Here is a 71,364-nt window from a genome sequence, read left to right as displayed (position 1 = left end):
GCAGACAGCTCCCAATGGGATCTAAACCCCAAATAAATCCATTTTACTCTGTATGACTCTTATACAGGCTAAATTGATAAATGTTCACCCTCTATATCACTGCAAGGGAGATATGCACCGCTGTTTGCCCCCCAAGTAACAATTACTCACACTGAGTTTATAATTAAACTAACGTGATTTTATTAAGTATCAAAAGAAGCATTTAAGTGGTTTTAAGTATTAATGATAGAACAGAGTATGTTACAAAGCAAAACACGCAAGGCTAAGCTTAATACACTCAGAAATCAGTTACAGATGTTAACTTCTCACCCCAGTTGTTACTTCAGGTAAAATCCTTCTCAGGTCAGATAGAAAAGGCTGGACCCAGGTCAGAATATGTCCCTCACCTCTGTGGTTAGAGTCTTTGTTTCCAGGTGCTTGCAGGTATCAATGCAGAGTGGGGAGGCCGTCTCAGCTGAAGACACTCATTGTTTGCTTCTCACATTTTATATAGAACTTTATATAGAACTTCTCCCTTTTTATATAGAAAACCCTTCTTTGGAATTCCACCCCCATCTGGAAAAGTAACAGCTTCAAAATGGATTCCAGTATCTGGTGATATGGTCACATGTCACTGTAAGACTCCGGTCTCCATTCTTCCTGAGTTGGCTCACAGGAACACAGGAAGGCTTGCAGGTAAACAAAGCCATTCACAGTTCATTGATTCTGAAGCACCCTTAATGGCCTCCACGTAATATGTCTACATCAATAATACAAATTTATATATCAGAGGGGTAGCCGTGTTAGTCTGGATCTGTAAAAGCAGCAAAGAGTCCTGTGGCACCTTATAGACTAACAGACGTATCATGAGTATGAGCTTTCGTGGGTGAATATCCACTTCGTCGGATGCATCCAACAAAGTGGGTATTCACAAACGAAAGCTTATGCTCGTGATACGTCTGTTAGTCTATAAGGTGCCACAGGACTCTTTACAAATGTATATCCTATTCTCCTAACTTCAGACATACAGTTACCTCATTTTATATCATATTAAAAAGACCTCACAGGAGAGACAGTGATACAGAGCAGATGATGCTCTGGCCCTCTGTGTTCCATTTCCACAAGGAAAGTCACGGCAACAACATTAATTGCATGTGTTCTGTACACCTGTTATCCCAGGAGCAAAGATGCTCCAGGGAGCAAATCTCAAAGTCATCAAAGCCAAATTTAACCTCTGCTCCCCAAGGAAGTGGCTACAGAAGTATTAAGGGTAACGTTGGTGTGGTTAACAAACAGGGAAAGACTCATCTTCAAGTCTCATTTTAGGGTTCTGACCTGGTACTGCTTCTGTCCTCAACTCATTGTAAGTGAAGGGAGGAAAAACAAAGAGGTACCACCAACTCATTGTCATACAAATCAGTTTCAGAGCATTTTGGCCTTTAATTGAAATGACAGAGAGTCATTCATGGGAGGGGAAGGAAGGAATTATCCTGAGAGGAGAAATGTTAACACCTCTGAACATTTTTATCTATCAAAAGAAGGAAAGAGCTTTATCAAGGGAGGGAGAAGAGTGACTGGAAAAAGAGAGGAAAAAAAGCTTTAATAGGAAGGGGGAAAACTTCCCCATCGATTCAGGGAATGTCTATACTAAGGCCATTATATTGACTCAGCTCTGGTGTGCAGCAGCCCCATAGTGTAGATGTTTTCCACATTGATGAATGGGTTTTTCTTTCAATGTAGTTAATCCACGTCTCCAAGAGGCATTAGCTAGGTCAATGGAAGAATTACACTGAGGGTCAGTACAAGCTAACTGCCTCGCACATGGTATGAAAAGTTTCCCTGCCCTGTGTGACAGAGCTCTGTTGATCTAATTTTTAAGCATAAAGTAGGCCTCAGAGAAGCTGCCGATGGAAAAGACCAGTTGGGCAGTGGGCACTATGTGTGTGTTTGGTGTGTAGTGGGCACTGTATGTGTGTATGTGGTGCGGGGTACAGTGAAGCTGAATGTCAAATGTAGGCAGGTGCATGTCCCTTGCCCTGCCCAGTACTCAGGCTGGCATCCCCCCTCCTCCCAGTGCAGGGCTCCTTGTCAGATCTTAGAATCATAGGACTGGACGGGACCTCAAGAGGTCATCTTTTCCACTCCCCTGCACTCATGGCAGTTCGAAGTATTATCTAGACCATCCCCGACAGGAGTTTGTCTAACTTGCTCTTAAAAATCTCCAACAATGGAGATTCCACAACCTTCCTGGGCAAGTTATTTGAGTACTTAGCCACCATCACTGTTGGGATGTTTTTTCCTAATGTCCAACCTAACCCCCCTTGCTGCAATTGAAGACCATTGATTCTTGTCCTATCCCTCCTCCCCCCACCACACGCACATTGTTTTGCAATTTTATTCCTAAACTCTGTGTGATGGGTTGGGTTACAGAAACTCCTTTGGGACTGCCACTGGATGTGCCTAGACTACCTCTGTTGGAAAATCATAGTGCTAATGAAGCCTTTTTGTATTAGGCCTGAGTGAACCAAAGTTATGCTATGCTTGCCCAAACCGTGTTGGAAAGCTTACAGAACTCATTAGACTGAAGGCCGTGTATCTACCTAAGTCAGCTATTTTGCTTATCAGTTTTATTTGGCTCCCCAGTAAATGCAGCTGTGTTCCCATGAATGTTTCCAAAGTATATAGCACAAAGGGTCGACGGGTGTATCTTGTTTCCCCTTCAGAATGACAAATGTATCCTCAACAGCTGTATGTATCTTGTAGCCCCCACAAAATGATATATGTATCCTGCATATCCAATTATTCCCTAACAGATGCATGTACAGGTTCTACAGGTCAACCAAATGACGTAAACAAACGTAGGCTAAGTTGTTTGTTTCGGGGTATAAAGGTAGGCCCATCTGGCCATGTAAGGTGTGTCTCTTTCTCTGGCACTAGCCGAGAGGAGCACCCGCTCAGCTGACCGATCAATAAAGGGTGTGGTACTCGTCTTCCTGTCTCCGTGCCTCCTTGGTGTAATTAGGTAAGCTCCAGGGGGAAACGGGCCCTTTTGGCTAACAAATGGCGACTCCGCCGGGACTTCTCTCCCTGTTGGGGGCGCTGACCGGCGGCCGAGGACGGCTCAGGAGAGTGGCCACCTTGAGCTATTGGTTTGCTCAAGCTCCGGGTCGCCGCAATCGGCCGGGACGGCTACGCCCCCTCCATAGAGAACTCCAAACGACACGGAGGCAAGACAGTACCAGAAGAGGGGAGTCCACCTGCCAGACGTGGCCACTCCGGGCGTGGTAAGTGCGTTTACCTCTTGGGTTTGAGGATTAACGCCCCCGAAGAGTGAGGGTTGGGACATTGGGCCCCTAATGGTGAAGGAACCCACAGATAGGAAGGTGTGTGTGGGTAAAAGCTTTCTGGTTAAGGTACCTAGGTTCAGACACGGCTAATGAATAATTCCATTAACTCCACGAGTCCGTGGGCCGTGCTGAACAATTACTGGGACTTAGAGCAGCCCCAGGGCTGGCTTTTCTTTTTGGTAGGGGTACTTTTGTTTCTTGTTCTATTGGTATGCTGGAAGCCAAAACTGTAACCGGGTCTAGGAGCGTGTGAACCCATCTTCTCTCCCCCCCCCTTCTTTTCCGTGTGGGTAAGGGACAGTCTAAACATTCCACCTCACCCCCTAAGGGTACCCCAGCATATTATATGTACGTACATTATGGTTCTAAAACCTGCAGGTATTTAGAGAATTGGAATCTTTATACGCGTGAAGATCCATCTAAACAATGCCCATTAAAAGGTACCTTTAATCTAGATAGGATCATATATCTCAGAGGAGCTTTTAATCACCAAAGAAAAGCCTCTGACACAGTGTGAGCAATTTGTCTAGAAACGGGTTAATTTAAAACTCAGCTTCGCCCAGAGATAAAAAGAGAAAGTTGTTTTATGCTCAAGGTCAAGCAAACCAAAGGCAGTACAAGTTACAGAACTGAGATTACATTTGCAAAGCTTAACTGTTTGGTGAGATCCAACAGTCTGACTTTGTAACGGATGCCGGTGTTGGTGTGGCTTGGTGACACTGGAGAAGCCACAGGTAGCTGACCTGGACTAGAATCTCTGAAAGAGACACCGCAGGAGATTCCAGGGTGTAAAAGAACAGCCTTCCCAAGAGCGGAAGCATGTTGGAAATTCTGAACAAGCTGTATACAGGATAATCTCCCGTCCACCTATTCCCCTTTTCTGAATGTTATATACAGACGTGGCCAGTCTGGATATGTGTAAGTATGGGGCATTTATATCTTTCTTGAGTGATGTGGGAGCATTCCCAACACTCTCCATTGTTGTTTTATCATTTTAATGAAGCTTTAAAATTTGGTTATATGGTGTATTTTCTCTATCCTCCTGCAACGTCCTGCAGTGTCAGTTTGATCACCTGACATGAGGCATAAATTGGTAACAGAAATTTGTCACAGTTTGGTGAGCAATAGAGAATGGGGGAACCCTGTAGAATTTACACCATCTATTTGTTTTACCCTTGTTGTTTTATGTTTGTTTTATTTGGTTCTGTTGGTGTTATATGTTGAGGATTGCATAATTAAAGGTGTGCCCATTCTCAGCTGCAGTAAGTCTGAGAACTGGAGAAGGGTTTAGCATTCCTCTCTCCACCCTGGTTGACCAGGAAGGGTGGCAGGTGAAAGGATCTACCCCCAGTCGTAGCAGGACTGGGCAATAGAGTAGTTGGAGAAAAGGAAGCCCTGGCTAAGCAAGTACCAGTCCTTCAGGGACTTGTTAAAATGTAACCATTCGTGCTCAGCATATGCCGTAACAGCAGTGTGTTTGCTACAAGAGGCAATTAAATAGTTAACGCCAGTGGGCCATGCGTTTTGCCCAGGTGGCAAGCCTCACGAGGGAGGACTCGGGTCGTCTTGTGAATAAAATGTTTTGGGAAAAGACCAGAAGGGTGGGGGCAGAAGCCCATGAAAGAAACGGTTCAGCGCAAAAAAAAAAAAAAAAAAAAAAAAAGGATCGGGCCCAGGCGGGCGGGCAACAGACAGAGAGCTTGGAGAACAGGTTGGAAACTTTTGAGGGTCTCGTGGAAGGAAGAAGTAAGTGAGTATAAGCATGGGGATTTCAAATACTCAGGAGGATATTTGGAATGGCGATTTGAATTGGTAAGTGGCTGTTGAAAGACAAAGCAAGTGATATAAGGAAAGAGCAAGTGATTTGAAGGAGAGTGAAGAGTTAACTCTGTAGTTGCTGGAGGGAATAGTAGTTGAACTTTGTAAAAATGCTAAAGAGAAAAGTTCTTGGTGTTTTTTTTAAATGTTTGTAAATAAATTCAGGCAAAGAAATTATTAGATGGCAATCATTTGGCTATGAACAATTTTGTTGAATTAGCTAAAGAATGTATACAGTGCTGTGTAAATGAAAATTTATTAGGCTCTAAGGCACTATCAGTGGTGATGTTTTCTTTCAGTGTTTAAAAGCAGGAGTTAAAAGTAAAAAGCAAGCCAGAAAGCATCTGTATTAATGCAAATTATCTAACTGATAAGGTAAAAGCCACTGAAACCTGGGCTGCCTATAAAACATATACAAGAAAATATGGGGTAATTCCCCTGTTTTGCCTAAAATCAACAAGGGTATTTGTATATTTTAAGCAATAATTGACCGCCCAGAAGGGGTAGACCTTTGTTTTTGTCTTTCAGATAATCAAAGAAAACTAATGCCAGCTAAACAGCATACAACATACCATGATTTACTGGCAGAGTAAAAATTATGTTTTGTGTTCTATGTTCTGTCTTGTGGTGTGTCTCAAGTGGCCAGAATTATTGTGTTTAATATTTTTATGGGATGGTCTGGTTTGAAATAAAGCAGAAGGCTTGAATTGAAATGCAGATATTTGTTTTGTTCAACTTAAAATACAAAGTGTTTGGATACATCAGAAAAATGTGATATACTAAAGTCTTATGTATTTTCTTAAGTAAAAGAAAAAAACTGCATTGGCCAAATTGCATACTAACAGTCTTTGGAAGCAAGGACATAAAAAGTTAACCCACTCCCCATATTGTACATGGGATCCTTCTGGCTACCTCAGATTTCTAGCCAGAGGGCTGGGGATGGTGGGAAGCTATTGAACTAGAGCTTGTATTAAATGAACTCATCAAAGTGGGTGTGCTTGTCCTGGCTTGTTGTTCCAAAGCTCTGTAATAAGGTTATTTTAGTACAAGGGTACATGTGGCATACATTAAATAATAAGACTAATGTACTGTATAACAGCAATGTGTATGTGTTCATTGTTAACAAAAGGTGTATAAGTAAAAAGTAAAAGTTTCCTTTGTAGGTTAAAAAAGGAAGCCAAAAAGGGTAAAAGGAAAAAGAACGAGTTAAATGAGAAAAACTTTAACTAGCAAGCTCAGTCCAAAAAAAAAAAAAAAAAAAAAAAAAAAAAAAAAAATAAAATGACTTCGTTCAAGGACACTTGGCTAACAACCAGAAAAGGGGGGCTGTACAATCTGCAAAGACACTAATGCAATGTGTTAGGTTTCCTTTTTACACAGGTAAAGACGCACTACCCGAAGACCCTAGCAGCCCTGCCACTCCATGGAACCTGGAGACCGGATCAATGTACAGGTCCACCAACAAAAGACTGCTTTGGCTCCACACTGGAAAGGCCCTTATTGAGTCCTGCTGATTACCAACACCGCTGTGAAGTGCCAAAGACTGACTGCTTGGACCCATGATTCTCACTGCAAAAAGACCCGTCCACATAAGGAGAACTCTCCTATATGATTAGCCTATTCCTTCTTCTAGCTCCACTGTGCCTTCTGGACAGCGGGGAAAAAGGACAAGGTGACGTGCTAGCTAACCTCTCCCTTGTCCGCTGACAGACCTACTGTGCCTTTGAACTTTTCTAGAAGAATCAAAAACCATTACAGGGTGATGTGCTGATAATCTCTCCCCTGTAGAATGCTAAACTACAATTGTTTTGGGAAAGGAGAAGGAACGCTCACTCCACTGACATTGCCAAAGTCCAGGAATTCCTGACTAAAAAGGACATTGAGAACTGACCCTGGTAAAGAAACAAAAATTCTACACTGGCAGGAAGAAACTTGTGGGATCCTGTTTGGAAATGTGGTATTAATTGAATTTTGGGGTTTATTCTACAGGCTGCGCTCTGTGTTTTGGATAAATCCTTTAGTATGTATTGCCCTCCCTAATTGGATTTTAAATGACATTGCCTTTATCCAGTTTTCAGATCACTTTTACATACCCAGATTGCTCACAAGGGGCTGCCATTAGATTAGCACAACAAAGAGCCTGGGTTATTTCCTCTGGAAAAAGAATAAATTGGGCAGATCCCTGTGGGCTGGGGCTAACACTGTAACAGCCATTTGGAATATTCTTAAAGGCCAAGAACATAATAAGAAATTGGGCCAACTAGAAAAGGCCACTAGCCTTATTTTTGAAGCTCAGCTATCTTAAGTATAGGCTGGAGTTGGTAGGTTACATGTCATTTCCACCCTTAGTTCTATGACCCAGAAGTTACTGACAGAAATGGTGTTAAATATCACTAAGACTGGGAAGGCATTGCAGTGGGATCTAGTATGTTTAGAAATCCAGGATTTCCTGAATGACCAGCTGATGGCCATTTGGAGTAATCTTGAGCACCAGACTTGGCCCACTGCCCTTACAGCCACATCTGAAGTACCATCTGATCTGTGGTCATGGAAACATATTTGGACACTTTCTGGATGAAAGTGTGTACATTTACAGTGCTCCTTCCAAGCATATGGACCGGTTAGGGTGGATGTGGGCTCCCACATACCGAATCCTGCCGGGTTCATGGGGAGGATGCATATGGGACTAAATTATTCACCAAGACATCTGGGAAATTAAACCATTAGGTATACCTACCTGAGTTATAGTCAGTGCCCCAATCCCTTAGTTGTTCAATGAACAAGGTTCCACTCTTTTGTCCATGCATTCATTCCTGGGTTGGGGGTGACTAAGCTTAACAGAGCAGTTGTAAATATTTCTGCAGAGCTTCATTGCTTTTTGGCCTCAAAGTGTGAGAAAACTCAGCCAAAAGGTTTGGTGAGTATTCTCAAAGGGGGGAGTTGTTGGAAAATCATAGTGCTAATGAAGCCTTTTTGTATTAGGCCTGAGTGAACCAAAGTTATGCTATGCTTGCCCAAACCGTGTTGGAAAGCTTACAGAACTCATTAGACTGAAGGCCGTGTATCTACCTAAGTCAGCTATTTTGCTTATCAGTTTTATTTGGCTCCCCAGTAAATGCAGCTGTGTTCCCATGAATGTTTCCAAAGTATATAGCACAAAGGGTCGACGGGTGTATCTTGTTTCCCCTTCAGAATGACAAATGTATCCTCAACAGCTGTATGTATCTTGTAGCCCCCACAAAATGATATATGTATCCTGCATATCCAATTATTCCCTAACAGATGCATGTACAGGTTCTACAGGTCAACCAAATGACGTAAACAAACGTAGGCTAAGTTGTTTGTTTCGGGGTATAAAGGTAGGCCCATCTGGCCATGTAAGGTGTGTCTCTTTCTCTGGCACTAGCCGAGAGGAGCACCCGCTCAGCTGACCGATCAATAAAGGGTGTGGTACTCGTCTTCCTGTCTCCGTGCCTCCTTGGTGTAATTAGGTAAGCTCCAGGGGGAAACGGGCCCTTTTGGCTAACACCTCTGAGCCTGTTTTCTCTGCCAGCTTGGGACTTCAGTTCCTTAGCTCGTTTGAGGCAGATATGCTGGCCTGCTGCAAACACAGAGCCAATTCTGAACCACGTCCTCCACAAGCTGGAGGCTTAACTGCAAACAGCTTAAGAAGGGCTCCTTTCTCCAGCACTCAGATACCCAGCTCCCAATGGGGTACAAACCCCAAATAAATACATTTTACCCTATATAAAGCTTATACAAGGTAAATCATAAATTGTTCGCCTTCTATAACACTGATAGAGAGATATGTGCAGCTGTTTGCTCCTCACTCCCCGAGGTATTAAAACATACTCTGGGTTAATTAATAAGTAAAAAGTAATTTTATTAAATACAAAAAGTAGGATTTAAGCGGTTCCAAGTAATAACAGACAGAACAAAGTAAATTACCAAACATAATAAAATAAAACACACAAGTCTAAGCCTCATACGGTAAAAACTAAATGCAAGTAAATCTCACCCTCAGAGATGTTCCAATAAGTTTCTTTTACAGACTAGATTTTCTCCTAATCTGGGTTCATCAATCACTCACACCCCTGTAGTTACTGTCCTTTGTTCCAGTTTCTTTCAGGCATCTCCTTGGGGTGCAGAGGCTATCTTTTGTGCCAGCTGAAGACAAAATGGAGGAGTTTCCCCACAGGCTTGTATAGTCTCTCTGTTGTGAATGGAAACCCCTTCCCCACTCCTATGCAGAATCCAGCTTCAAGTAGGAGTTTTGGAGTCACATGGGCAAGTCACATGTCCATGCATCATTCAGCTCCTTACAGGCTGATGCCACATTCCCAGAAAGCTTAGATGTGGACTGGCGCCTTTCAAACTTCATTGTTAGCTTAAACGTTGCTTGACTGGGCACTTACTGAGAATAGTCTTTTCTCTGGAAGCTGACCAACTGCTTCATTGAGGCTACTTAAAGTCAAACAAGTACATAGCCAATATTCATAACTTTGAATACAAAAATGATATATGCATGCAAATAGGATGAATATATACAGTAGATCATAACCTTTGCAGAGATATGTAACATGGCCTATCTAGCATAAAACATATTCCAGTTATATCATATTTACACTCATAAGCCAATTTCAATGAAACATTATGGGGTGCAATGTCTCACTCTGTTTCATGGACTATAAATTATAGGAAATAAATAAAATTAACAAAAGAATTGGGAGGGAGCTGGCATGCTCGGAGATATTTTGTTGTAGCAGCTGCAGAGATGCTGCAAAGATCATCTGTGTTAACCACCGGTTTAGGGAATATCCTACTTTTTGGAGTCTGCCCTGGCCTTGGCATTCGCAGGGAGGACTGCCCCAGGCTCCTCCGGGTCACAGGAGGCAGAGAAGCCAGGAGGAGTTATGAGTGTGACATTGTAGTCTATATGATTTTATAAAAATATGCTAAGGAGTGAATATAGTGTAACTGGAATATTCTTCATGCAAAAGGTCTCTTGCAAGGTATCATTACAAAGCTTAGAATCTACTGAGTTGATCATCCCATTCGTATAAATGTACCACTCTTGTATCTGAAACTAGAAATATGAAATCTAACTCTGAGGGCCTATTGCAGGGGTCGGCAACCTTTCAGAAGTGTTGTGCCGAGTCTTCATTTATTCACTCTAATTTAAGGTTCCGCGTCAGTCATACATTTTAATGTTTTAGAAGGTCTCTTTCTATAAGTCTATAATATATAACTAAACTATTGTATGTAAAGTAAATAAGGTTTTAAAAATGTTTAAGAAGCTTCATTTAAAATTAAATTAAAATGCAGAGCCCCCCGGACTGGAAGCCAGGATGCGGGCAGTGTGAGTGATGCTGAAAATCAGCTTGCGTGCCGCCTTTGGCACTTGTGCCATAGGTTGCCTACCCCTGGCCTATTGTAATTGTGCAAAGTGGGGGCCATTAATGGTGGTTTGGAATCTTGACGACTCCCATTAAGCAGGACAATTGTCTGCAGATGTCTCTGTTTTACTTGTAAGTCTCCCTGTATAAGTGTGTGCTGGCAAGTGGGTAATAAAGTCTTGCAGTGACATGTGATCATGTCACCTGAACTGGAATCCATCTTTAACCTGGTGGTTTTCCATTGAGAAGGAGGGGGTGGTAACCCAGAGAGACAAAGGATTCCCACCTTGTGCAAGAGACATATAAGGGGTTGGGACAGGGAAAGAGGAGAGGAGCCATCATGAGGACTCCCCTAGCTACCACCTGAGCTGGAACAAGAGCTGTACCAGGGGAAAGAATTGTGCCCAGGCCTGGAAGGTGTCCAGTCTGAGGAAAAAACTTACTGAAGCATCCCTGAGGGTGAGATTATCTGTATTCAGTTTGATTAGACACAGATTTACGTGGTGACTTGGTGACTTACTTTGTTCTGTCTGTTACTACTTGGAACCACTTAAATCCTACTTTCTGTATTTAATAAAATCACTTTTTACTTATTAAGTAACTCAGAGTATGTGTTAATACCTGGGGGAAGCAAACAACTGATCATACCTCTCTATCAGTGTTATAGAGGATGAACAATTGATGGGTTTACCCTGTATAAGCTTTATACAGGGTAAAACGGATTTATATGGGTTTAGACCTCACTGCGAGTTGGGTATCTGAATGTTAAAGACAAGAACACTTCTGTTAGCTGCTTTCAGGTAAACCTGCAGCTTTGGGGCAAATAAATCAGACTCCAGTTCTTTGTTGGAGCAGACGGGCGTGTCTGGCTCAGCAGGACAGGGTGCTGGAGCCCCGAGCTGGCAGGGAAAGCAGGAGCAGAGATACTCTTGGCATAATAGGTGGCAGATCCCAAGGGGGGACCTGTGATCTAACCCATCACAATGAGCATGACTCCAAGAGGAAGTAGGGGCATGATGTTTCCTGGGCACAGACCTGGAGTGACAGACTTGGGAGTTTCTTAAAAAGGAAATTGCTGGCTGTTGGTTGTTTCTACTGGTGTTCAGAGAAGCAGGACTTTATGTACATTCTTTGTAATCCCTCCTCCACAGAATATACCAAAGAATATAGCTGATTTGTATCATCAATTTTTCCTCCTAATACAATCAACCCTGCAATGCCTCACACGTTGGCACCACTTAGGAGAAGGGAGTACCAACATGCCCTGGAGCATTGATAATACCAGCCAAGCCTGCAGTCCCATGCGGGTTAATTTCTGCTGTCATAGTGAGAAAGAGAAGAGCCATCACTGGGCCTGCCATGGATCTCCTTGGCAGTAGGTGATGACCACAATGTCTTTGTGCATCTGCAGACATGGATCAGTGCATGGGCCCATCCCTGTGGTGAACTCACCCTTTCATGTCAATCGAACACTACTGTCAGTCAGCACCACACCTTTGGTGTTACTGGGATAGTTTCTAGGTTGGTGGCTGTGTAACACCTGCCTGCAACCTTGCAATGCCTTGCTGAAATGGCTTCCACCTGGGCCATCACAAACAATCATCTAGCAGGCAAATCATACCCTGAGCATGTGTGTGTAACTGCAGCCTGGCCAGGAATAGTTGGGTTACACTCAGGCTCTCACCACCCTTGGTTATACTGCAGGGTGACCCTAACACGCTCCACAGTCTTCGATTTCCCTCCCGAAATGTACGTCCTGTGCTGCCCAGTCTTCTCCTGGACAATACAAGTCACATTGTCCATTATTTATTTAATAGCACTAACATGCATGCAACTTAGCTTCTCAGACACTTCTATTTAAACACACTGGATTAGATAAAACAATAAAACAAAGTTTATTGACTACAAAGATAGATTTTAAGTGTGTGCAAAGAAGGAGGCATAGAAGTCAAACGTGGTTACAAGAAAAATAAAGCTAGAATGCAACTTTTGCCTAAGTTAACAAAAGTTTCCTCACCACATGCTTTCAGGAGTCTTATTTAGCAAATTTCTTAGGTCAGCACAACTCCTCTAGTCCAATGGCTGCTTCCTTTATCCCTTCAGATGCAGTGAATCAATGGGCAGAGAGAGAGGGAGGGATAGAGAGAGGTGCCTTGGGATGTCTGCCCCTTCTTTTTATAGTCCTATCTCCTCTTCAAGAAATATTTTCCCCCGCTTACCAGAAGACAAAATGTCTGTGTAGAAGGATAGTCTATAGCATACTGTGGTCTCCTTCTGAGCTCCTCTGGTCATCATGTGGTCTCTATCAAGCACAATGAGTGAACCTATCTTTCCTACTTTGGAGAGTAACCTAGCAAGGGAAGGACATAGGATACCATGGTGATTGGCATGCTATAAATAGCTAGATAATCTGGAGCACTCTTACATGTCTTACATTCCACCTAATGGGGCCAGAACGATGAGGTGATTCTGAAACCAGGAAAGGCTGAGACGATATCAGGTACAGGTACAAACAATTAGTGCATTTCACCTGCATCTAACTTTCTGTTCCTTTGATTCCAAATATGTTGCTAAGGCTGGTTGAAAATTTTTCTTGTTAAGTTTTTTTGATGGGAAATGGGATTTTCAATTCAACACTTTTTTCCCCTGAAATTATCTTTTCCCTGGAATTTATAAAATTTCCATCAATATACCAAACTCCCCTCCTCCCTAAACCGTGGCTTTGGGACTCTGGTGATGTACCAGGGAAGTTCAGCAAGAGGAGAGACCATCATGGATCATGGGGGATGTAGTCCAGCCTTGGAACCTGGACTGTGGAAGATATTGGTGGTGTGTGGTATCTGAGGCAGCCCTGTGGTATTTCCGATCTGAAATATTAAGTTTTTAGCAAAAAGCTCTCAGTCTCCACCAACAAATCCCTTTTGTGGATCAGCTCTACACAGTACATGGCTTGCACTGAAAGCAGCAGGATGAAATATACTCCTAACCTCATACTCTGTAACACTGGTAAAAATTGCATCATTTAATAACACCGTAGGAGAGACTGGGACTAATTAATCCCCAGGGCATGAATTACATCAAGGGTGGCTTTGGTTCACTGAATGTATTAATTGGGCTCTCTGAGCTCAGGTATTCCCAGTTGCTTCTGGAATCATGTCCCCCAGATCACAAATCTCACTATAAAATGTCCCGAATGCTCCAAACTGGCAGTTTCTGACGATGGGGAAAAGTCAACACATTTCTCTCTCTCTTCTCAGGAGGTACGTGCTATTGTTCTGAATTACAGTGACACACACACAGACACCATGTTGAACAGCAGGTATTGAATTCAAGACCTCCAGCACTTAAAGCCTGAGTCCCAACTTCTACCCTTCAGCTAAAGGAGCGACCTCCTTGGTTGGAAAAATTAGGCAATTACATAGTCACTGAAGCCAGTGCTTTCCATTGTATCTCTGGGTTTTTATACAGGCTAAAGTAAATACCAAAAAGCTTAATTAGCACAGTAAGCAACTTTACCCCAAACCGACATGCCAAGCCACAGAGCTCACCTTGCTCAAAAAGGGTAGAAAGTTTGACATTCCTTTACTCTAACCCCTTCTTTAGCTAAGGAATAATGTCTTCAGACTGATTCTCTCAGAGCAGAGTCACAAGTCGCTGTTTTCTTTTCGGGTTAGTGATCAGGACCGGTGATCAAACACCAGTAATGACCAGCTTTGAACATCTGGCTCTGTGGACTAAGTCCATCCCTGAGCAGGTACATTAAGAAACTGATCTCCATTTATATTTACTTACCCTTTTACAGGAAAGGGACATGTTTTCCGCACCATCCACCTGCCCACATCTCTGTAGCTGCCTGATCTCTGTTCAGAGGATATGGAAAAGGGAAATCACTCGGAGGCGACTGAGTTCATTCTCTCAGGACTGACAGATAGTCCAGAGCTGCAGGTCTCCCTCTTTGGGGTGTTCCTACTGATTTATGGTATCACCCTGGTGGGGAATGGGGGGATGATCTTGTTAATCACGATTGACCCCCGACTCCACACCCCTATGTACTTTTTCCTCCGTAATTTGTCTTTCTGTGACCTCTGCTTATCCTCAATAATTTCCCCTAAGATGCTGCTGAATTTCTTAGCGCAGAGGAAAAGCATTTCTTACACTACCTGTGTTGTGCAAATGTCTCTATCTATTGCTTTTGCAGATGTTGAGTGCCTTTTGCTGGCTGTGATGGCATATGACCGTTATGTGGCCATCTGTAACCCACTGCTCTATACGGTCACCATGTCCAGGAAGCTTTGTAAACAGCTGGTGGCTGGGGCGTACGCTGTGGGGGTGGTGGATTCATTGATAAACACGTGTTTTATATTACGGGTGTCATTCTGCAGCTCCAACATCATCAATCATTTCTTCTGTGACATCCCCCCGCTGCTGGCGCTCTCCTGTTCTGACACCCGCATCAATGAGATTGTGATGTTTTCTTTTGCGTGCTGCGTTATACTGAGCAGCTTTGTCACTGTCCTCCTCTCCTATGTCTATATCACCTCCACCATCCCGAAGATCCGCTCTGCCGAGAGCCGGCGCAAAGCCTTCTCCACGTGCACTTTCCACTTGACTGCTGTGGTCCTGCTTTTTGGCACCCTCCTCTTCATGTATTTACGTCCCACCTCCAGCTATTCCATGGACACAGACAAAGTGGCCTCAGTGTTTTACACACTGGTGATCCCCATGTTGAACCCCCTCATCTACAGCCTGAGGAACACGGAGGTGAAGGACGCCCTGAGGAGAGCAATGAATAAACTCCTAGCCAATTCCTGAATCTGTTTAACTTAGTATTGGTTTTGTGGTGGTGAGTGGAAATAGGTGAATTCAATTTCCAAACCCATTAATTTCTCTGAGCCCATGGGAGTATTGTTCATTATTATATTGTTATTATTAATTTGTTTGTATTTGAACAAGGTCTGCAGGCCCCAACTGAGATCAGTGGACAAAACACGGGAAGCATCACAGGGCCAGAAAGAGAGAATGATTTTATAGACTGGTGGCTAGGGGCACCCACCTAGAGGGTGAGATGCTCAACTTCACGTCTCTGTTCCATGGGTTATTTAATTAGTTATCCACAGCAGAACAACTTTGAAAGGAGAGACTGAGAGCAACGCAGACTGGAATAGCACATCCCTCAGGGGCTGAGATGCTTTCTGGGAATGCAGAAAGCCCAAGTGCATAGTGTGATGGGTTCAGTCACAGAGATCCCAACTGGGACTGTCACTTGATGTGCTGAAATATCTTCTGATCCTGTTTTCCCTGCTAGCCTGGGCCCCCAGAACCCTGTCTTGCTGAGCCAGAAAAACTAGTCTGCTGCAACACAGACCCAGGGTCTGGCCCACTCCCCCAAAACTGCCGATCTAGAATGAAACCAGCTCAGCAGGATACATGTCCCCATCACACAGACACCCAGCTCCCAATGGGATGTAAACCCCAAATAAATCAGTTTTACATTGTATAAAGCTAATACAGGTAAAATAATAAATGTTTGCCCTCTATATCACTGCAAGTGAGATATCAACAACTCTTCTCTCCCTCCCCCACCCCGTAACAATTACGTACACTGAGTTTATAAATAAAGAAAAGTGATTTTATTAAGAATAAAAAGTAGGATTTAAGTGGTTTTAAGTAGTAACAGACAGAATAAAGTAAGTCACAAAATAAAATAAAGCAAAACACGGAAGGCTAAGTTTTATACACTCAGAAATCAGTTACAGATGTTAACTTCTCACCCCAGTTGTTACTTAAGGTAAAATCTTTCTCAGGTCAGATGCCTGTTCTGACCTGGGTCCAGCCTGTTCTCATCCACCCCTGTGGTTACAGTCCTTTTGTTTCCAGGAGCTTGCAGGTATCTCCGTGGGGTGGGGAGGCCGTCTCTCAAGCCAGCTGAAGACACTCAATGTTTGCCTTCTCCACTTTATACAGAACATCCCGAAGGCGGAAAACCTTTGTTTGGAATTCCACCCCCCTCTGGAAAAGTACCAGCTTCAAGATGGATTTCAGTATCAGGTGACGTGGTCACATGTCACTGTAAGACCCCAGTCTCCATTCTTCTTGTTTTTTTCCCACACATACACAGGAAGGCTTGCAGGTAAAAAGAGTCTTTAACAGTTCATTGATTTTGATTTAATAGCCTCCACTTAATCAGTAATACAAGTTTATATTGTATTCTCGTAACTCCAGACATAGAAATAATCCATGCAAACAAATAGGATGAACACACTTAGTAGATTACAACCTTTCTAATGATATGTTACATGGGGCACTTAGCATAAAGTATATTCCAGTTAAGTCATATTCATAAGCATATTTTCATAAAGCATATGGAGTGCAATGTACACATTGCCCAGCACTGGAGAGAAAGGGTATTGAACCTGGATCTCCCACCTGAAGGTGAATACCCCAGCTATTGGACTAAAAATTACAAAGGGAAGGACCACCACCACCTCGAGTGACCGTGTTTTGACTGGCCCCCAAATCCACCCTCTCCCCCGCACACACATACATTGTTTTGGGACAAACCTATTAGAAGTATTTATAATGCATTTGTGAATAGTTTCAGGTCAATCCAAACGGTATTGTTTTTTAAAAATAAATTATTAGTCCAGAAGAAATTCATCCATTTCTAGACACCTTTGTGTCCCAACACTGGAAAATATTTAAGGAGGCATTTGGACAGATGACCAACAAATAAAGTGGAATAGATTCACCTCTGTTTTGTATCATATTAAAAAGACCTCACGGGAGAGCCAGCGATCCAGACTAGATGATGCTCTGGCCCTCTGTGTTCCATTTCCGCAAGGAAAGACACAGCAACAGCATTAATTGCATGTGCTGTGCACACCTGTTGTCCTGGGAGCAAAGATGCTCCACGGAGTAAATCTCAAACTCATCAAAGCTAAATGTAACCTCTGCCACCCAAGGAAGCAGCTCCAGAGGTATTAAGGGTAACGTTGGTGTGGTTAGCAAACAGGGAATGATTCGACTCTACGTCTGAGTGTTGGGTTCTGAGCAGGTACTGCTTCCCTCCTTCTCAACTCATTGTAAGTGAAGGGAGGAAAAACAAAGAGGTACCACCAAGTCATGGGCAAACAAGTCAGTTTCAGAGCACTTCAGCCTTTAATTGAAATGACAATGAGCTGTTCATGGGAGGGGAAGGAAAGAATTATCCTGAGAGGAGAAATTTCAATTTTTCTGAACCTATTTACCTTTCAAAAGAAGGAAAGAGCTTTACCAAGGGAGGGAGAAGAGTGACTGGAAAAAGAGAAAAATAGCTTTAATAGGAAGGGGGAAAACTCCCCCATTGATTCAGGGAATGTCTAAGCTGAAGCCATTACATTGTCTCAGCTATGGCATGCAGCAGTGCCATAGTGTAGATGCTTTTCACATTGCCGTAATGGGTTTTTCCATCGATATAGTTAATCCACATCTCCGAGAGGCAGTAGCTAGGTCAATGGAAGAATTACACTGAGGATCAGTACAAGCTAACTGCCTCGAACATCATGGTATGAAAAGTTTCTCAGTCCTGTGCGACAGAGCTCGGTTGATGTAATTTTTAAGCATAAATCAGACGTCAGAGAAGCTACCGATAGAAAAGCCCAGTTGGGAAATCTAGTCCTATCTGCCTGCCAGGGCAGCAGAATCCCCTTCAGTTCTTTTTGTTCAGGCTAGTTGGAAATATTCCAGCTGTCCCAGCTTCCCAGGAGAGATGATTCTGCATTCTGACCAAGCTCAGTGTCCAGCTGTGTGTGTGTAGTGGGGACTCTGTGTGTGTGTGTTTGGTGTGCAGTGGGCACTATGTGTGTGAACGGGGGGATACAGTGGAGCTGAATGTCAAGTGTAGGGAGGTGTGTGTCCCTTGCCCTGTCCAGTGCTCAGGCTGGTGTTCCCCCAGTGCAAGGCTCTTTGTGAGATCATAGGACTAGGAGGGACCTTGAGAGGTCGTCTATTCCAGTCCCCTGCACTCATTGCAGGACCAAATATTATCTAGACCATCCCCGACAGGTGTTTGTCTAACCTGCTCTTAAAAATCTCCAGTGGTGGTGATTCCACAACCTTCCTGGGCAAGTTATTCCAGTGCTTAGCCACTCTCACTGTTGGGATGTTTTTTCCTAATGTCCAGCCTAAACCGCCCTTGCTGAAATTGAAGTCCATCGGTTCTTGTCTTAACCTTCCCCCTCTCACCGATTGCTTTGCAATTTTATTCCTAAACTCTATTTCACGGACTATAAATTACGGGAAATAAATAAAATTAACAAAAGAATCAGGAGAAAGCTGGCATGCTTGGAGATATTTTGTAACAGCATCTGCAGAGATGCTGCAGAGATCTTCAGTGTTAACCACCAGTTTGAGGAATATCTTCCTTTTTGCAGCCTGCCCTTGTTGCACTCCAAGGCCACCTTCCTTAGGGAGTCAGTTGGGACGGCAGATTAGCATTGTGTACTGCTAATGCTGTTGCTAGCATTGCAAACCTGTTTGGGGAGTGTTAAAGGTGTGTGAGTGGGGAGTGAAAGTTTTTTTGCAGGTACAAAAGTCCAAGTGTGGGGAGGAGAGGGCGGGAGAGAGGTGATGACCACAATGTCCTTGTTCATCTGCAGCCATGGATCAGTGCATGAGCCCACCCCTGTGGTGACCTCACCCTTTCATGTCAATCGAACACAACTGTCAGTCAGCACCTCACCTTTGGTGTTACTGGGATAGTTTCTAGGCTGATGGCTGTGACATACCAGGGTCCAATCCAGACTAATCAGCAGCTGTGTCACCTGTTTGCAACCTTGCAAAGCCGTGCTGAAGTGGCTTCCACCTGGGCCACTCCCAAATAGCCATCTAGCAGGCAAATCACACCCTGAGCATGTGTGTGTAACTGCAGCCTGGCCAGGAATAGTTGGGTTACACTCAGGTTCTCGCCATCCTTGGTTATACTGCAGGGTGGCCCAGCCACTACTCCAGGTCCCAGCCCAGAGACCCTAAAAACAGCAGCCACACATTACTGTGTCCCCTTAACTAAACTGCTTTCAGCTCCCTTGGGCTACTGCCACATAGCCCCAGCCCTGACTCATGCTTCACCTTTACCTCAGGGCAAATATACGTTCAGGCCTATCAGCCAGCCAGGAGCCCTGTCTCACTCCCCCAGTCCTTGCCAGTTCTGAGCTGTCCATGGTGCAGTTTCCTTTAGCCAGCCAGGAGTTCAATGGAGCTACAGTGATTGACACCAGTGAGAGATCTGGGCCATTGACTTCTATGAAGCTTTGTCAATTCACAACTCCTGACAAGTGATTTCCATTAAGTTTTAGCATTTGTTTGGGGAGAGGTATTGGAAAGCATTCAGGCCAGATCTTTGCTCTCTGGTATAGTTTTGACTTTTCAGAGTACTCCCATTGACTCATAAGTATCAAGCAGCACTAGGTTTGGTGGAGGTGCTAAGTGTTTTGTAGGATAAAGACCTTATTTGCAAGCTCTATGAAGTAGGGATCTCTCTGCAAACTCCAAAGTCATGTGTTAATGTCCTCCAGGGAGTGTAAAAACGTAATGAGTCAGTCTACTCTGAGTTTTTGATTTGGCGACACACACAATGTGAAACCAGGAGAACTTTTCCTGTTTCTTCAGGGCTCTGTTGCACTTGCACTGCCTGGGCCCTAAACACTCATTTAAAATACCCACCACCAACCACTTGATGTTTTACTTCCCTTCGTATTTTCAGTGTTGTCACTTGTTTGTGTGTGGCTTTGTTTTGCTGTCTGTATCACTTTGTTACTTATTTTTACTGTTCTCTGTGTGTGAAGCATTAATCAAATTAAGTGTTAACATTCCAGAGAAATCATATAATGCCGAGTGAATGCCTTTTACTCTCCTTTCCAGTATCAGAAAATATTAATATTTGCAGTGAAAGAATTTCTTTTTGACTCATAAATTTATTTAGCATCTTAAAGCTGAGCTGTGTGTGCAGATAATATGCATGCACAGGGGATAGTTTTGTGAACTGCAGAAGTTCGCACCATGCAAGCCTTTTGGCAGATGCTTCATTTTTTGAGAGCAGCTTTCCCTGAAGATTTAAGTGGTCTGCGGTAAGAGTAAGTTAGTTAGTTAGGCCTCTGATGCATATTTTTATGCTTACTCTTAATGACCACGATGACTTTGTTTTATTTATATAGCTGTTTTCAGTACGCCACATTTTGCTGTGTTTACTAGCTTGAGTAGTTAGAAATGATGGTAAAATACATGTACTCCAAGGCAGTGCTATTTTTTCATTATTGGATTTCATATGAAATAAGCATTTTAAGCAGTGCACCTTGTAAATTATCCCTTGTTTTAATATTCATTCTTCTTCTTCCTCCATACCTAAGAACTTTTAAAAATGTATATTATATCTAGATTTAATATGAACATTAAATGGCCTTAATATTGTTGCTGAACATAACATTCAATCTGAACGTGGATGAAAAAAATTAGAGGGAACATTGGTCATTTCCAGCTTTACAGAGAAGCACCAAATTAACAATGTAGGGTAGATGGCTGTGGTCTCCTCCTGAGCTCCTCTGGTCATCATGTGGTCTCCATCAAGCACAACGCATGAACCTATCCTTCCTACTTTGGGGAGTAACCAAGCAAGGGAAGGGCATAGAATACCATGGTGATTGGTGTGTGATAATCTGGAGAACTCTTACATGTCTTACAGGTTTTACATATTACCTATTGGGGTTGGGACAATGAGTTGATTCTGAAACAATTAGTATGTTTCAGGTGTATCTAACTTTCTGTTCCTTTGATTCCAGAGTTGTTGCTAAGGCTGGTTAAAAAATTTTCTTAAAGTTTTTTAATTGGAAATTGGATTTTCAATTGAACTATTTTTTTCCATGAAATTATTTTTTTTCTGGAAAATATAAGATTTCCATCAAAAAGACCAAACTCCCCTCCTCCCCAGACCATGGCTGCAGGGCTCTGGTGATTTCCAGAGCAGTTCAGCAAGAGGAGAGACCATCATGCATCATGGGGGATGTAGTCCAGCCTGGGAGCCTGGCCCATGAAAGAGATTGGTGGTGTGTGGTACCTTATGCACCCTCATGGTATTTCCAAGCCGAAATGCTTTCAGTCTCCACAAACAAATCACCTTTGTGGATCATCTCTATGCAGTACCCGGCTTGCACTGAAAAGAGCAGGATGAAATCTACCCCTAACCTCATACTCTTTAACTCTGGTAGAAGTTGCATCATTTAATAACACAGTAGAAAAGAGTGGGACTAATTAATCCCAAGGGCACCAATTACACCAAGGTGGCTTTGGTTCACTGAACCCATTAATTAGGTGTTGTGTCTCTCTGAGCTCAGGTATTCCCAGTTGCTTCTGGAATCATGTCCCATAGATCACAAATCTCAACTATAAAACTTCCCGAATGCTCCAAACTAGCAGACTCTGACCATGGGGATTTGCCAACGCATCTGTCTCTCTTTTCTCAGCAGGTACATACGATTCTCCAGTATCAGAGTCACACACACACATACAGACACCATGGGGATCAGCAGGTATTGAATTCACGACCTCCAGCAGTGAAAGCCTCATTCCCAACTCCTACCCGTTTAGCTAAAGGAGCGACCTCCATGGTTGGAAAAAATAGGCAATTACATAGTCACTGAAGCCAGTGCTTTCCACTATGTCCCTGGGTTTTCATACAGGCTAAAGTAAAGGCCAAAAAAGCTTAATTAGCATAGGAAGCAACTTTACCCCAACCTGACATGCCAAACCAGAGAGCTCCCCATGCCCAAAGAGGGTAGAAAGATTGACACTCCTGTTCTCTCACCCCTTCTTTAGCTAACAAATAATCTCTCCAGACTGAGATGGTTTTCACCCTGATTGTCTTACAGCAGAATCACAATCACTGTTTGCTGCTCAGATTAGTGAACAGGAGTGTCCCTGTGTGGAGCATGATTAACCTGCGTGTCGTATTTATTTAGTGAATATTTTATCGAACAACTGATATGACCAGCTGTGAACATCTGCCTCTGTGGACTAAGCCCTTTCCTGAACAGGTACTGAAGTCCATTGAGAAACTGATCTCCATTTATCTTCACTTACTTCATTACAGAGAAGGGACAGGTTTTCTGCACCGTCCACCTGCCCACAGCTCTGTAGCTGCCTGATCTCTGTTCAGAGGAGATGGAAAAGGGAAATCACTCGGCGGCGACTGAGTTCATTCTCTCAGGACTGACAGATCGTCCAGAGCTGCAGGTTCCCCTCTTTGGGGTGTTCCTACTGATTTATGGTATCACCCTTGTAGGGAATGGGGGGATGATCTTGTTAATCACGATTGATCCCCGACTCCACACCCCCATGTACTTTTTCCTCAGTAATTTGTCTTTCTGTGACCTCTGCTATTCCACGATAATTTCCCCTAAGATGCTGCTGAATTTCTTAGCCGAGAGGAAAAGCATTTCTTACACTGCCTGCGCTGTGCAACTGTATCTCTTTTACGCCTTTTCAGATTTTGAGTGCCTCTTGCTGGCTGTGATGGCATATGACCGTTATGTGGCCATCTGTAACCCGCTGCTCTATACGGTCACCATGTCCAGGAAACTTTGTAAACAGCTGGTGGCTGCGGTGTATGCTGTGGGATTGGTGGATTCAATGATATATGCGTGTTTTACATTTCGGCTGTCATTCTGCAGCTCCAACATCATCAATCATTTCTTCTGTGATATCCCCCCACTGCTGGCGCTCTCCTGTTCTGACACCCGCATCAATGAGATTGTGATGTTTATTTTAGCGTGCTGCTAAAATATTTTATTTTATAAAAAATGTTTATTTTATAGTGAGCAGCCTTGTAACTATCCTCCTCTCCTATGTCTATATCACCTCCACCATCCTGCAGATCCGCTCCACCGAGGGGAGGCACAAAGCCTTCTCCACCTGCAGTTTTCACTTGACTGCTGTGGTCCTGCTTTTTGGCACCCTCCTCTTCATGTATTTACGTCCCACCTCCAGCTATTTCATGGACACAGACAAAGTGGCCTCAGTGTTTTATACACTGGTGATCCCTATGCTGAACCCCCTCATCTACAGCCTGAGGAACACGGAGGTGAAGGACGCCCTGAGGAGAGCAATGAATAAACTCCTAACCAATTCCTGAATCTGTTTAACTCTTTACTGTTTTAGTGATGGGGAAAGGAAACAGGTGAATTCAATTCCCAGTCCATTGTAATGTAATTTTGCAGAGTCGATGGTAGTATTGTTCATTATTGTATTGTTGAGTATCAGAGGGGTAGCCGTGTTAGTCTAGCTCATGCTGCAAAACGTCTGTTAGTCTATAAGGTGCCACAGGATTCTTTGCTGCTTCTATTGTATTGTTATTATTATTAATTTCTTTGTATTCCAACAAGGTCTGCCAACCCCAACTAAGATCGGGGACAAATCACAGGAAGCATCAGAGGTCCAGAAAGAGAGAATGATTTATGAGCTGGTGGCTAGGGACATCCACCTAGAGGGTGAGATGCTCAACTTCACGTCTCTGTTCCAATGGTTATTGAATTACTTATCCACAGTAGAACAACTTTGAAAGAGATTGAAAGGAACCCTGACTGGACGAGCACATCACTCGGGGCATATCCATGTGCATAGTGCGATAGGTTTGGTCACAGATACCCCTATTGGAACTGTCACTTTTTCTGCTGAAATTACCTCTGAGCCCATTTTCCCTGCCAGCTTGGGACTCCAGAACCCTGCCTTGTTGAGCCAGACATGCTAGCCTGCTGCAACACACACCCAGGATCTGGGACCCAGCCTGAAAGCTGCAGGTCTAGACTGAAATGAGCTCAGCAAGATACCTGTCTCCAGAGCACAGATACCCAGCTCCCAGTGGAATCTAAACCCCAAACAAATCCATTTTACTCTATATAATGTTTATACCGTGTAAAATGATAAATCTTCACCCTCTATATCACTGCAAGAGAGCTATGCACAACTGTTTGCCCTCCCAGGTAATGGTTAATTATAAATAAACAAAAGTCATTTTATTAAGTATAAAAAGTTGGATTTAAGTGATTTTAGGTAGTAACAAAGTAAGTCACAAAGCTAAATAAAACAAAAGACGGAAGGGTAGTCTTAATATACCCAGAAATCAGTTACAAATGTTAACTTATCACTCCAGTTACTTCAGGTAAAATCCTTCTCAGGTCCCATACCTTTTCTGACCTGGGTCGAGCCTGTTCTTCCCCACCCCTGTGGTTACAGTCCTTTCATTTCCAGGTGCTTGCAGGTATCTCTGTGGGGTGGGGAGGTCATCTCTTAAGCCAACTGAAGACATTCATTGTTTGCCTTCCTCACTTTATATAGAACACCCCTACGGAGGAAAACCTTTGTTTGAAATTCCACTCCCCTCTGGAAAAGTACCAGCTTCAAGATGGATTCCAGTATCAGATGATATTGTTACATGTCAATGTAAGATGCCAGTGTGAGGTTGCATCCCATAAGGCTTTATGAAAATATGTTTATGAATGTAAATATGACATGACTGGAATATGTTTTATACTACACATGCCATGTAACATATCCCTGCAAAGGTTCTGATCTACTGAATAAATTCCTCTAATTTGTTTGCCTGTATCATTTTTGTAATCAAAGTTATGAATTTTGGATATGTACATTTTAATTTTAAATACCCTCAGTGAAGCAGTTGGTCAGCTTCCTGAGAAAGGACTATTCTCAGTAAGTGCCCTGTCAAGAAACACTTAAGCCAACAGTGAACTTGGAGACATCAATCCACATTTGAGCTTTCCCAGGAATGTGGCTTGGCTGGTAAGGAATTCAGTCATGCATGGATATGTGACTTGCCCATGTGACTCTAAAACTGCAAGCTGAGATTCTACACAGCGGGAGGGAGGGGTGTCCACCCACAAGAGAAACTCTATTTAAACCCTTTGGAGACTTTCCATTTTGTCTTCAGCTTGTTCAAGAAATATTCTTTGGGGCTGGAGAGGCTACTTGAAAGAAACTAGTACAAAGGACAGTAACTACAGGGGGTGTGCGTGATTGCTGGACCCAGACTAGAAGGAGACTAGTCTGTAAAAGGGACAAAGCTATTCGGAGCATTTGTACCACTTTGTGAATATTATCAGATCAATCCAAACGGTATTGGTTTTGACAATAAATTATTAGTCCAGAAGAAATTCACCCATTTCTAGACATCTTTGAGTAATTTCCCATCATTGGGACACAAAGCGACATTTGGAGAGGTGACCAACAAATAAAGTGTAATATATTCACCTCAGTTTTGTATCATATTAAAAAGACCTCACGGGAGAGCCAGAGAGCGAGACCAGCGGATGCTCTGGCCCTCTGTGTTCCATTTCCACAAAGAAAGACACGGCAACAACATTAATTGCATGTGCTGTGCTCACCTGTTGTCCTGGTAGCAAACATGCTCCAGGAATCAAATCTCAAAGTCATCAAAACAAATTTAACCTCTGCCATCCAAGGAAGCAGCTTCCGAGGAATTAAAGGCAAAGTTTTTATGGTTAGCAAACAGGGAAATGTTTGACCCTTAGTCTGATTTTAGGGTACTGAGCAAGTACTGCTTCCATCCTTCTCAACTCAATGTAAGTGAAGGGAGGGAAAATAAAGAGGTGTCACCAAGTCATGGGATAACAAGTTAGTTTCAGAGCATTTCAGCCTTCAATTGAAAGGACAGTGAGCCATTCATGGGAGGGGAAGGAAGGAATTATTGTGAGAGGAGAAATTTCAAATTTTCTGAACGTATTTACCTATCAAAAGAAGGACAGAGCTTTAACAAGGGAGGGAGAAGAGTGACTGGAAAAGGAGAGAAAAATAGCTTTAACAGGGAGGGGGAAAACTCACCCATCAATTCAGGGAATGTCTATACTAAGGTCATTACAGCTTTGGTGTGCAGGAGTGCCGTAGTGTAGATGTTTTCCACAATGATGGAAAGGTTTTTCCTTAGATGTAGTTAATCCACGTCTCTGAGAGACAGTAGCTCGGTCAATGGAAGAATTACGCTGAGGGTCAGTGCAAGCTAACTGCCTCGCACAGGGTGTGAAATGTTTTCCTGCCCTGTGTGACGGAGCTCTGTTGATCTAATTTTTAAGCATAAACCAGGCCTCAGAGAAGAGGTCGATGGAAAAGATCAGTTGGGAAATCTAGTCCTATCTCCCTGCCAGGGCAGCAGAATCCCCTTCGGGTCTTTTTTGTTCAGGCTGATTGGAAATATTCCAGCTATCTCAGCTTCCCAGTAGAGATTATTCTGCATTATTCTGCATTTTGGCCGAGCTCAGTGTCAGGCTGTGTGTGTGTGTATTGGGCACTTTGTGTGTGTGTGTTTGTTATGTAGTTGGCACTGTGTGTGTGTAATGGGCACTATGTCTGTGTATGTGTGTTTGGTGGACATTGAGCATATGTGTGTGCATGTGGTGTGGGGTAGAGTGGAGCTGAATGTCTAGTGTAGGCAGGTGCGTGTCCCTTGCCATCCCCACTGCTCAGGCTGGCATCCCCCCTCCTCCCAGTGCAGGGCTCCTTGTCAGATCATAGAATCATAGGACTGGAAGGGACCTCGAGAGGTCGTCTAGTCCAGTCCCCTGCACTCATGGCAGTTTGAAGTATTATCTAGAGCATCGCTGACAGGTGTTTGTCTAACTTGCTCTTAAAAATCTCCAGTGGTGGAGATTCCACAACCTTCCTGGACAAGTTATTAGAGTACTTAGCCATCCTCACTGTTGGGATGTTTTTCCTATTGTCCAACCTAAACCACCCTTACTGCAATTGAAGTCCATCAGTTCTTGTCTTATCCTTCCTCCCATCCCCCATTGTTTTGCAATTTTATTCCTGAACTCTGTGTGATGAGTTGGGTCACAGAAACTCCTTTGGGAGTGCCACCAGATGTGCCTAGACTACCTCTGAGCCTGTTTTCTCTGCCAGCTTCGGTCTTTAGTACTTTACCTTGTTTGAGCTAGACCGCTTGCCTGCTGCAAACACAGAGCCAAGTCTGAAACTCATCCCCCGCAAGCTGCAGGCTAAACTGAAAACAGCTTATGAATGGCTCCTGTCTCCAGCACTCAGATGCCCAGCTCCCAGTCAGGTCCAAACCCCAAATAAATCCATTTTACCCTGTATAAAGCTTATACAGGCTAAACTCATAAATTGTTCGCCCTCTGTAACACTGATAGAGAGAGATGCACAGCTGTTCCCTCCCTCAGGTATTAATACATACTCTGGATTAATTAATAAGTTAAAAGTGATTTTATTAAATACAAAAAGTAGGATTTAAGTGGTTCCTAGTAGTAACAGACAGAACAAAGTGAATTACTAAACAAAATTATAGTAAACCACATAAGTCTTAACCTAATACAGTAAAAACTACATGCAGGTAAATTTCACCCTCAGAGATGTTCCAATAAGCCTGTTTTACAGACTAGACTTCCTCCTAGTCTGGGTCCAGCGATCACTCACACTCCTTTAATTATTGTCCTTTGTTCCAGTATCTTTCAGGCATCTCCTTGGGGTGGAGAGGCTATCTTTTGTGCCAGCTGAAGATAAAATGGAGGGTTTCCCCCAGAGGCTTATATAGTCTCTCTCCTGTGGGTGGAAATCCCTTCCCCACTCCTATGCAGAATCCAGCTCCAAGATGGAGTTTTGGAGTCACATGGGGAAGTCACATGCATGACTCTGTTCCTTACAGGCTGACACCAAATTCCCAGGAAAGCTCAGATGTGGATTGGCTTCTCTCAAAGTTCATTGTTCGCTTAAGTATCTCTTGATTGGGCACTTACAGAGAATAGTCTTTTCTCAAGAACCTGACCAACTGCTTCACTGAGGCTACTTAAAATCAAATAAGTCCATAGTCAATATTCATAACTTTGAATACAGGAATGATACATGAATTCAAAGAGGATGAATATATCCAGCAAATCATAACCTTTGTCGAGATATGTTACATGGCATATCTATCATAAAACATAGTGCAGTTATGTCATATTTACACTCATAAGCCAATTTCAATAAAACATTATGGGGTGCAATGTCACACTCTGTTTCATATAAATTATAGGAAATAAATAAAATTAACAAAAGAATCAGGATGGAGCTGGCATGCTTGGAGATATTTTGTTGTAGCATCTGCAGAGTTGTGGCAGAGATTATCTTTGTTAACCACCAGTTTAGGGAATATCCTACTTTTTGGAGTCTGCCCTGACCTTGGCATTCGCAGGGAGGACTGCCCCAGGCTCCTCCGGGTCACAGGAGGCAGAGAAGCCAGGAGGAGGAGTTATGAGTGTGACACTGTAGTCTATATGATTTTATAAAAATATGCTAATGAGTGAATATAATGTAAGTGGAATATTCTTCATGCAAAAGGTCTCTTGTAAGGTATCATTACAAAGTTTATAATCTACTGAGTGTGGTCATCCTATTTGTATAAATGTACCGATCTTGTATCTGAAACCAGAAATATGAAATTTAACTTTGAGGGCCTATTGTAATTTTGCAAAGTGTGGGCCATTAATGGTGGTTTGGAATCTTGATGACTCCCATTAAGCAGGACAATTGTCTGCAGATGACTGTGTTTTATTTGTAAGTCTCCCTGTATACCTGTCTGCTGGCAAGTGGGTAATAAAGTCTTGCAGTGACATGTGATCATGTCACCTGAACTGGAATCCATCTTTAACCTGGTGCTTTTCCATTGAGAAGGAGGGGGTGGGAACCCAGAGGGACAAAGGATTCCCACCTTGTGCAAGAGACATATAAGGGGTTGGGACAGGGAAAGAGGAGAGGAGCCATCACGAGGAATCCCCTAGCTACGACCTGAGCTGGAACAAGAGCTGTACCAGGGGAAAGAATTGTGCCCAGGCCTGGAAGGTGTCCAGTCTGAGGAAAAAACGTACTGAAGTATCCCTGAGGGTGAGATTATCTTTATTCACTTTGATTAGACATAGATTTGCGTGTTTTAATTTATTTTGCTTGGTGATTTACTTTGTTCTGTCTGTTATTACTTGGAACTGCTTAAATCCTACTTTCTGTATTTAATAAAATCACTTTTTACATAGTTAGCTTTATACAGGGTAAAACAGTTTTGTTTGGGTTTAGACCCCGTTGCGAGTTGAGCATCTCAGGCCTGGTCTACACTAGGGGGCGGGGTCGATGTAAGATACGCAACTTCAGCTACGGGAATAGCATAGCTGACGATGAAGTATCTTATTTCGACTTACCTCCCGTCCTCACGGGGTGGGATCGACCGCCGCGGCTCCCCCTGTCGACTCCACTACCACCACTCACCCTGGTGGAGTTCCGGAGTCGACGGGAGCGCGTTCGGGGATCGATATATCGTGTCTAGATGAGACGAGATATATCGATCCCCGATAAACCGATAGCTACCCGCCGATCCAGCGCGTAGTGTATACATTACCTCAGTGTTAAAGACAAGAACACTTCTGTTAGCTGCTTTCAGGTAAACCTGCAGCTTTGGGGCAAGTAATTCAGACCCTGGGTCTTTGTTGGAGCAAATGGGACTGTCTGGCTCAGCAAGACAGGGTGCTGGGGCCCCGCGTTGGCAGGGAAAGGAGGAGCAGAGGTAGTCTTGTCACATCGGGGGGGTCCTGTAATCTAACCCATCACAATGAGCATGACTCCTAGAGGAAGTAGGGACATAGTGTTTCCTGAGCAGAGACCTGCAGTGACAAACTTGAAGGTTCTGAATACAGAGATTGCTGGCTGCTGGTTGTTTCTGCTGGTGTTCAGAGAAGCAGGACTTTATGTACATTCTTTGTAATCCCTCCTCCACAGATTATACCATGGAATAGGGCTGACTTGGATCATCACTTTTTCCTCCTAATACACGCAACCCTGCAATGCCTCACAGGTTGGCACCACTTAGGAGAAGGGGGCACTAACTTGCCCTGAAACACAGATAATACCAGCCAAGCCTGAACACCCATGGGGGATAATTTTTGCTACCACAGTGCAGAAAGGAAGAGTCTTCACTGGGCCTGCCATGGATCTACTTGTGAGGAGGTGATGACAACAATTTTCTTGTGAATCTGCAGCCATGGATCAATGCATGAGCCCATCCCTGTGGTGACCTCACCCTTTCATGTCAATTGGACACTACTGTCAATCAGCACCACACCTTTGGTGTTACTGGGATAGTTTCTAGGTTGGTGGCTGTGACAGACATACCAGGGTTCAACTCAGACTAATCAGCAGCTGTGTCACACCTTCCTGCAACCTTGTAATGCCTTGCTGAAGTGGCTTCCACCTGGGCCACTCACAAACAACCATCTAGCAGGCAAATCACACCCTGAGCATGTGTGTGTAATTGCAGCCAGGCCAGGAATAGTTGGTTATACTGCAAGGTGACCCCAACACACACCCCAGTCTTTGATTTCCCTCCCAAAATGTACATCCTGTGCTACCCAGTCCCCTCCTGGACAATACAAGCTACACTGTCCATTATTTCTTTAGTAGCATTAATATGCATGCAACGTAGTTTCTCAGACACTTCTATTTAAACACACTGCATTAGTTGAAACAATAAAACAAAGTTTATTGACTACCCAGATAGATTTTAAGTGAGTGGAAATAAGGAGGCATAGAAGTCGGACATGGTTACAAGAAAAATAAAGCTACAATGCAACTTGTGCTTAACAACAAACGATGTGAAATTCCTAGCAAAAGTTTCCTCACCACATGCTTTCAGCAGTCTTATTGACCAAACATCTTAAGTCAGGACCCCTCCCCTAGTCCAATGGTGGCTTCCTTTATCCCTTCAGATGCAGTGAATCAAAGGGCAAAGAGAGGGGGGGGGGTGCCTTTGGATGTCTGCCCCGTCTGTTTATAGTCCTACCCCTCTCTGAGAAACATTTCCAATTGGTTACCAGAAGATAAAATGTCTGTGTAGAATGATGTTCCCTGCTGCTTTTTCCTTACCTTTTTGGGCTTCCTTGTTTCCCTTCCTTCTTGAAGATTCTGGTTACTGTTTAGATACAAAATTAAGCAGAGCACACATTTCTTTGTTTAAGACACACCAGTTTTCCAGTCTCAGTTTGGAACAGGTATGAATAACACAATGCAGTGAAATCATAACTTCACATACATTATAAAAAGATGTATTACTGTTTGCGATGAGAGCATGACTATTTCTAGTTGACTCACAGATTCATTTAGCATCTTAAAGCTAAGCTCGGTGTGCAGATAATAGGTATGCAAGAAGGATAGCTTTGTGAACTGCTGAAGTCCCATAGCATGCTGTGGTCTCCTCCTGAACTCCTCTGGTCATCATGTGGGCTCCATCAAGCAAAATGAGTGAACCTATCTTTCCTACTTTGGGGAGTAACCTAGCAAAGGAAGGATCTAGGATACCATGGTGCCTGGCATGCTATATATAGCTAGATAATCTGAGTACTCCTACATGTCTTACATTCCATCTATTGGTGCTGGGACAATGAGGTGATTCTGAAACCAGGAAGGACAGAGAAGATATCAGCTACAACTGCAAACAATTGGTACTTTTCACCTGTATATAACTTTCTGTTTCTTTGATTCCAAATTTGTTGCTCAGTCTGGTTGAAAATTTTTCTTGAGACTTTTTTTGATGGGGAATTGGAATTTCCATGTAACTATTTTTTCCATGAAATTATTTTTCCCTGGAAATTATCACCTTTCCATCAAAATACTAAACTCTCCTCCTCCCTAAACCGTGGCTGTGGGACTCTGGTGAAGTTCCAGGGCAGTTCAGCAAGAGGAGAGACCATCATGTAATCCACCCTGGGAACCTGGCCCATGGAAGAGATTGGTGGTGTGTAAAAATGAGGCACTTCAGTGGTATTTCCAAGTCGAAATATTAAGTTTTAGCAAGAAGATTTCAGTCTCCACACACAAAAAAAACAAACAAAAAGATCCTTTGTTGATCAGCTCTACACAGTACCCAGCTTGCACTGACAAGAGCAGGATGAAATATACCCCTAACCTCTTACTCTGTAACTCTGGTAGAAATTGCATAATGTAATAGCACAGTAAGAAAGAGGGGTCAAATTAATCCCAAGGGCACCAATTACACCATGGTGGCTTTGGGTCACTGAACACATGAATTAGGTTTTATGGCTCTCTGAGCTCAAGTATTCCCAGTTGTTTCTGGAATGATGTCCCATAGATCACACAGCTCAGTATAAAATTTCCTGCATGCTCCAAACTGGCAGTTTCTATTGATGGGGAAATGCCACCTCATCTCTCTCTCTCTCTCTCTCTTCTCAGCAGGTACGTGCTATTATCCTGAATTACAGTCACACACACATGCAGACACCATGATGATCAGCAGGTATTGAATGGAAGACCTCCAGCACTAAAAGCCTCAGCCCTAACTCCTACCCCTTCAGCTAAAGGAGCGACCTCCTTGCTTGGAAAATATAGGCAATTACATAGTCACTGAAGTCAGTGCTTTCCATTGTGTCTCTGGGTTTTCATACCGGCTAAAATAAATGCCAAAAAGCTTAATTAGCAGAGTAAGCAACTTTACCCCAAACCGACATGCCAAGCCACAGAGCTCCCCTTGCCCAAAGAGGATAGAAAGATTGACACTCCATTCCTCTCACCCCTTCTTTACCAAACAAATAATCTCTCCAGACTGAGATGGTTTTCATCCTGATTCTCTTACAGCAGATTGACAAGTCCCTGTTTGCTGCTCAGATTAGTGAAAAGGAGTGTCCCTGTGTGGGTCATGATTAACCTCCATGTCATTGTATTTATGCAGTGTGTATTTTATTAAACAACTGGAATGACCAGCTGTGAACATCTGTCTCTGTGGACTAAGCCCTTCCTAGAGTGGGTACTGATGTCCATTAAGAAACTGATCTCCATTTATCTTCACTTACTTCATTACAGAGAAGGGACAGGTTTTCTGCACCATCCACCTGCCCGCAGCTCTGTAGCTTCCTGATCTCTGTTCAGAGGAGATGGAAAAGGGAAATCACTCGGAGGCGACTGAGTTCATTCTCTCAGGACTGACAGATCGTCCGGAGCTGCAGGTTCCCCTCTTCGGGGTGTTCCTACTGATTTATGGTATCACCCTTGTAGGGAACGGGGGGATGATCTTTTTAATCATGATTGATCCCCGACTGCACACCCCCATGTACTTTTTCCTCAGTAATTTATCTTTCTGTGACCTCTGCTTTTCCTCAATAATTTCCCCGAAGTTGCTGCTGAATTTCTTAGCGCAGAGGAAAAGCATTTCTTACACTGCCTGCGCTGTGCAAATGAATCTCTCTGTTATTTTTACAGATGTTGAGTGCCTCTTGCTAGCTGTGATGGCATATGACCGTTATGTGGCCATCTGTAACCCGCTGCTCTATAAGGTCACCATGTCCAGGCAGCTTTGTAAAAGGCTGGTGGCTGGGGTGTACGCTGTGGGGCTGTTGGAGTCAGTGATACAAACATGTTTTACATTTCAGCTGTCATTCTGCAGCTCCAACATCATCAATCATTTCTTCTGTGACATCCCACCACTGTTGGTGCTCTCCTGTTCTGACACCCGCATCAATGAGATTGTGATCTTTGCTTTCACATGCTGCATTACAGTGAGCAGTTTTGTCACTATCCTCCTCTCCTATGTTTATATCATCTCCACCATCCTGCAGATCCGCTCTGCTGAGGGCTGGCGCAAAGCCTTCTCCACCTGCTCTTTCCACTTGACTGCTGTGATCCTGCTTTTTGGCACCCTCCTCTTCATGTATTTACGTCCCACCTCCAGCTATTCCATGGACACAGATAAAGTGGCCTCAGCATTTTACATGGTTGTGATCCCCATGTTGAACCCCCTCATCTACAGTTTGAGGAACACGGAGGTGAAGGACGCCCTGAGGAGAGCAATGAATAAACCCCCGAACCAATTTTTGAATCTGTTTAACTCTGTACTGATTTAGTGACAGGGAGTGGAAACAGGTGAATTCAATTTCCAGCCCATTGCAATGTATTTTCACAGACCCCATGGTTGTATTCTTGTTATTATTAATTTGTTTGTATTCCAACAAGGTCTGCAGGCCCCAACTGAGATCAGTGGACAAAACACTGGAAGCATCACAAGCCAGAGAGAATGATTCTATAGGCTGGTGGACTAGACGGTGAGATGCTCAACTTCTTGTCTTTGTTCCAATGGTTATTTAATTAGTTAGCCACAGTAGAACAAAGATTGAGAGCAACCTAGATTGGAAGAGCACATCACTCAGGGGCTGGGATGCTTTCTGGAAATGCAGGAAACCCAAATGCATAGTGTGACATGTTCGGTCACCTGATGTGCTGAAATTACCTCTGATCCCGTTTACCCTGCCAGCCTGGGCCTCCAGAACCCTGCCTTGCTGAGCCAGATACGCTAGCCTGCTGCAACACAGACCGAGGGTCTAGGCTCCAGCCTGAAAGCTGCAGATCTAGACTGAACTGAGCTCAGTAAGATACATGTCTCCAGGACGCAAACACCCAGCTCCCAATGGGATCTAAACCCCAAATAAATCCATTTTAATCTGTATAAAGCTTATACAGGGTAACACGATAAATGTTCGCCCTCTATATCCCTGCAAGAGAGCTATACACAGCTGTTTGCGCCCCCCCCCACCCCAGGTAATAATTACTTACACTGAGTTTATAAATAAACAAAAGTAATTTTATTAAGTATAAAAAGTAGGATTTAAATGGTTTTAAGTAATAACAGACAGAACAAAGTAAGTCACAAAACAAAATAAAACAAAACATGCAAGGCTAAGCTTAATACAGTCAGAAATTCGTTATAAATGTTAACTTCTCACTCCAGTTGGTACTTCAGGTAAAATCCTTCTCAGGTCTGATGCCTTTTCTGACCTTGGCTCAGCCTGTTCTCCCCCAGCCCTGTGGTTACAGTCCTTTAGTTTCCAGGTATTTCTGTGGGTTGGGGAGCCTGTCTCTTAAGCCAGCTTGAGACACTCATTGTTTCATAGAATATCAGGGTTGAAGGGACCTCAGGAGGTCATCTAGTCTGCTCAAAGCAGGGCCAATCCCCAGACAGATTTTTGTCCCAGATTCCTAAATGGCCCCTTTAAGGATTGAACTCACAATCCTGGTTTTAATAGGTCAATGCTCAAACCACTGAGCTATCCCTCCCTGCAATTTATGTAGAGCTTCCTGAAGGCAGAAATTGGTAGGCAGACTATATTGCTAAGCCTAGGCACTGGCACGGGCAACAGAGATGAAAAGAGAAAAGGGTTTTTGTCAGTCCTGAATCAAGCACGGGCAACATAGAATTTTAGAGTGATTACAAATACCAACCAGCTGATTTGGAAGAGAAATTGCCAAAATATTTGTTGATTTATAAACCTTCAATCCCAATAAAAAAGGATTCGGCTGCACTCTGGCTATTGTGGGAAACCTGTAATGAGGCGTTCCTCCAGCTGGCAAACGGCCGAGCAGAAGATACTACACTGTGTGAAAAGCTCGGAGCGAGTGAGCAAGACGCAGATAAATGGAAGTATTGACTACAGGGGTCCACGGCCAATTGGACATGCTTAAGGACACCCTACAGGAACTAAAAGTGAGGGAAAAGGGATTACTGGAACAGGTAGAGGAAAAAGATAAAATATCAAGAGAAAATCAAGTCCTACAGGGCATGGTGAAGAAATTAAAGCTAGAACAGGGCAGAGCACCTGCAAGCATAACCGCTGTGAATCAATTATCAAGCAGCTTAAGCAGAAGCTAGGCTTCGCAACCCGCCAGGTTGCAGCAGTCGCAGCAGGAGAATGGGATCAAACCTTGCCCAGAGGAAACCCGGACTGGGAGGAGGAAATATAGGACCTCAGGGAAACTTGGGAGAGGAATATATGGGATAATGCGCAGGAATGTAGGCATGATGAGCTCACTCCCATAGCCCTGGTAGCAGCGATCCAACGCACCACCGAAATGACTCCCGTAGATGGTGAGGGTAGCATGACCGTTACCACAGTTCCAGTATCGGCCACCGATTTAAAGGCGATGGCTGGACATTTGGGGACCCAGAAGCGAGACGCCTTTTCTAGTTGGTGTAGCAACACATTTTTACTTGCAGCAAGGGAAGGGCTAACTGCCTTGGAAGTCCATTGACTCATGGGGGTATGTGCGGCCCCGGAAATTAGAGCCACTCTGGATAGATTGGTTGTTACTGAGGACGTCGGTATCCTGGGTCTAACGGCAACATTTGGGGAACAGATAGGCAGGTGTAACTTTATAGCACAAGTTGTAGCCTCCATCCAGGAGCCTAATGAAGACCCCGAGAATTATTCAACTGGACGGGCTCTGATGCAAGTAACGGCTGGTCTGGTAACAGTTGACGGTGCCACCCCCATAGATGAGCTACCATTTAGCATCCAGTCCTTAAGGGATTGCGCTGCCTCTTTGGCCTCCTATTACACTGGTAAACTTGCATTTTGGCAGAATAACTAGCCAGCTAACCTAGAGGAGCTAAGGGGACTGGTCCAACAAATAACCACTCACTCTGGACCACAACCCACTACAGTAACGCCTCACTTAACGTTGTAGTTATGTTCCTGGAAAATGCGACTTTAAGTGAAACAATGTTAAGAGAATCCTATTTCTCCATAAGAATGAATGTAAATGGGGGGGTTAGGTTCCAGAGAAATTTTTTTTGCCACTATATTATAGTACTATAGTTGGGAGGTGCCCCCGCCTTATCCCACACAGACACAGCCACTGGCACTGGAGACAATGAGGCAGGCCAGGAGGCTGAAGGTGCTGTAGGCTAGGAGAAGCACATTGCACAGCAGCAGCAGCAGCTTCCCCTACTCTGCAAGCGCCAGGGGCAGAGGGGCTCAACCCTCGGCCTGCCCATTCCACCCCTTCCCCCAAGCCGCCACCCTTAACCTGCTTCTTCTTCCCCCCTTCCCCTTTACTCCGCACGCAGAGTCCTCACTCCTCCCGCTTCCCGAACGCCACAAGCCAGCTGATTGCCACAGGCAGGAGGCAGGGGAGGGAGGGGGGGAGGCATGCTGCATCCTCGCTCTTCCCCCCTCCCTCCTGCCCATGGCAATCAGCTGGTTTGCGGCATTGAGGAGGGAGGGGGAGTCTGCACACTGAGTCCTCGCTCCTCCCCCCTCCCTCCTGAATGCCACAAGCCAGCTGATTGCCGCAGACAGGAGGTAGGAGGAGGAGGGGGAAAGCACTTATCCGCGGGGTCTGCCAGCGGGCGGGAGGTGCTGGAGTGGGTGTAGAGGAGCTGATGGGGGGCTGCCAGCTGTGGACAAAGCAGGCAGCCAAACGACGTTATAGTGAAGCATTGCACAACTTTCAATGGAGCATGTTCTGTAATTGAGCAGGGACATACGATCGAAACAACATTAAATGAAAGGCTGTTAAGTGGGGAGTTAATGTACTAGCAAAAGGAGGAGAAAGGCCAATTGCAGCATTATCAGCCCGGCAAAATGAGGAATGGCGCCAGAAATTCCCCTTGGTCTGGACTCAAAAGAAAACAGGCTGTGGTAAAATCAATGCCTGTGTAAAAATTGTTGCGGACTTAGTGCCTCCCCAAAAACAATATTTTTATCCAAAGGAGGTGGAGGCCCAATTGGTACAAACTATCCAGGAGCTGGAATAGCAGGGAGGAATCAGAAAAACAAAGTCACCCTTCAACTCCCCTGTATGGCTGGTAGTAAAAGCAGATGACTAGTCCTGGTGCCTAACGACGGCCTACAGAAGGCTGAACACAGGTACAATACCTATGGCTCCTATTGTGGCGGACTTGACACAGGTTATACAAAAGGTCCAAGCCACATCGAAATATTTATCAGTAATCGATTTATCCAATTGTTTCTTTGCTATTCCCCTAAACCCCGACTCACAGGATCCGTTTGCCTTTACAATAAAAGAACAGCAGTGGACTTTTTGTCGATTGCCCCAAGGGTATCACAACAGTCTGGCAATCGCACACCGGCAAGTGATAGATATGCTGGATAGACTGAGTCCACAAGATAGACCATTTGTGTTTTTATATGTGGATATTTTAGCCTTTGGGGAAACTGAGGCACAGACTCAGATGATAACTGAAAAAGGGTTAGCATTAATCCAGTAAAACCAGGATTTAGGATAGTCTTGGATAAGGATCGACTGGTGCAGCCACAAGTCAAATATTTGGGTATAATTACTGGAAAGAAAGAAGGTAAATAGACCAGCGCCAGGTGAGAGCCTACTAGAAATGCCAGCTCCTACGGACGCCCACTCCTTGAGAGTACTATTGGGAGGCTTTAACTTTCTCAGATCACACATTGAGAAGTATACTGAAATAACGCACCCCTTGTGGCGATTACTAAAGACAAAGGCAAATTGGGAGTGGGGAGTAGAGCAGGATGCTGCTTTAAGGCTTTTAAAGTAAAAGGCTTCACAGCTCCAGCACTGTGTTTTCCCGATGAGTCACAGCCTTTTGTTATTTGATTGTCTGCCAAACAATACAGCTTTGGCTGCTACGCTACTACAAAATAATGAGGATGGAAAACTGGTTCCAGTAGCATATGAATCCAGGAAGCTACAAGGAGCTGAGATAAATATTGATCCCTGGGAATGCGAATGCCTGGTAGCCATCCGGGCAGTGCAAATCATTTGAACCAATCACAGGAATAGCTCCAGTCACTATTCAAAGCACCCAAACTAAACTAAAATACATTTTGTCAGGGAAACTGATGGGAAGGAAAGTCTCTAATACTTGAATGGCACAATGGATGCTGATTTTAATTAACAGAGGGGTAACCACGAAAACTCTATCCAAAACAGATATGTTAACACATGCTTTAATTGAAAAAGGAAACTGGTTACTCTGGAACAAAGAATTGCTCTAGTGGAGGCACCCCCACTAGACAAATTGGATACGATAGGACAAGAGAAGCATATTTGGTTCACTGATGGAAGTGCAATGGTAAAAAATGGAAAAGGTGTGTAAAATATGCAGTAATCAATTTAGACAAGGAGATTATTCAGGGCCAGCTGGATCACAGGTCAGCCCAACATGCTGAATAACATTCAATTTATCAGATTCTGAAACTATATGAGGACTCCCCACGGCCAGTGTATATTTACGCCGATAGTGATTTTTGCGTAAAGGGAATTCAGTTCTGGATGCAGGACTGGTAAAGAAATGGGTGGAAGGCAGCGGATGGTAAAGTTATTGCATACTTAGATGAGTGGGAATGGATTTACCAGCGGGTAACAGAATCCTAAGCAATTGAAAATCGAGCTTGTGAAAGCCCACAACAAGGGAACAGGCAAGGAACCCATTTGGAATAGTCGGGTGGATACAATAGCCCAACAACACAGTATAGCAATTGTAACTAGAAGCCAAGTTAAAAGCATCCCTAGTGATGTCCCCGAACCAATGGGTGCTGCTATAAATCACCGAATTCCAGGAAAAGTGGAAAGGCAAGAACTGATTAATGTAGCCCATCAGTTCATGCAAGAGTGGGTAAAAGGAACCTTAAATAGGTTAAGACAGGTTACAGAATGGAAAAAGATGGAAGATGATGTTAGAATATGGGTAAGGAATTGCATTCGGTGTGCACAGGATAGAGCACGACCCCCTCACTGGCAACCCATGATGCACCAACAGAGGCTCGGGCCCTGGCATAGGGTTCAGATTGATTGTATTGACAAGTTACCAAGAAGTAAAGATACATGTTAGTAATAATTGATTCCTTTTCAGGATGGGTAGAAACATTTCCTACTAAAACTAATAGCACCAAGGTGGTAGCGAAGAAGTTTTTTAATGAGGTGGTGTGGTGTGTAGATATGGTAGGTATGAGTCAGCAGTGTGACCTTGTTGCCAAGAAGGCTAACGGCATTTTGGGCTGTATAAGTAGGGGCATTGCCAGCAGATCGAGGGATGTGATCATTCCCCTCTGTTCGACATTGGTGAGGCCTCATCTGGAGTACTGTGTCCAGTTTTGGGCCCCACACTACAAGAAAGATGTGGAAACATTGGAAAGAGTCCAGCGGAGGGCAACAAAAATGATTAGGGGACTGGAGGACATGACTTATGAGGAGAGGCTGAGGGAACCGGGATTGTTTAGTCTGCAGAAGAGAAGAATCGGGGGGATTTGATAACTGCTTTGAACTACCTGAAAGGGGGTTCCAAAGAGAATGGATCTAGACTGTTCTCAGTGGTACCTGATGACAGAACAAGGAGCAATGGTCTCAAGTTGCAGTGGGGGAGATTTAGGTTGGACATTAGGAAAAACTTTTTCACTAGGAGGGTGGTGAAGCACTGGACTGGGTTACCTAGAGAGGTGATGGAATCTCCTTCCTTAGAGGTTTTTAAGGTCAGGCTTGACAAAGCCCTGCCTGGGATGATTTAGTTGGGAATTGGTCCTGCTTTGAGCAGGGGGTTGGACTAGATGACCGCCTGAGGTCCCTTCCAACCCTGATATTCTATGATTCAATGATTCTACCCCTGTAACAACAGATTCTGATAATGGGATGGGGGCTTTGTTAGAGAAATTTTTTCATCAATGTTACAAGCTTTAGGAATCAAACAAAAATGTCATATATCATATCGACCCCAATCCTTGGGTCAGGTAGAGTGCATGAACCGAACCATTAAGGAAGCACTGCGGAAAGTATTAAATTCTACAGGAAAAGATTGGCCAGACAAGCTGCCTCTCATTTTAGCAGCTATCCACAGCAGCAACAGACTGAAAACCAAAATCTAGCCATTTCAAATTATGTTTGGACACTCAAAGACCTTATGATTGACCCTAGCCACCTAACACAAGATCAGGGAGAAATCCCTAATGTAACACACCATGAATATTTACAGTGGCTTCAGCAGCTGCAAGAAGACAAAACCACTCTCTAATATAGGGCCAATCAAGCTATGGAACAAATGAATCAAAAAATCCATGCACAAAAGCATACTGAAACAGCCCTATGGGAAACAGGGGATCAAGTTATGTACTTCAAATTGGGGAAGAGGGGCCACTCACTGGAATCAAAATGGACAGGACCCTATTCCATAGTGGACCGCTTCAGCCCAATGGTATACAGTATTGAGTGAGAAGGATGGAAAATTAAATGGGTACATGTCTTACAGATTAAACTTTTTGCATGAATAATAATGTCTTGGACTTTTTACAGGAAAGGACTCCTGGGATTTGGAACATAAGGTGCTGCTCGACCACTACTACCCTCCAAATCCATGAAACCTCAGTATCAAGTTTGGCAGTCCCTGTTCTTGGGGGCCTTTATCTCCCAGATATTAAAAAATATCTTGGGAGAGCCCACTGCAATCTCTCCCCTGGTCAATCATCATTCCCCCCTAAATAATTAATCTTGGATCCCCATCAGGGAAGCAGGAATCCTCTTAGAATGGTATGATAAAAATACAAATTGAATTCTGAGGCCACTAGGAAATACCAATATTTATGCCTGGGATGGGGAAGTGGGACTTAAGGTTCACCTTACAAACACCCCAGGAGTACCAAGCCACTGGGAAATAGGGGTTAAAGTAGAGGGTCGCTATGGGGATACCACCTGGAGTTCCAGCTACCCATGATTACCATATCAGTGGGATGAGCCTCTTAAGACAGGGACAATACTAACTGTCACAGTAGCATATTGTCCAATATCGAACGGAGATTCAAACTTTTGGTCCCCAGATACGCGTACTAAGTCTTGGACCAAAGTTGTTGCTTTCAAAAGAAGCACCCCGATAAGGATAAAGAAACCCAGACTGGTTGTAACTCAGAGTGACCCCATAAAGGTCCTCCTGAATCCTTTGTTAGTAGACATTAAAATTAATATGGACTGGACCCAGCTGAATGTGTCAAGAGTGGAGCTAAACTGTTTGCCCTTCTCTCTGCCTATTTTAAAAGCCTGGATGGAAACATACCAAAGCCCCTATGGTCGGACCAAATGAGATATAGTAGACACTGTATTAGGAGGGGTTGGTTTTGGAATCAGGGATTATGAATACGGTAGATTTAGAGATAATCAGAAATAAATTGAGCGCTTTATCACAATTACAGGACAGTCTCCTACACAAGCAGGCAGATGCTAATGTGGATTTAGTACAAATAGGCCTAGGCAATCTGAAAGTGACATGGAATCTGTGGAAATGGTTAAACACCACCACCTTGCTGCTGTACAAGGAACAGCTGGAATTGGGAACCTGCCTTAGCCATGGGGTGCACTGAGATGCAAATTCTTTGTTTAGCATCACTCGAAAATGAAATGTTCTGGGTAATATCAGGAAATGTTAAAGTACTGGAACACCTTTTAAAAGAATGGAAAATCTCTTAGAGGGGGAGGGATAGCTCAGTGGTCTGAGCATTGGCCTGTTAAACCCAGGGTTGTGAGCTCAATCCTTGAGGGGGCCATTTAGGAAACTCGGGTAAAAATCTGTCTGGGGATTGGTCCTGCTTCGAGTAGGGGGTTGGACTAGATGACCTTCTGAGGTCCCTTCCAATTCTATGATGCCTATAAGCATGAATGGATACAATATATCTCCAGCATGATTAAGTCTGAACTGGTACTAGGAGAAATTATTGTCAAAATTGCCCATCAGCAATCTGTGGAGGCAGGGCTATGGAAAGTCAGTCCAAAGCTGGAATGCAACTTGTGCCTAAGTTAACAATCAATGTGAAATTCAGAGCAAAGTATTATCCCCACATGGTTTCAGCACTCTTACTGACCAAACTTCTTAGGTCAGGACACCTCCCCCAGTCCAATGGCTGCTTCCTTTATCCCTTCAGATGCAGTGAATCAATAGGCAGAGAGAGAGAGAGGGAGAGTAAGTGATGTCTTTTTATAATCCGATCCTCCTTATGAGAAACATTTCCACCTGGTTACCTGGAGACAAAATATCTATGTGCAAGGATGTTTCCTTGCTGCTTTTTCCTCACCTTTTTTATCAGGACAATACTGATCAGCAAATTATGAGTTTTCAAATGATACATTATAAGACATACATTAAAAGTGATTTCCATTAAGTTTTAGCATTTGTTTGGGGAGAGGTATTGGAAACCATTCAGGCCAGATCTTTGCTCTCTGATATAGTTTTGGCTTTTCAGAGTACTCCCATTGACTCATAAGTAGCAAGCAGCACTAGGTTTGGTGGGGGTGCTAAGTGTTTTGAAGGATAAAGACCTTATTTGCAAGCTCTTTGAAGTAGGGATCTCTCTGCAAATTCCAAAGCTATGTGTTATTGTCCTGCAGAGCATGTAAAAACATAATAAGTCAGTCTACTCTGAGTTTTTGAGTTGGTGACACACACAATGTGAAACCAGGAGAACTTTGCCTGTTTCTACAGGGCTCTGATGCACTTGCACTGTGGGGGTCCTAAACACCCATTTAAATACCCATCACCAACCACTTGATGTTTTACTTCCCTTCGTATTTTCAGTGTTGTCACTTGTTTGTGTGTGGCTTTGTTTTGCTGTCTTCTTCTTCCTCCATACCTATGAACTTTTAAAAATGTATATTATATCTAGGTTTAGTATGCACAATAAATGACCTCGATATTTGTGCTGCATGTAACGTTCAATCTGAACATGGATTTCCTGTTTTACAGAGAAGCACCAAATTAACAATGGAGGGCAGATGGCTGTGGTCTCCTCCTGAGCTCCTCTGATCATCATATGGTCTCCATCAAGCACAATGAGTGAACCTATCCTACCTACTTTGGGGAATAACCTAGCAAGGGAAGGACATAGAATACCATGGTGATTGGCATGCGATAGATAGATAGATAGATAGATAGATAGATAGATAGATAGATAGATAGATAGATAGATAGATAGATAGATAGATAATCTGGAGAACTCTTACATGTCTTACAGGTTATACATTTCACCTATTGGGGTTGGGACAATGAGTTGATTCTGAAACAATCAGTATGTTTCAGTAAAAGCAGCAAAGAATCCTGTGGCACTTTATAGACTAACAGACGTTTTGCAGCATGAGCTTTCGTGGGTGAATGCCCACCTTCGTTTCAGGTGTATCTAACTTTCTGTTCCTTTGATACCAGACTTGTTGCTAAGACTGGTTGAAATTTTTTTGAGAAGTTTTTTTGATTGGAAATTGGATTTTCAATTGAACTATTTTTTCCATGAAATTATCTTTTCCCTGCAAATTATAAGATTTCCATTAAAAAGGCCAAACTCCCCTCCTCCCTAAACCGTGGCTGTAGGACTCTGGTGATGTTCCAGGGCAGTTCAGCAAGAGAAGAGACCATCATGGATCATGGGGGATGTAATCCAGCCTAGGAGCCTGGCCCATTCAAGAGATTGCTGGTGTGTGGTATGTGATGCACCCCCGTGTTATTTCCAAGGAAAAAAGCTTTCAGTCTCCACAAACAAATCCCCTTTGTGGATCATTTCTATGCAGTACCCGGCTTGCAATGAAAGCAGCAGGATGAAATATACCCCTAACCTGTAACTCTGGTCGAAATTACATCATTTAATAATACAGTAGGAAAGAGTGGGCTGAATTAATCCCCAGGGCATGAAATACACCAAGGTGGATTTGGTTCACTGAACCCATTAATTAGTTGTTAGAGCTCTCTGAGCTCAGGTATTCCCAATTGCTTCAGGAATCATGTCTCATAGATCATAAATCTCACTATAAAACTTCCCAAATGCTCCAAACTGGCAGTTTCTGACAATGAGGAAACGCCACCACATCTCTCTCTCTCTTCTCAGCAGGTACGTGCGATTGTCCTGAACTACAGTCTCAGAAACACGCAGACACGATGGTGATCAGCAGGTATTGAATTCAAGACCTCCAGCATTAAAAGCCTCAGCCCCAACTTCTACCCCTTTGGCTAACCGAGTGTCTTGCTTGTTTGGAAAAATAGCCAATTACATATTCACCGAAGCCAGTGCTTTCCAGTGTGTCTCTGGGTTTTCATACGGGCTAAAGTAAATGCCAAAAAGCTTAATTAGCACATCAACAACTTTACCCGAAACCGACCTGCCATGCCACAGAACACACCTTGCTCAAAGAGGGTGGAAAGATTGACACTCCTGTTCTCTCACCCCTTCTTTAGCTAACAGATAATCTTTTCAGACTAAGATGGTTTTCACCCTGATTGTCTTACAGCAGAGTCACAAGTCACTGTTTGCTGCTCAGATTAGTGAACAGGAGTGTCCCTCTGTGGGGTTTGATTAACCTGCGTGTCATTCTATTTACGCAGTGTGTATTTTATCAAACAACTGAAATGACCAGCTGTGAACATCTGCCTCTGTGGACTAAGCCATTTCCTGAACAGGTACTGACGTCCTTTGAGAAACTGATCTCCATTTATCTTCACTTACTTCATTACAGAGAAGGGACAGGTTTTCTGCACCATCCACCTGCCCACATCTCTGCAGCTGCCTGATCTGAGTTCAGAGGAGATGGAAAAGGGAAATCACTCGGAGGCGACTGAGTTCATTCTCTCAGGACTGACAGATCATCCGGAGCTGCAGGTTCCACTGTTTGGGGTGTTCCTACTGATTTATGGTATCACCCTGTTGGGGAATGGGGGGATGATCTTGTTAATCATGATTGATCCCCGACTCCACACCCCCATGTACTTTTTCCTCAGTAATTTGTCTTTCTGTGACCTCTGCTTATCCTCGATAATTTCCCCTAAGATGCTGCTGAATATCTTAGCAGAGAGGAAAAGCATTTCTTACTCTGCCTGCGCTGTGCAATTGTATCTCTTTGTCGCTTTTTCAGATGTTGAGTGTCTCTTGCTGGCTGTGATGGCATATGACCGTTACATGGCCATCTGTAAGCCGCTGCACTATACGGTCACCATGTCCAGGCAGCTTTGTAAACAGCTGGTGGCTGGGGTGTTTGCTGTGGGATTGGTGGATTCAATTATATACACGTGTTTTACATTTCGGCTGTCATACTGCAGCTCCAACATCATCAATCATTTCTTCTGTGATATCCCTCCACTGCTGGCGCTCTCCTGTTCTGACACCCACATCAATGAGATTGTGATGTTTACTTTAGTGTGCTGCATTATAGTGAGCAGCCTTGTAACTGTCCTCATCTCCTATGTCTATATCACCTCCACCATCCTGCAGATCCGCTCCGCCGAGGGGAGGCGCAAAGCCTTCTCCACCTGCTCTTTCCACTTGACTGCTGTGATCCTGCTTTTTGGCACCTTCCTCTTTACGTATTTGCGTCCCACCTCCAGCTATTCCATGGACACAGACAAAGTAGCCTCAGTGTTTTACACAGTGGTGATCCCCATGTTGAACCCCCTCATCTACAGCCTGAGGAACACGGAGGTGAAGGACGCCCTGAGGAAAACAATGAATAAACTAACCAATTCCTGAATCTGTTTAACTCTGTACTGGTTTAGTGATGGGGAGTGGAAACAGGTGAATTCAATTCCCAGACAGTTGCAATATAATTTAACACAGCCCGTGGGAGTATTGTTCATCATTGTATTGTTATTATTATTAATTTGTTTGTATTCCAACAAGGTCTGCAGGCCACAACTCAGATGAGTGGACAAATCACAGGAAGCATCACAGGTCCAGAAAAAGAGAATAATTTACAAGCTAGTGGCTAGGGGCAGCCACCTAGAGTGTGAGATGCTCAACTTCACGTCTCTGATCCAGTGGTTATTTAATTGGTTATCCACAGTAGAACAATTTGAAAGAGAGATTGAGAGCAACTGGATTGCAATAGCACATCCCTCAGGGACATATCCATGTGCATAGTGTGACAGGTTTGACACAGACACCCCTATTGGGACTGTTACCTAATGTGCTGAAATTGCCTCTGATCCTGTTTTCCCTGCCAGCCTGGGCCTCCAGACCCCTACCTTGCTGAGCCAGACACACTAGCCTGCTGCAACACAGACCCAGGGTCTGGACCACACCCCCAAAACTGCAGATCTAGACTGAAACAAGCTCAGCAGGATACATGTCTCCAGCGTGCAGACACCTAGCTCCCATTGGGATCTAAATCTCAAACAAGTCAATTTTAGTCTGTATAAAGCTTATACAGGGTAAAATGATAAATGTTCACCCTCTATATCATTGCAAGAGAGATATACAAAACTCTTTCCTCCCTCCCCCCAGTAACAATTACTTACACTGAGTTTATAATTAAACAAAAGTGATTTTATTAAGTATAAAAAGTAGGATTTAAGTGGTTTTAAGTAGTAACAGACAGAACAAAATAATTCACAAAGCTAAATAAAACAAAACACGCAAGGCTAAGCTTAATACACTCAGAAATAAGTTTCAAATGTTAACATCTCACACCTGTTGTTACTTCAGGTAAAATCCTTCTCAGGTCCGATGCCTTTTCTGACCTGGGTTTAGTCTGTTCTCACCCACCTCTGTCGTTACAGTCCCTATGGAAAAGTACCACCTTCAAGATGGATTCCAGTATCAGGTGACATGGTCACATGTCACTGTAAGACGCCAGTGTGACGTTGCACCCCATAAGGCTTTATGGAAATATGCTTATGAATGTAAATATGACATGGTTGGAATATGTTTTATGCTACACATGCCATGTAACATATCCCTGCAAAGATTCTGATCTACTGAATACATTCCTCCTATTTGTATGCCTGTATCATTTTTGTATTCAAAGTTGTGAATATTGGTTATGTACTTGTTTAATTTTAAATAGCCAGAGTGAAGCAGCTGGTCAGCTTCCTGAGAAAAAAATTATTCCCAATAAGTGCCCCGTCAAGAAACATTTAAGCCAACAGTCAACTTGGAGACATCAATCCACATGTGAGCTTTCCCAGGCATGTGGCTTGCCTGGTAAGGAACTGAGTCATGCATGGATATGTGACTTGCCCATGTGATTCCAAAACTGCATCTTGGAGTTGGGATTCTACACAGGGGGAGGGAGGGGTGTCCACCCACAAGAGAAACTCTATTTAAACACGTTGGAGACCCTCCATTTTGTCCTTTGGGGCTGGAGAGGCTACCTGAAAGAAACTAGTACAAAGGACAGTAACTACAGGGGGTGTGCGTGACTGCTGGACCCAGACTAGAAGGAGACTAGTCTGTAAAAGGGACAAAGCTCTTAGGAGTATTTGTAACACTTTGTGAATAGTATCAGGTCAATCCAAATGGTATTGGTTTTGACCATAAATTATTAGTCCAGAAGAAATTTCACCCATTTCTAGACACCTTTAAGTAATTTCCCATCATTGGGACACAAAGCGACATTTGGAGAGGTGACCAACAAATAAAGTGTAATACCTTCACCTCAGTTTTTGTATCATATTAAAAAGACCTCTCGGGAGAGACAGCAATACAAACCAGCTGATGCTCTGGCCCTCTGTGTTACATTTCCACAAGGAAAGACACGGCAACAATATTAATTGCATGTGCTGTGCACACTTGTTGTCCTGGGAGCAAACATGCTCCAGGGATCAAATCTCAAAGTCATCAAACCCAAATTTAACCTCTGCCACCCAAGGAAGCAGCTACAGAGGTTTCAAGGGTAATGTTGGTGTGGTTAGGAAACAGGGAAAAATTAGTCTGATTTTAGGGTTCTGAGCAGGTACTGCTTACCTCCTTCTCAACTCAATGTAAGTGAAGGGAGGTACCACCAAGTCATGGGCAAACAAGTCAGTTTCAGAGCACTTCAGCCTTTAATTGAAATGACAGTGAGACATTCATGGGAGGGGAAGGAAGGAACTATCCTGAGAGGAGAAATTTCAACTTTTCTGAACATATTTACCTTTCAAAAGAAGGAAAGAGCTTTACCAAGGGAGGAAGAAGAGTGACTGGAAAAGGAGAGAAAAATAGCTTTAATAGGAAGGGAGAAAACTCCCCCATCTATTCAGGGAATGTCTATACTAAGGCCATTACATTGACTCAGCTATGGTGTGCAGCAGTGCCATAGTGTATATGCTTTTCAAATTGCTGGAAGGGGTTTTTCCATCGATATAGTTAATCCACATCTCCGAGAGGCAGTAGCTAGGTCAATGGAAGAATTACACTGAGGGTCAGTACAAGCTAACTGCCTCGAACATGGTATGAAATGTTTCTCAGTCCTGTGCGACAGAGCTTGGTTGATGTAATTTTTAAGCATAAAGCAGACGTCAGAGAAGCTACCGATAGAAAAGCCCATGGGAAATCTAGTCCTATCTGCCTGCCAGGGCAGCAGAATCCCCTTCATTTCTTTTTGTTCAGGCTAATTGGAAATATTCCAGCTGTCCCAGCTTCCCAGGAGAGATGATTCTGCATTCTGACCAAGCTCAGTGTCCAGCTGTGTGTGTGTAGTGGGGACTTTCTGTGTGTGTGTGTTTGGTGTGCAGTGGGCACTGTGTGCGTGTTTGGTGTGTAGTGTGCACTGTGTGTGTGTGTGTAATGGGCACTGTGTATTGTGTGTGTGTGTGTTTGGTGTGCCGTGGGCACTATGTGTGTGATGGGGGATACAGTGGAGCTGAATGTCAAGTGTAGGGAGGTGTGTGTCCCTTGCCCTGCCCAGTGCTCAGGCTGGTGTTCCCCCAGTGCAAGGCTCTTTGTGAGATCATAGGACTAGGAGGGACCTCGAGAGGTCATCTATTCCAGTCCCCTGCACTCATGGCAGGACCAAATATTATCTAGACCATCCCCGACAGGTGTATGTCTAACCTGCTCTTAAAAATCTCCAGTGGTGGAGATTCCACAACCTTCCTGGGCAAGTTATTCCAGTGCTTAGCCACTCTCACTGTTGGGATGTTTTTTCCTAATGTCCAGTCTAAACTGCCCTTGCTAAAATTGAAGTCCATCAGTTCTTGTCTTAACCTTCCCCCTTTCACCCATTGCTTTGCAATTTTATTGCTAAACTCTGTTTCACAGACTATAAATCTCGGGAAATAAATAAAATTAACAAAAGAATCAGGTGGGAGTTGGCATGCTTGGAGATATTTTGTAACAGCATCTGCAGAGATCTTCAGTGTTAACCATCAGTTTGGGGAATATCCTCCTTTTTGCAACCTGCCCTTGTTGCACCCCAAGGCCCCCTTCCTTAGGGAGTCGGTTGGGAAGGCAGATTAGCATTGTGTATTGCTAATGCTGTTGCTAGCATTGCAAACCTGTTTGGGGAGTGTTAAAGGTGTGTGAGTGGGGAGTGAAAGGTTTTTTTGCAGGTACAAAAGGCCGGGGGGTGGGGGGGGGAAGCCAAGAACGAGTTAATTTACCACTGCAACTAGCAAGCTACCAAAGGTCCATCTAGCCCAGTATCCAGTCTTCTGACAGTGGCCAATGCCACATGCCCAAGAGGGAATGAGCAGAACAGGGAATCATCAAGTGATCCATTCCCTGTCACTCATTCCCAGCTTCTGGTAAACAGAGGCTGGGGACACCATCCCTGCCCATCCTGGCTAATAGCCATTGAGGGACCTATCCTCCATGAATTTATTTAGCTCTTTTTTGAAACCTGTTATAGTCTTGGCCTTGACAACATCCTCTGACAAGAGGTTCCACAGGTTGGCTGTGCATTGTGTGAAAAATAATTCTTTTTTTGTTTGTTCTAAACTTGCTGCCTGTTAATTTCATTTGGTGGCCAGGGTAGTTCAGTAAGAGGAGAGACCATCATGCATCATGGGGGATGTAATCCAGCCTGGGAGCCTGGCCCATGAAGCGATTGGTGGTGTGTGATATCTGATGCACCCCCGTGGTATTTCCAAGCCAAAATGTTAAGTTTTCAGGCAAAAGCTTTCAGTCTCCACAAACAAACCCCTTTGTGGATTATCTCTATGCAATACCCAGCTTGTGGGGAAGAGAGGGGGGGGGAGAGTGGTGATGACCACAATGTTCTGTTGCATCTGCAGCCATGGATCAACGCATGGGCCCATCCCTGTGGTGACCTCACCCTTTCATGTCAATCGAACACTACTGTCAGTCAGCACCACACCTTTGGTGTTACTGGGATAGTTTCTAGGTTGATGGCTGTGACATACCAGGGTCCAATCCAGACTAATCAGCTATGTCACACCTGCCTGCAACCTTGCAAAGCCTTGCTGAAGTGGCTTGCACCTGGGCCACTCACAAACAGCCATCTAGCAGGCAAATCACACCCTAAGCATGTGTGTGTAACTGCAGCCTGGCCAGGAATAGTTTGGTTACACTCAGGCTCTCACCATCCTTGCTTATACTGCAGGGTGGCCCAAACACTACTCCAGGTCCCAGCCCAGAGACCCTAAAAACAGCAGCCACACATTACTGTGTCCCCTTAACTAAACTGCTTTCAGCTCCCTTGGGCTACTGCCACATAGCCCCAGCCCTGACTCATGCTTCACCTTTACCTCAGGGCAAATATACGTTCAGGCCTATCAGCCAGCCAGGAGCCCCGTCTCACTCCCCCAGTCCCTGCCAGTTCTGAGCTGTGCATGGTGCTGTAGGTTCCTTTAGCCAGCCAGGAGTTCAATGGAGCTACAGTGATTGACACCAGTGAGGGATCTTCTATGAAGGTTTGTCAATTTAGACCTCCTGACAAGTGATTTCCATTAAATTTTAGCATTTGTTTGGGGAGTGGCATTGGAAGCCATTCAGGCCAGATCTTTGCTCTCTGGTATAGTTTTGACTTTTCAGAGTACTCCCATTGAGTCATAAGTAGCAAGCAGCACTAGGTTTAGTGGGGGTGCTAAGTGTTTTGTAGGATAAAGACCTTATTTGCAAGCTCTATGAAGTAGTGATCTCTCTGCAAACCCCAAAGCCATGTGTTATTGTCCTGCAGGGTGTGTAAAAACTTAATGAGTCAGTCTACTCCGAGTTTTTAACTTGGTGACACACACAATGTGAAACCAGGATAACTTTGCCTGTTTCCACAGGGCTCTGTTGCACTTGCACTGCATGGGTCATAAACACTCATTTAAAATACCCATCATCAACCACCTGATGTTTTACTTCCCTTCATATTTTCAGTGTTGTCACTTATTTGTTTGTGGCTTTGTTTTGCTATCTGTGTTGCTTTATTATTTACTTTTACTGTTCTCTGTGTATGAAGTATTAATCAAATTAAGTGTTGACATTCCAGAGAAATCGTATAATGCCAAGTGAATGCCTTTTACTCTCCTTTCCAGTATCAGAAAATATTGTATTAATATTTGCAGAGAAAGAATTTCTTTTTGACTCATACATTTATTTAGCATCTTAAAGCTGAGCGTTGTGTGCAGATAATATGCATGCACGGGGGATAGTTTTGTGAACTGCAGAAGTCCGCACAATGCTAGCGTTTTGGCAGATGCTTCATTTTTTGAGAGCAGCTTTCCCTGAGGATTTAAGTGGTCTGTGGTAGGAATAGGTTATTTAATTAGGCCTCTGATGCATATTTTTATGCTTTCTCTTAATGACCATGATGACTTTGTTTTATTTATATAGCTGTTTTCAGTACGCCACATTTTGCTGTGTTTACTTGCTTGAGAAGTTAGAAAGGATGTTAAAATACACGTACTCCAAGGCAGTGTTAATTTTTTATTATTGTATTTCATATTAAATAAGCATTTTAAGCAGTGCACCTTGTAAATTATCCCTTGTTTTAATATTCTTTCTTCTTCTTCCTCCATATCTATGAAATTTTAAAAATGTATATTATATCTAGATTTAATATGCACAATTAATGACCTTGATATTGTTGCTGAACGTAACATTCAATCTGAACATGGATGAAAAAAATTAGAGGGAACATTGGTCATTTCCAGCTTTAGAGAGAAGCACCAAATTAACAATGGAGGGTAGATGGCTGTGGTCTCCTCCTGAGCTCCTCTGGTCATCATGTGGTCTCCATCAAGCACAATGCATGAACCTATCCTTCCTACTTTGGGGAGTAACCTAGCAAGGGAAGGGCATAGAATACCATGGTGATTGGTGTGTGATAATTTGGAGAACTCTTACATGTGTTACAGGTTTTACATATTACCTATTGGGGTCGGGACAATGAGTTGATTCTGAAAAAATTAGTATGTTTCAGGTGTATCTAATTTTCTGTTCTTTTGATTCCAGAGTTGTTGCTCAGGCTAGTTAAAGTTTTTTCTTAAAGTTTTTTAATTGGAAATTGGATTTTCAATTGAACTATTTTTTTTCCATGAAATTATCTTTTTTCGGGAAAAAATAAGCTTTCCATCAAAAAGACCAAACTCCCCTCCTCCCCAGACCACGGCTGCAGGACTCTGGTGATTTTCCAGAGCAGTTGAGCAAGAGGAGAGACCATCATGCATCATGGGGGATGTAGTCCAGCCTGGGAGCCTGGCCCATGGAAGAGATTGGTGGTGTGTGGTATCTTATGCACCCTCATGGTATTTCCAAGCCAAAATGCTTTCAATCTCCACAAACAAATCACCTTTGTGGATCATCTCTATGCAGTACCCGGCTTGCACTGAAAAGAGCAGGATGAAATCTACCCCTAACCTCATACTCTTTAACTCTGGTAGAAGTTGCATCATTTAATAACACAGTAGAAAAGAGTGGGACTAATTAATCCCCAGGGCACCAATTACACCAAGGTGGCTTTGGTTCACTGAACCCATTAATTAGGTGTTGTGTCTCTCTGAGCTCAGGTATTCCCAGTTGCTTCTGGAATCATGTCCCATAGATCACAAATCTCAACTATAAAACTTCCCGAATGCTCCAAACTGGCAGACTCTGACCATGGGGAAATGCCAACGCATCTGTCTCTCTCTTCTCAGCAGGTACATACGATTCTCCAGTATCAAAGTCACACACACACACATACAGACACCATGGGGATCAGCAGGTATTGAATTCATGATCTCCAGCAGTGAAAGCCTCAGTCCCAACTCCTACCCCTTTAGCTAAAGGAGCGACCTCCATGGTTGGAAAAAATAGGCAATTACATAGTCACTGAAGCCAGTGCTTTCCACGATGTCCCTGGGTTTTCATACAGGCTAAAGTAAAGGCCCAAAAGCTTAATTAGCACAGGACCCCAACCCGACATGCCAAACCAGAGAGCTCCCCTTGCCCAAAGAGGGTAGAAAGATTGACACTCCTTTTCTCTCACCCCTTCTTTAGCTAACAAAATAATCTCTCCAGACTGAGATGGTTTTCACCCTGATTGTCTTACAGCAGAATCACAATCACTGTTTGCTGCTCAGATTAGTGAACAGGAGTGTACCTGTGTGGAGCATGATTAACCTGCGTGTCGTATTTATTTAGTGCGTATTTTATCGAACAACAGAAATGACCAGCTGTGAACATCTGCCTTTGTGGACTAAGCCCTTTCCTGAACAGGTACTGAAGTCCATTGAGAAACTGATCTCCATTTATCTTCACTTACTTCATTACAGAGAAGGGACAGGTTTTCTGCACCGTCCACCTGCCCACAGCTCTGTAGCTGCCTGATCTCTGTTCAGAGGAGATGGAAAAGGGAAATCACTCGGCGGCGACTGAGTTCATTCTCTCAGGACTGACAGATCGTCCAGAGCTGCAGGTTCCCCTCTTTGGGGTGTTCCTACTGATTTATGGTATCACCCTTGTAGGGAATGGGGGGATGATCTTGTTAATCACGATTGATCCCCGACTCCACACCCCCATGTACTTTTTCCTCAGTAATTTGTCTTTCTGTGACCTCTGCTATTCCACGATAACTTCCCCTAAGATGCTGCTGAATTTCTTAGCCGAAAGGAAAAGCATTTCTTACACTGCCTGCGCTGTGCAACTGTATCTCTTTTACGCCTTTTCAGATTTTGAGTGCCTCTTGCTGGCTGTGATGGCATATGACCGTTATGTGGCCATCTGTAACCCGCTGCTCTACACGGTCACCATGTCCAGGAAACTTTGTAAACAGCTGGTGGCTGCGGTGTACGCTGTGGGATTGGTGGATTCAATGATATATGCGTGTTTTACATTTCGGCTGTCGTTCTGCAGCTCCAACATCATCAATCATTTCTTCTGTGATATCCCCCCACTGCTGGCGCTCTCCTGTTCTGACACCCGCATCAATGAGATTGTGATGTTTATTTTAGCGTGCTGCATTATAGTGAGCAGCCTTGTAACTATCCTCCTCTCCTATGTCTATATCACCTCCACCATCCTGCAGATCCGCTCCACCGAGGGGAGGCACAAAGCCTTCTCCACCTGCAGTTTTCACTTGACTGCTGTGGTCCTGCTTTTTGGCACCCTCCTCTTCATGTATTTACGTCCCACCTCCAGCTATTTCATGGACACAGACAAAGTGGCCTCAGTGTTTTATACACTGGTGATCCCTATGCTGAACCCCCTCATCTACAGCCTGAGGAACACGGAGGTGAAGGACGCCCTGAGGAGAGCAATGAATAAACTCCTAACCAATTCCTGAATCTGTTTAACTCTTTACTGTTTTAGTGATGGGGAATGGAAACAGGTGAATTCAATTCCCAATCCATTGTAATGTAATTTTGCAGAGTCGGTGGTAGTATTGTTCATTATTGTATTGTTATTATTATTAATTTCTTTGTATTCCAACAAGGTCTGCCGGCCCCAACTGAGATCGGGGACAAATCACAGGAAGCATCAGAGGTCCAGAAAGAGAGAATGATTTATGAGCTGGTGGCTAGGGTCATCCACCTAGAGGGTGAGATGCTCAACTTCCAATGGTTATTGAATTAGTTATCCACAGTAGAACAACTTTGAAAGAGATTGAAAGGAACCCTGACTGGAAGAGCACATCACTCAGGGGCATATCCACGTGCATAGTGTGATAGGTTTGGTCACAGATACCCCTATTGGAACTGTCACCTTTTCTGCTGAAATTACCTCTGAGCCCATTTTCCCTGCCAGCTTGGGACGCCAGAACCCTGCCTTGTTGAGCCACACATGCTAGCCTGCTGCAACACACACCCAGGGTCTGGGACCCAGCCGGAAAGCTGCAGGTCTAGACTGAAATGAGCTCAGCAAGATACCTGTCTCCAGAGCATAGATACCCAGCTCCCAGTGGGATCTAAACCCCAAACAAATCCATTTTACTCTGTATAAAGTTTATACAGTATAAAATGATAAATCTTCACCCTCTATATCACTGCAAGAGAGCTATGCACAACTGTTTGCCCTCCCAGGTAACAGTTATTTATAAATAAACAAAAGTGATTTTATTAAGTATAAAAAGTTGGATTTTAGTGATTTTAGGTAGTAACAAAGTAAGTCACAAAGCTAAATAAAACAAAAGACGGAAGGGTAGGCTTAATATACCCAGAAATCAGTTACAAATGTTAACTTATCACTCCAGTTACTTCAGGTAAAATCCTTCTCATGTCCCATTCCTTTTGTGACCTGGGTCGAGCCTGTTCTTCCCCACCCCTGTGGTTACAGTCCTTTCATTTCCAGGTGCTTGCAGGTATCTCTGTGGGGTGGGGAGGTCGTCTCTTAAGCCAACTGAAGACACTCATTGTTTGCCTTCCTCACTTTATATAGAACACCCCTACAGAGGAAAACCTTTGTTTGAAATTCCACTCCCCTCTGGAAAAGTACCAGCTTCAAGATGGATTCCAGTATCAGATGATATTGTTACATGTCAATGTAAGATGCCAGTGTGAGGTTGCACCCCATAAGGCTTTATGAAAATATGTTTATGAATGTAAATATGACATGACTGGAATATGTTTTATACTACACATGCCATGTAACATATCCCTGCAAAGGTTCTGATCTACTGAATACATTCCTCCCACTTGTTTGCCTGTATCATTTTTGTAATCAAATTTATTAATATTGGATATGTACTTTTTAATTTTAAATACCCTCAGTGCAGCAGTTGGTCAGCTTCCTGAGAAAGGACTATTCTCAGTAAGTGCCCCGTCAAGAAACACTTAAGCCAACAGTGAACTTGGAGACATCAATCCACATGTGAGCTTTCCCAGGAATGTGGCTAGGCTGGTAAGGAATTCAATCATGCATGGATATGTGACTTGCCCATGTGACTCCAAAACTGCATCTTGAAGCTGGGATTCTACACAGGGGGAGGGAGGGGTGTCCACCCACAAGAGAAACTCTATTTAAACCCTTTGGAGACTTTCCATTTTGTCTTCAGCTGGTTCAAGAAATATTCTTTGGGGCTGGAGAGGCTACTTGAAAGAAACTAGTACAAAGGACAGTAACTACAGGGGGTGTGCGTGATTGCTGGACACAGACTAGAAGGAGACTAGTCTGTAAAAGGGACAAAGCTATTCGGAGCATTTGTACCACTTTGTGAATATTATCAGATCAATCCAAACGGTATTGGTTTTGACAATAAATTATTAGTCCAGAAGAAATTCACCCATTTCTAGACATCTTTGAGTAATTTCCCATCATTGGGACACAAAGCGACATTTGGAGAGGTGACCAACAAATAAAGTGTAATACATTCACCTCAGTTTTGTATCATATTAAAAAGACCTCACGGGAGAGCCAGAGATCCAGACCAGTGGATACTCTGGCCCTCTGTGTTCCATTTCCACAAAGAAAGACACGGCAACAACATTAATTGCATGTGCTGTGCTCACCTGTTGTCCTGGGAGCAAACATGCTCCAGGAATCAAATCTCAAAGTCATCAAAGCAAATTTAACCTCTGCCACCCAAGGAAGCAGCTACCGAGGAATTAAAGGCAACGTTTTTATGGTTAGCAAACAGGGAAATGTTTGACCCTTAGTCTGATTTTAGGGTACTGAGCAAGTACTGCTTCCGTCCTTCTCAACTCAATGTAAGTGAAGGGAGAGAAAAAAAAGAGGTGTCAGCAAGTCATGGGATAACAAGTTAGTTTCAGAGCATTTCAGCCTTCAATTGAAAGGACAGTGAGCCATTCATGGGAGGGGAAGGAAGGAATTACTGTGAGAGGAGAAATTTCAAATTTTCTGAACATATTTACCTATCAAAAGAAGGACAGAGCTTTAACAAGGGAGGGAGAAGAGTGACTGGAAAAGGAGAGAAAAATAGCTTTAATAGGGAGGGGGAAAACTCACCCATCAATTCAGGGAATGTCTATACTAAGGTCATTACAGCTTTGGTGTGCAGGAGTGCCGTATTGTAGATGTTTTCCACAATGATGGAAAGGTTTTTCCTTAGATGTAGTTAATCCACATCTCTGAGAGGCAGTAACTTGGTCAATGGAAGAATTATGCTGAGGGTCAGTGCAAGCTAACTGCCTCGCACAGGGTGTGAAATGTTTTCCTGCCCTGTGTGACAGAGCTCTATTGATCTAATTTTTAAGCATAAACCAGGCCTCAGAGAAGCGGTCGATGGAAAAGATCAGTTGGGAAATCTAGTCCTATCTCCCTGCCAGGGCAGCAGAATCCCCTTCGGGTCTTTTTTGTTCAGGCTGATTGGAAATATTCCAGCTGTCTCAGCTTCCCAGTAGAGATTATTCTGCATTATTCTGCATTCTGGCCGAGCTCAGTGTCAGGCTGTGTGTGTGTGTATTGGGCACTTTGTGTGTGTGTGTTTGTTATGTAGTTGGCACTGTGTGTGTGTAGTGGGCACTATGTCTGTGTATGTGTGTTTGGTGTACATTGAGCATATGTGTGTGCATGTGGTGTGGGGTAGAGTGGAGCTGAATGTCTAGTGTAGGCAGGTGCATGTCCCTTGCCATCCCCACTGCTCAGGCTGGCATCCCCCCTCCTCCCAGTGCAGGGCTCCTCGTCAGATCATAGAATCATAGGACTGGAAGGGACCTCGAGAGGTCGTCTAATCCAGTCCCCTGCACTCATGGCAGTTTGAAGTATTATCTAGAGCATCACTGACAGGTGTTTGTCTAACTTGCTCTTAAAAATCTCCAGTGGTGGAGATTCCACAACCTTCCTGGACAAATTATTAGAGTACTTAGCCATCTTCACTGTTGGGATGTTTTTCCTATTGTCCAACCTAAACCATCCTTACTGCAATTGAAGTCCATCAGTTCTTGTCCTATCCTTCCTCCCATCCCCCATTGTTTTGCAATTTTATTCCTAAACTCTGTGTGATGAGTTGGGTCACAGAAACTCCTTTGGGACTGCCACCAGATGTGCCTAGACTACCTCTGAGCCCGTTTTCTCTGCCAGCTTCGGTCTTTAGTACTTTACCTTGTTTGAGCTAGACCGCTTGCCTGCTGCAAACACAGAGCCAAGTCTGAAACTCGTCCCCCGCAAGCTGCAGGCTAAACTGAAAACAGCTTATGAATGGCTCCTGTCTCCAGCACTCAGATGCCCAGCTCCCAGTCAGGTCCAAACCCCAAATAAATCCATTTTACCCTGTATAAAGCTTATACAGGCTAAACTCATAAATTGTTCGCCCTCTGTAACACTGATAGAGAGAGATGCACAGCTGTTCCCCCCCCCAGGTATTAATACATACTCTGGGTTAATTAATAAGTAAAAAGTGATTTTATTAAATACAAAAAGTAGGATTTAAGTGGTTCCTAGTAATAACAGACAGAACAAAGTGAATTATTAAACAAAATTATAGTAAACCACATAAGTCTTAGCCTAATACAGTAAAAACTACATGCAGGTAAATTTCACCCTCAGAGATGTTCCAATAAGCCTGTTTTACAGACTAGACTTCCTTCTAGTCTGGGTCCAGCAATCACTCACACTCCTTTAATTATTGTCCTTTGTTCCAGTATCTTTCAGGCATCTCCTTGGGGTGGAGAAGGTATCTTTTGTGCCAGCTGAAGATAAAATGGAGGGTTTCCCCCAGAGGCTTATATAGTCTCTCTCCTGTGGGTGGAAATCCCTTCCCCACTCCTATGCAGAATCCATCTCCAAGATGGAGTTTTGGAGTCACATGGGGAAGTCACATGCATGACTCTGTTCCTTACAGGCTGACACCAAATTCCCAGGAAAGCTCAGATGTGGATTGGCTTCTCTCAAAGTTCATTGTTCGCTTAAGTGTCTCTTGATTGGGCACTTACAGGGAATAGTTTTTTCTCAAGAACCTGACCAACTGCTTCACTGAGGCTACTTAAAATCAAATAAGTCCATAGCCAATATTCATAACTTTGAATACAGGAATGATACATGAATTCAAATAGGATGACTATATCCAGTAAATCATAACCTTTGTCGAGATATGTTACATGGCATATCTATCATAAAACATATTGCAGTTATGTCATATTTACACTCATAAGCCAATTTCAATAAAACATTATGGGGTGCAATGTCACACTCTGTTTCATGGACTATAAATTATAGGAAATAAATAAAATTAACAAAAGAATCAGGATGGAGCGGGCATGCTCGGAGATATTTTGTTGTAGCATCTGCAGAGTTGTTGCAGAGATTATCTTTGTTAACCACCAGTTTAGGGAATATCCTACTTTTTGGAGTCTGCCCTGACCTTGGCATTCGCAGGGAGGACTGCCCTAGGCTCCTCTGGGTCACAGGAGGCAGAGAAGCCAGGAGGAGGAGTTATGAGTGTGACACTGTAGTCTATATGATTTTATAAAAATATGCTAAGGAGTGAATATAATGTAAGTGGAATATTCTTCATGCAAAAGGTCTCTTGTAAGGTATCATTACAAAGTTTATAATCTACTGAGTATGGTCATCCTATTTGTATAAATGTACCGATCTTGTATCTGAAACCAGAAATATGAAATTTAACTTTGAGGGCCTATTGTAATTTTGCAAAGTGTGGGCCATTAATGGTGGTTTGGAATCTTGATGACTCCCATTAAGCAGGACAATTGTCTGCAGATTACTCTATTTTATTTGTAAGTCTCCCTGTATACCTGTCTGCTGGCAAGTGGGTAATAAAGTCTTGCAGTGACATGTGATCATGTCACCTGAACTGGAATCCATCTTTAACCTGGTGCTTTTCCATTGAGAAGGAGGGGGTGGGAACCCAGAGGGACAAAGGATTCCCACCTTGTGCAAGAGACATATAAGGGGTTGGGACAGGGAAAGAGGAGAGGAGCCATCACGAGGACTCCCCTAGCTACGACCTGAGCTGGAACAAGAGCTGTACCAGGGGAAAGAATTGTGCCCAGGCCTGGAAGGTGTCCAGTCTGAGGAAAAAACTTACTGAAGTATCCCTGAGGGTGAGATTATCTTTATTCACTTTGATTAGACATAGATTTGTGTGTTTTAATTTATTTTGCTTGGTGATTTACTTTGTTCTGTCTGTTATTACTTGGAACTGCTTAAATCCTACTTTCTGTATTTAATAAAATCACTTTTTACATAGTTAGCTTTATACAGGGTAAAACAGTTTTGTTTGGGTTTAGACCCCGTTGCGAGTTGAGCATCTCAGGCCTGGTCTACACTAGGGGGCGGGGTCGATGTAAGATACGCAACTTCAGCTACGGGAATAGCATAGCTGATGATGAAGTATCTTATTTCGACTTACCTCCCGTCCTCACGGGGTGGGATCGACCGCCGCGGCTCCCCCTGTCGACTCCACTACCACCGCTCACCCTGGTGGAGTTCCGGAGTCGACGGGAGCGCGTTCGGGGATCGATATATCGTGTCTAGATGAGATGAGATATATCGATCCCCGATAAACCGATAGCTACCCGCCGATCCAGCGCGTAGTGTATACATTACCTCAGTGTTAAAGACAAGAACACTTCTGTTAGCTGCTTTCAGGTAAACCTGCAGCTTTGAGGCAAGTAATTCAGACCCTGGGTCTTTGTTGGAGCAAATGGGACTGTCTGGCTCAGCAAGACAGGGTGCTGGGGCCCCGCGTTGGCAGGGAAAGGAGGAGCAGAGGTAGTCTTGTCACATCAGGGGGGTCCTGTAATCTAACCCATCACAATGAGCATGACTCCTAGAGGAAGTAGGGACATAGTGTTTCCTGAGCAGAGACCTGCAGTGACAAACTTGGAGGTTCTGAATACAGAGATTGCTGGCTGTTGGTTGTTTCTGCTGGTGTTCAGAGAAGCAGGACTTTATGTACATTCTTTGTAATCCCTCCTCCACAGATTATACCATGGAATAGGGCTGACTTGGATCATCACTTTTTCCTCCTAATACAAGCAACCCTGTAATGCCTCACAGGTTGGCACCACTTAGGAGAAGGGGGCACCAACTTGCCCTGAAACACAGATAATACCAGACAAGCCTGAACACCCATGGGGGATAATTTCTGCTACCACAGTGCAGAAAGGAAGAGTCTTCACTGGGCCTGCCATGGATCTACTTGTGAGGAGGTGATGACAACAATGTTCTTGTGCATCTCCAGCCATGGATCAATGCATGGGCCCATCCCTGTGGTGACTTCACCCTTTCATGTCAATTGGACACTACTGTCAGTCAGCACCACACCTTTGGTGTTACTGGTATAGTTTCTAGGTTGGTGGCTGCGACATACCAGGGTTCAACCCAGACTAATCAGCAGCTGTGTCACACCTTCCTGCAACCTTGTAATGCCTTGCTGAAGTGTCTTCCACCTGGGCCACTCACAAACAACCGTCTAGCAGGCAAACCACACCCTGAGCATGTGTGTGTAATTGCAGCTGGGCCAGGAATAGTTGGTTATACTGCAAGGTGACCCCAACACACACCCCAGTCTTCGATTTCCCTCCCAAAATGTACATCCTGTGCTGCCCAGTCCTCTCCTGGACAATACAAGTTACACTGTCCATTATTTCTTTAGTAGCATTAATATGCATGCAACGTAGTTTCTCAGACACTTCTATTTAAACACACTGCATTAGTTGAAACAATAAAACAAAGTTTATTGACTACAAAGATAGATTTTAAGTGAGTGGAAATAAGGAGGCATAGAAGTCGGACATGGTTACAAGAAAAATAAAGCTACAATGCAACTTGTGCTTAACATCAAACGATGTGAAATTCCTAGCAAAAGTTTCCTCCCCACATGCTTTCAGCAGTCTTATTGACCAAACATCTTAAGTCAGGACCCCTCCCCTAGTCCAATGGTTGCTTCCTTTATCCCTTCAGATGCAGTGAATCAAAGGGCAAAGAGAGAGAGAGGGGGGGTGCCTTTGGATGTCTGCCCCGTCTGTTTATAGTCCTACCCCTCTCTGAGAAACATTTCCAACTGGTTACCAGAAGATAAAATGTCTGTGTAGAATGATGTTCCCTGCTGCTTTTTCCTTACCTTTTTGGGCTTCCTTGTTTCCCTTCCTGCTTGAAGATTCTGGTTACTGTTTAGATACAAAATTAAGCAGAGCACACATTTCTTTGTTTAAGACAGACCAGTTTTCCAGTCTCAGTTTGGAACAGGTATGAATAACACAATGCAGTGAAATCATAACTTCACATACATTATAAAAAGATGTATTACTGTTTGCGATGAGATCATGACTATTTCTAGTTGACTCACAGATTCATTTAGCGTCTTAAAGCTGAGCTCGGTGTGCAGATAATAGGTATGCAAGAGGGATAGTTTTGTGAACTGCTGAAGTCCGTAGCATGCTGTGGTCTCCTCCTGAACTCCTCTGGTCATCATGTGGGCTCCATCAAGCAAAATGAGTGAACCTAACTTTCCTACTTTGGGGAGTAACCTAGCAAAGGAAGGATCTAGGATACCATGGTGACTGGCATGCTATATATAGCTAGATAATCTGAGTACTCCTACATGTCTTACATTCCATCTATTGGTGCTGGGACAATGAGGTGATTCTGAAACCAGGAAGGACAGAGAAGATATCAGCTACAACTGCAAACATTTGGTACTTTTCACCTGTATCTAACTTTCTGTTTCTTTGATTCCAAATTTGTTGCTCAGGCTGGTTGAAAATTTTTCTTGAGACTTTTTTTGATGGGGAATTGGAATTTCCATGAAATTATTTTTCCTAGGAAATTATCACCTTTCCATCAAAATACTAAACTCTCCTCCTCCCTAAACCGTGTCTGTGGGACTCTGGTGAAGTTCCAGGGCAGTTCAGCAAGAGGAGAGACCATCATGTAATCCACCCTGGGAACCTGGCCCATGGAAGAGATTGGTGGTGTGTAAAAATGAGGCACTTCAGTGGTATTTCCAAGTGGAAATATTAAGTTTTAGCAAGAAGATTTCAGTCTCCACACACAAAAAAAACAAACAAAAAGATCCTTTGTTGATCAGCTCTACACAGTACCCAGCTTGCACTGACAAGAGCAGGATGAAATATACCACTAACCTCTTACTCTGTAACTCTGGTAGAAATTGCATCATTTAATAGCACAGTAAGAAAGAGGGGTCAAATTAATCCCCAGGGCACCAATTACACCATGGTGGCTTTGGGTCACTGAACACATGAATTAGGTTTTATGGCTCTCTGAGCTTAAGTATTCCCAGTTGTTTCTGGAATGATGTCCCATAGATCACACAGCTCAGTATAAAATTTCCTGCATGCTCCAAACTGGCAGTTTCTATTGATGGGGAAATGCCACCTCATCTCTCTCTCTCTCTCTCTCTTCTCAGCAGGTACGTGCTATTATCCTGAATTACAGTCACACACACATGCAGACACCATGATGATCAGCAGGTATTGAATGGAAGACCTCCAGCACTAAAAGCCTCAGCCATAACTCCTACCCCTTCAGCTAAAGGAGCGACCTCCTTGCTTGGAAAATATAGGCAATTACATAGTCACTGAAGTCAGTGCTTTCCATTGTGTCTCTGGGTTTTCATACCGGCTAAAATAAATCCCAAAAAGCTTAATTAGCAGAGTAAGCAACTTTACCCCAAACCGACATGCCAAGCCACAGAGCTCCCCTTGCCCAAAGAGGATAGAAAGATTGACACTCCATTCCTCTCACCCCTTCTTTACCAAACAAATAATCTCTCCAGACTGAGATGGTTTTCATCCTGATTCTCTTACAGCAGATTGACAAGTCCCTGTTTGCTGCTCAGATTAGTGAAAAGGAGTGTCCCTGTGTGGGTCATGATTAACCTCCATGTCACTGTATTTATGCAGTGTGTATTTTATTAAACAACTGGAATGACCAGCTGTGAACATCTGTCTCTGTGGACTAAGCCCTTCCCAGAGTGGGTACTGATGTCCATTAAGAAACTGATCTCCATTTATCTTCACTTACTTCATTACAGAAAAGGGACAGGTTTGCTGCACCATCCACCTGCCCACAGCTCTGTAGCTTCCTGATCTCTGTTCAGAGGAGATGGAAAAGGGAAATCACTCGGAGGCGACTGAGTTCATTCTCTCAGGACTGACAGATCGTCCGGAGCTGCAGGTTCCCCTCTTTGGGGTGTTCCTACTGATTTATGGTATCACCCTTGTAGGGAATGGGGGGATGATCTTTTTAATCATGATTGATCCCCGACTCCACACCCCCATGTACTTTTTCCTCAGTAATTTATCTTTCTGTGACCTCTGCTTTTCCTCAATAATTTCCCCTAAGTTGCTGCTGAATTTCTTAGCACAGAGGAAAAGCATTTCTTACACTGCCTGCGCTGTGCAAATGAATCTCTCTGTTATTTTTACAGATGTTGAGTGCCTCTTGCTAGCTGTGATGGCATATGACCGTTATGTGGCCATCTGTAACCCGCTGCTCTATAAGGTCACCATGTCCAGGCAGCTTTGTAAAAGGCTGGTGGTCGGGGTTTACACTGTGGGGCTGGTGGAGTCAGTGATACAAACATGTTTTACATTTCAGCTGTCATTCTGCAGCTCCAACATCATCAATCATTTCTTCTGTGACATCCCACCACTGTTGGTGCTCTCCTGTTCTGACACCCGCATCAATGAGATTGTGATCTTTGCTTTCACATGCTGCATTACAGTGAGCAGTTTTGTCAGTATCCTCCTCTCCTATGTTTATATCATCTCCACCATCCTGCAGATCCGCTCTGCTGAGGGGCGGCGCAAATCCTTCTCCACCTGCTCTTTCCACTTGACTGCTGTGGTCCTGCTTTTTGGCACCCTCCTCTTCATGTATTTACGTCCCACCTCCAGCTATTCCATGGACACAGACAAAGTGGCCTCAGTGTTTTACATGGTTGTGATCCCCATGTTGAACCCCCTCATCTACAGCCTGAGGAACACAGAGGTGAAGGATGCCCTGAGGAGAGCAATGAATAAACCCCGAACCAAATTTTGAATCTGTTTAACTCTGTACTGATTTCGTGACGGGGAGCAGAAACAGGTGAATTCAATTTCCAGCCCATTGCAATGTATTTTCACAGACCCCATGGTTGTATTCTTGTTATTATTAATTTGTTTGTATTCCAACAAGGTCTGCAGGCCCCAACTGAGATCAGTGGACAAAACACTGGAAGCATCACAAGCCAGAGAGAATGATTCTATAGGCTGGTGGACTAGACGGTGAGATGCTCAACTTCATGTCTTTGTTCCAATGGTTATTTAATTAGTTAGCCACAGTAGAACAAAGATTGAGAGCATCCCAGACTGGAATAGCACATCACTCAGGGGCTGGGATGCTTTCTGGAAATGCAGGAAACCCAAATGCATAGTGTGACATGTTCGGTTACCTGATGTGCTGAAATTACCTCTGAGCCCGTTTTCCCTGCCAGCCTGGGCCTCCAGAACCCTGCCGTGTTGAGCCAGACACGCTAGCCTGCTGCAACACAGACCCAGGGTCTGGGCCCCAGCCTGAAAGCTGCAGATCTAGACTGAAATGAGCTCAGTAAGATACATGTCTCCAGGACGCAAACACCCAGCTCCCAATGGGATCTAAACCCCAAATAAATCCGTTTTAATCTGTATACAGCTTATACAGGGTAACATGATAAATGTTCGCCCTCTATATCACTGCAAGAGAGCTATGCACAGCTGTTTGCGCCTCCCCCCACCCCAGGTAATAATTACTTACACTGAGTTTATAAATAAACAAAAGTACATAAGAACTTAAGAAGGGCCGTACCGGGTCAGACCAAAGGTCCATCTAGCCCAGTATCTGTCTACCAACAGTAGCCAATGCCAGGTGCCCCAGAGGGAGTGAACCTAACAGGCAATGATCAAGTGATCTCTCTCCTGCCATCCATCTCCATCCTCTGACGAACAGAGGCTAGGGACACCATTCTTAAAAAAGTAATTTTATTAAGTATAAAAAGTAAGATTTAAATGGTTTTAAGTAATAACAGACAGAACAAAGTCACAAAACAAAATAAAACAAAACATGCAAGGCTAAGCTTAATACAGTCAGAAATTTGTTATAAATGTTAACTTCTCACTCCAGTTGGTACTTCAGGTAAAATCCTTCTCAGGTCTGATGCCTTTTCTGACCTTGGCACAGCCTGTTCTCCCCCAGCCCTGTGGTTACAGTCCTTTTGTTTCCAGGTATTTCTGTGGGGTGGGGAGCCTGTCTCTTAAGCCAGCTTGAGACACTCATTGTTTCATAGAATATCAGGGTTGGAAGGGACCTCAGGAGGTTATCTAGTCTGCTCAAAGCAGGGCCAATCCCCAGACAGATTTTTGTCCCAGATTCCTAAATGGCCCCCTCAAAGATTGAACTCACAATCCTAGTTTTAGCAGGCCAATGCTCAAACCACTGAGCTATCCCTCCCCCCAGGTTATGTAGAACTTCCTGAAGGCAGAAATTGGTAGGCAGACTGTATTGATAAGCCTAGGCACTGGCACGGGCAACAGAGGTGAAAAGAAAAAAGGGTTTTTGTCAGTCCTGAATCAAGCACGGGCAACATAGAATTTTAGAGTGATTAGAAATACCAACCAGCTGATTTGGAAGAGAAATTGGCAAAATATTTGTTGATTTATAAACCTTCAACCCCAATAAAAAAGGATTCGGCTGCACTCTGGCTATTGTGGGAAACCTGTAATGAGGTGTTCCTCCAGCTGGCAAACGGCCGAGCAGAAGATACTACACTGTGTGAAAAGCTCGGAGCGAGTGAGCAAGACGCAGACAAATGGAAGTATGGACTACAGGGGTCCACGGCCAATTGGACATGCTTAAGGACACCCTACAGGAACTAAAAGTGAGGGAAAAGGGATTACTGGAACAGGTAGAGGAAAAAGATAAAATATCAAGAGAAAACCAAGTCCTACAGGGCATGGTGAAGAAATTAAAGCTAGAACAGGGCAGAGCACCTGCAAGCATAACCGCTGTGAATCAATTATCAAGCAGCTTAAGCAGAAGCTAGGCTTTGCAACCCGCCAGGTTGCAGCAGTCGCAGCAGGAGAATGGGATCAAACCTTGCCCAGAGGAAACCCGGACTGGGAGGAGGAAATATAGAACCTCAGGGAAACTTGGGAGAGGAATATATGGGATAATGTGCAGGAATGTAGGCATGATGAGCTCACTCCCATAGCCCTGGTAGCAGCGATCCAACGCACCACCGAAATGTCTCCCGTAGATGGTGAGGGTAGCATGATCGTTACCACAGTTCCAGTATCGGCCACCGATTTAAAGGCGATGGCTGGACATTTGGGGACCCAGAAGTGAGACGCCTTTTCTAGTTGGTGTACCAACACATTTTTACTTGCAGCAAGGGAAGGGCTAACTGCCTTGTAAGTCCATTGACTCATGGGGGTATGTGCGGCCCCGGAAATTAGAGCCACTCTGGATAGATTGGTTGTTACTGAGGACGTCGGTATCCTGGGTCTAATGGCAACATTTGGGGAACAGATAGGCAGGTGTAACTTTATAGCACAAGTTGTAGCCTCCGTCCAGGAGCCTAATGAAGACCCCGAGAATTATTCAACTGGACGGGCTCTGATGCAAGTAATGGCTGGTCTGGTAACACTTGACGGTGCCACCCCCATAGATGAGCTACCATTTAGCATCCAGTCCTTAAGGGATTGCGCTGCCTCTTTGGCCTCCTATTACTCTGGTAAACTTGCATTTTGGCAGAATAACTAGCCAGCTAACCTAGAGGAGCTAAGGGGACTGGTCCAACAAATAACCACTCACTCTGGACCACAACCCACTACAGTAACGCCTCACTTAATGTTGTAGTTATGTTCCTGGAAAATGCGACTTTAAGTGAAACGATGTTAAGAGAATCCAATTTCCCCATAAGAATGAATGTAAATGGGGGGGTTAGGTTCCAGAGAAATTTTTTTTGCCACTATATTATAGTACTATAGTTGGGAGGTGCCCCCGCCTTATCCCACACAGACACAGCCACTGGCACTGGAGACAATGAGGCAGGCCAGGAGGCTGAAGGTGCTGTAGGCTAGGAGAAGCACATTGCACAACAGCAGCGGCAGCTTCCCCTACTCTGCAAGCGCCAGGGGCAGAGGGGCTCAACCCTCGGCCTGCCCATTCCACCCCTTCCCCCAAGCCGCCACCCTTAACCTGCTTCTTCTTCCCCCCTTCCCCTTTACTCCGCACGCAGAGTCCTCACTCCTCCCGCTTCCCGAACGCCACAAGCCAGCTGATTGCCGCAGGCAGGAGGCAGGGGGGGGGAGGCACGCTGCATCCTCGCTCTTCCCCCCTCCCTCCTGCCCGTGGTAATCAGCTGGTTTGCGGCATTGAGGAGGGAGGGGGTTGTCTGCACACTGAGTCCTCGCTCCTCCCCCCTCCCTCCTGAACGCCACAAGCCAGCTGATTGCCGCAGACAGGAGGCAGGAGGAGGAGGGGGAAAGCACTTATCCGCGGGGTATGCCAGCGGGCGGGAGGCGCTGGGGTGGGTGTAGAGGAGCTGATGGGGGGCTGCCAGCTGTGGACAAAGCAGGCAGCCAAACGACGTTATAGCGAAGCATTGCACAACTTTCAATGGAGCATGTTCTGTAATTGAGCAGGGACATACGATCGAAACAACATTAAATGAAAGGCTGTTAAGTGGGGAGTTACTGTACTAGCAAAAGGAGGAGAAAGGCCAATTGCAGCATTATCAGCCTGGCAAAATGAGGAATGGCGCCAGAAATTCCCCTTGGTCTGGACTCAAAAGAAAACAGGCTGTGGTAAAATCAATGCCTGTGTAAAAATTGTTGCGGACTTAGTGCCTCCCCAAAAACAATATTTTTATCCAAAGGAGGTGGAGGCCCAATTGGTACAAACTATCCAGGAGCTGGAAGAGGAGGGAGGAATCAGAAAAACAAAGTCACCCTTCTACTCCCCTGTATGGCCGGTACTAAAAACAGAGGGCTAGTCCTGGCGCCTAACAACGGCCTACAGGAGGATGAACACAGGTACAATACCTATGGCTCCTATTGTGGCGGACATGACACAGGTTATACAAAAGGTCCAAGCCACATCGAAATATTTTTCAGTAATTGATTTATCCAATTGTTTCTTTGCTATTCCCCTAAACCTCAACTCACAGGATCCTTTTGCCTTTACAATAAAAGAACAGCAGTGGACTTTTTGTCGATTGCCCCAAGGGTATCACAACAGTCTGGCAATCGCACACCGGCAAGTGATAGATATGCTGGATAGATTGAGTCCGCAAGATAGACCATTTGTGTTTTTATATGTGGATGATATTTTAGCCTTTGGGGAAACTGAGGCACAGACTCAGATGATAACTGAAAAAGTGTTAGCATTAATCTAGTAAAACCAGGATTTAGGGTAGCCTTGGATAAGGATCGACTGGTGCAGCCGCAAGTCACATATTTGGGTATAATTATTGGAAAGAAGGAAGGTAAATAGACCAGCGCCAGGTGAGAGCCCTACTAGAAATGCCAGCTCCTACTGACACCCACTCCTTGAGTGTACTATTGGGAGGCTTTAACTTTCTCAGATCACACATTGACAAGTATACTGAAATAACGCACTCCCTATGGCGATTACTAAAGACAAAGGCAAATTGGAAGTGGGGAGTACAGCAGGATGCTGCTTTAAGGCTTTTAAAGCAAAAGGCTTCAGAGCTCCAGCACTGTGTTTTCCCGATGAGTCACAGCCTTTTGTTATTCGATTGTCTGCCAAACAATACAGCCTTGGCTGCTACGCTATTACAAAATAATGAGGATGGAAAACTGGTTCCAGTAGCATATGAATCCAGGAAGCTACGAGGAGCTGAGATAAATATTGATCCCTGGGAACGCAAATGCCTGGTAGCCATCCAGGCAGTGC

The 71,364-nt window shown here is 44.0% G+C and overlaps 5 protein-coding genes across 7 annotated transcripts; all 5 read left to right on the top strand.

Annotated features, from left to right (window-relative positions):
• The first annotated feature begins 14,413 nt into the window (after positions 1–14,413).
• LOC123370318 (olfactory receptor 5W2-like) lies at positions 14,414–23,699 on the top strand. Its single transcript, XM_045016744.1, has 3 exons — positions 14,414–15,004; positions 22,730–23,342; positions 23,383–23,699. Exons 1-3 carry the CDS (start codon positions 14,414–14,416, stop codon positions 23,697–23,699), a joined length of 1,521 nt encoding a protein of 506 aa, XP_044872679.1.
• Positions 23,700–33,519: 9,820 nt separating this feature from the next.
• Positions 33,520–34,485, top strand: LOC123369216 (olfactory receptor 1019-like). The gene has a single exon (XM_045014572.1). It carries the CDS (start codon positions 33,520–33,522, stop codon positions 34,483–34,485), a length of 966 nt encoding a protein of 321 aa, XP_044870507.1.
• A 7,000-nt stretch (positions 34,486–41,485) lies between these two features.
• On the top strand, positions 41,486–46,887 carry LOC123369552 (olfactory receptor 1019-like). Of its 3 annotated transcripts, none has more exons than XM_045015257.1 (2): positions 41,486–41,509; positions 45,961–46,887. In XM_045015257.1, the coding sequence occupies exons 1-2, from the start codon at positions 41,486–41,488 to the stop codon at positions 46,885–46,887; spliced, it is 951 nt and encodes a 316-aa protein (XP_044871192.1). The 3 variants fall into 3 exon arrangements, with proteins under 3 accessions (XP_044871192.1, XP_044871191.1, XP_044871193.1); XM_045015256.1 differs by lacking the exon at positions 41,486–41,509 and adding an exon at positions 45,192–45,207 and having other exon boundaries at positions 45,947–46,887; XM_045015258.1 differs by lacking the exon at positions 41,486–41,509 and having other exon boundaries at positions 45,922–46,887.
• Positions 46,888–54,886: 7,999 nt separating this feature from the next.
• Positions 54,887–55,831, top strand: LOC123369474 (olfactory receptor 5W2-like). Its single transcript, XM_045015096.1, has one exon. The coding sequence runs from the start codon at positions 54,893–54,895 to the stop codon at positions 55,829–55,831; it is 939 nt and encodes a 312-aa protein (XP_044871031.1). The 5' UTR covers positions 54,887–54,892.
• A 9,701-nt stretch (positions 55,832–65,532) lies between these two features.
• Positions 65,533–66,471, top strand: LOC123369215 (olfactory receptor 1019-like). The gene has a single exon (XM_045014571.1). The coding sequence runs from the start codon at positions 65,533–65,535 to the stop codon at positions 66,469–66,471; it is 939 nt and encodes a 312-aa protein (XP_044870506.1).
• The last annotated feature ends 4,893 nt before the right edge of the window (positions 66,472–71,364 follow it).

This window comes from Mauremys mutica, chromosome 4 (assembly GCF_020497125.1).
Source record: "Mauremys mutica isolate MM-2020 ecotype Southern chromosome 4, ASM2049712v1, whole genome shotgun sequence".
In the NCBI taxonomy this organism is placed as follows: Eukaryota; Metazoa; Chordata; order Testudines; family Geoemydidae; genus Mauremys; species Mauremys mutica.
The sequence above is the reverse complement of the archived record's forward strand: the minus strand, read 5'-3'. Positions and strand labels throughout refer to the sequence as shown.

What these genes read in the sequence shown, in the direction of transcription:
- LOC123370318 (XM_045016744.1), top strand. Translation starts at nt 14,414, where the DNA reads ATGGAAAAGGGAAATCACTCGGAGGCGACTGAGTTCATTCTCTCAGGA. An exon ending in ACACCCGCATCAATGAGATT is followed by an intron (nt 15,005 to 22,729) that starts GTGATGTTTTCT and finishes TGTTCAGAGGAG; the next exon opens with ATGGAAAAGGGAAATCACTC. An exon ending in GATGTTTATTTTAGCGTGCT is followed by an intron (nt 23,343 to 23,382) that starts GCTAAAATATTT and finishes TTTATTTTATAG; the next exon opens with TGAGCAGCCTTGTAACTATC.
- LOC123369216 (XM_045014572.1), top strand. Translation starts at nt 33,520, where the DNA reads ATGGAAAAGGGAAATCACTCGGAGGCGACTGAGTTCATTCTCTCAGGA.
- LOC123369474 (XM_045015096.1), top strand. Translation starts at nt 54,893, where the DNA reads ATGGAAAAGGGAAATCACTCGGCGGCGACTGAGTTCATTCTCTCAGGA.
- LOC123369215 (XM_045014571.1), top strand. Translation starts at nt 65,533, where the DNA reads ATGGAAAAGGGAAATCACTCGGAGGCGACTGAGTTCATTCTCTCAGGA.